This window comes from Mastacembelus armatus, unplaced genomic scaffold (genome assembly GCF_900324485.2).
Source record: "Mastacembelus armatus unplaced genomic scaffold, fMasArm1.2, whole genome shotgun sequence".
Taxonomy (NCBI): Eukaryota; Metazoa; Chordata; class Actinopteri; order Synbranchiformes; family Mastacembelidae; genus Mastacembelus; species Mastacembelus armatus.
In genome coordinates, this window is record NW_022872932.1 from 1 (window position 1) to 56,372 (window position 56,372).

Genomic DNA, 56,372 nt, shown 5'->3' on the forward strand with positions numbered 1-56,372 from the left:
GATCTGTAGTCTGTGAAGAGAGGATCTGTAGTCTGTGAAGAGAGGATCTGTAGGCTGAAAAGAGGATCTGTAGTCTGTGAAGAGAGGATCTGTAGTCTGTGGAGAGAGATCTGTAGTCTGAAAAGAGGATCTGTAGTCTGTGAAGAGAGGAGCTGTAGTCTGAAAAGAGGATCTGTTGTCTGTGAAGAGAGGAGCTGTAGTCTGAAAAGAGGATGTGTAGTCTGTGAAGAGAGGATCTGTAGTCTGAAAAGAGGATCTGTAGTCTGTGAAGAGAGATCTGTAATCTGAAAAGAGGATCGGTAGTCTGTGAAGAGAGGATCTGTAGTCTCTGGAGAGAGGATCTGTAGTCTGTGGAGAGAGGATCTGTAGTCTGTGGAGAGAGGATCTGTGTCTGTGGAGAGATGTCCTCCCAAGTCAGACTGAGGCTGCTGCCGAGTGCCAGATGTTTGTTTGACCAGCCTGTTCAGGTGAAGGTGGAGGGGCTGAGGTCGAGGCAGGTGGTCACCATGAGAGCCAGATCAACGGACGAGAAAGGAGTGGTGTTCAGCTCCTCAGCCACCTACAGGGCTGATGGGAGCGGGAGATAGACCTGCTCAGAGACCCCTCACTCAGTGGGAGCTACGTTGGGGTTGAACCCATGGGTCTGCTGTGGTCAATGAAGGCAGATGCCTTGCACAAAAAGTTTCAAAAACCATGTGCACTAAATCCCCATGTGGTGAAGTTCTCTGTACATGAGGAGGACAGGGAGGACAGGATGTTGGCAGAGGTGACCAATGAGAGGCTTCTGATTGGAAACGGGGTCAGCCGGCTTCCTGTCAAAGGGAAGAATTTTCAGGGAGTCCTGTTTACCCCCCCAGGTAAATGTTCTGTACTTTATGTTTTCACCACAGTCTGTACAACATACAGTGCTGTAGTTATGACTGTGTTTGTAGTTGTTACAGTTTAGTGTCATTGCATCAAAATATTAAATTCAACGATTCATACAATGTAATGAGCTAAGATTTCCTATGATTCTCTCCAGAAATTTGCCGTGTTGTATATGTCTTATGATCCAGGAGAAGGTCCATTTCCTGCAGTGTTGGATCTCTGCACCTTTGCATCTGAGAAAAGAGCCAGTCTGCTGGCCAACAAAGGCTTTGTGGTTCTGACTGTACCAGTTTACAGTGACCACCCTGACAATGTCAAACAGATGCATCTGGACCATTTTAAAGAAGCTTGTGGATTATTTACAACAACAACCAAATATGAGCTGTGTGAAGTAAATTATGCTTTTAAAGGGTCAGTCCTCTTTCACTGCAAATATGTTTTCACGTTTTTCTTTAAAGCTTTAGCAGTTTGAGTTTGACATTTTAACTGAATATCTTCGAAATTACAACCTTTTAACACAAACTATATTTATTTTAATTGCCAAATTCCTGAATTTTGTGTTTAAACATATTATAACACCTCTTATTTGCTAATTTATTTTTCTTCTCAGGTGGGCAGTAAAGGAGTTCGCATAGTATCACGATCAAAGGGAGGAGAAATTGCACTTTCACTTACTGCTTTTGTACCAGGTGTTGAGGCCACAGTGTGGATTAATGGCTGCAGTGCTGTTTTGCTTGTTCCTCTGTACTATAAAAACCAACAAATCTTCCCACCTTTACTGTTTGATACCAGCAAGTTGATTCACACTGAATCAGGAGCTAGCATAATGAAGTACGGTTTTGAAAATCCTGTGGCAGAGAAGAACAAGGACAGCCTGGTCCCCATTGAACAAGCCAAGGGAGTTTCCTCTTTGTGGCTTCAGAGGACGACCTCTGCTTGGACAGCAAAGTTTACATGGACAGATGGTGGAGAGACTGAAGCACCATGGGAAGGAGAACTTTGAGACTGTGCGGTACCTGGAGCTGGACACTTGCTGGAGGCACCATATGGTCCATACTGCACCTCCAGCTTTCATAGGGTCCTACCCGTATGTAGTCTGTGGGGGGGTGAAGCCAGGGCCCATGCTGCAGCTGAAGTCCACCTGTGGTCAAAGATCCAGGAGTTCTTCAAAACTCACCTGAGCTGTGATGCTGCACAAACTAAACCCAAGTTATAGATTCAAATAAGATAAGAGAAATAATCACAGCTCAAGGTCTCAGGGCTGCTAATTAACTATAGTTGATCATGTTTATGCTTGTTTGTTTTGTAATGAGTAGAACTTTCAAAATGTGGTTTTGTGCACATTAATGAACATTCAGCTAGTAGAAATGTTCCTCAATCAGAAGTTAATTCATTTTGAATTTCAGTTAATTTATCAAAGGTTGATGCAAACTGTTGAAATATAGTAACCTGCTCTTTTTGCCATTTCAAAGTAAAATGATATATATGATTCTGATTAAAAACATGCATAATATTTTGGTATCAAATGTTATGGTTAATACATAAATAAATACCCATTTCTCATTATTCACAGCAGTGAACTGATGTAACTTTTTTGAGTGTGCATGACACCGTGTTCATGTGTCCTGTCTGAATGAGGGAGTCTGTGTGTATTCGCCCACAGTAGAAGATTTACTTAAAGCTGGAGTGTGGATGAAAGCAAACAGCCCATGCAACATTCCTATTTTTCCAATCTGTTATGAGCCTAGGTTTCCATTTCCTGTTGGATATTTATTTTGGTGTTCGAGTTTCCTGTGTCTCGTTAGTTCATCAGTTTAGATCAGCTCCATCTGTGTTAATTAGTTCTGTCCTGAGTCTATTTATACCTCCTGTGTTCCTTTGTTCCCTGTCAGGTCATATTCTGTGTAGTACTAAAACATTTCTTACACTAGGGAAGTCATAGTATTACAGCAGCACAGTATGTGCAGGGCATGTGCTGCCATAACACTGAAAGACATTTGATGCTTATCAAGTTGAAAAGACATGTTGAGTAAACGTGATGGTGTAGAATAACATATGAACATTTGTAAATAATCAAATACAATGAAGAGGTGAATATTCTTAAATTTCATTCCCTCTTGTGTTTGTTTCTAAACTATCAGAGGGTTTTACCCAGCTGAGGCAAACACAGGTAGTGAGCGTCCTCTGCTGGACAAGTTTGCAGCTGCACAGAGCTTCAAGATTCAAAGGATTCAAAGGATAATAAACAGTACTATCTAAATAAGAAACTAAGATAAAATACTATATACAGATTAGACAAATCTAGGACACATATTGCACATGTGGTACTGAGCACCAGATAGAAGAAACTATAGCTTTGTTATTGTGCAAACATGGCTCAGGTAAACACATTTGTGTAGACAGTGCAAGTCTCACATAAACATTTAGTTTTCATCAGTCTCACAGCTATTGAAAAAACTGTTCTTCAGTCTGGTAGTCCTGCTGTGAATGCTCCGCAGCCTCCTTCCAGAGGGAAGAGGGACATAAAAGTGCATGCAGGGTGGGTGGAGTCCCTAAAATAAAGCTCAATCACTTATTTCACATTACATGTTTTTATTTAATTGACATTACTTTGTAGAACCCTTTTTTTCACTTTGAGACTAAAAACATTTTTTTTGTAATTTTATTTTGTCCAAAAAGTCAAATTATATTGACCATGATTGATTTATAAAATGAACAAAAGGTGGTGAATTTTTTCCATGTTAATATCTGTTGTTCTTTGACATATGACGTTAATGTCTGAGGTTTTCAACTGTTGATCTGACAAACAAGCAATTTAAAGCACATTCTAATGACTTTGGAGAGTTTCACCTTTTTCTAATATTTTATGGACAACACCAGTATTAGGTTTATTAAGAAAAACATCAGCACATCAGTCAGTAACAGAAATAAGTGTAATACAAGTGTGACTCTCAAACTCGATCAAGACATGTTTCTTGCTGTACTTGTATTTTTCTTATTAGAAATCAAAAGAAATGAAGGCGAGAAATATATTGTTATAATTATATCTGCAACATTATTTATTGTGTTAACATCAGTTACAGTCACAGCAAAAATAAAACATGTACTAAAACATCTCAAAACACTCCTGCAGGATACACTTCACCATATGGCCATATGCTCAGTACGTTAAAAATCAAACAGCTGTTATTTTAATTATTGATCAAGATATTGACCTGTGTGCTGTCATGGTATTGGAAAGTAAAATAAACATCATCCCAATGTTGGACCATTGGAACAGTTCAAGTACATACTGATCCTCTGGAACCCTCACACATCTTTTTTGTTAGCACAGACAGAACGTTCTGTCTCTGAGGTTGAGTTCAGACAAAATACTTAGTAGACTGGACTGTGCATCATCAGAGGAGGAGCAGAGAAGCAAACAGAGGACTTTAAAATCCAGCTGATCATTTTCCTCTCAGATCAATAACTGCTTTACTGCAGGTAAGTCAAGTGTCTTTTTTCTGACTTGTCTCCATTTGCACCGTTTATTACACACTAACTCCTTTGTATTTACAGAGAAATGAGCCTGTTCCTAACTTTTTATTTAAAAGCATTTTAATAATGTAGGAAGACAAAGAAAAGGGGAACAAATATGAGGTCATGGGTGCACAGCACATCCAAATGAAAATATTTATAATTTGAGTAGTAACCTGGTTAATGGTTATATCCTGAAAACAAAGTCTGAGCATCGTATCATATGAATGTTGCTAAAATATGTATCTGATGTATGTCTGAAACATGGATTTTGAACTGAACATATAACACACATGCATCAACAGCATTGCAAAGACAATAAAACAGTAAGTTCACATGAAAAAATATAAAAGACAAACTTATGGGGATGTTTAGTTAATTATTGGTATGAGTTTATTTCTAATGTGTTTGTGTTGATATAGTTATTGAACTTATAATTGATTCATTGATTATGTGTATCCCATATCAGATTTTACAAAAATTGTAACTTTCTCATTGACTTTGGTACGATCACAGGAAAAGTCAAGTCTGTAGAGGAAGTAGCTGTGAAGAGAGGATCTGTAGTCTGTGGAGAGAGGATCTGTAGTCTGTGAAGAGAGGATCTGTAGTCTGTGAGAGAGATCTGTAATCTTGAAAGAGGATCTGTAGTCTGTGAGAGAGGATCTGTAGTCTGTGAAGAGAGGATCTTTAAGTCTGTGAAGAGAGGATCTGTAGTCTGTGAAGAGAGGATCTGTAGTCTGTGGAGACAGGATCTGTTGTCTGTGGAGAGAGGATCTGTAGTCTGTGAAGAGATGTCCTCCCAAGTCAGACTGAGGCTGCTGCCAAGTGCCAGATGTTTGTTTGACCAGCCTGTTCAGGTGAAGGTGGAGGGGCTGAGGTCGAGGCAGGTGGTCACCATGAGAGCCAGATCAACGGACGAGAAAGGAGTGGTGTTCAGCTCCTCAGCCACCTACAGGGCTGATGGGAGCGGGAAAATAGACTTGCTCAGAGACCCCTCACTCAGTGGGAGCTACGTTGGGGTTGAACCCATGGGTCTGCTGTGGTCGATGAAGGCAGACGCCTTACACAAGTACTTTTTCAAGGACAATGCACTACAACCCCATGTGGTGAAGTTCTCTGTGCATGAGGAGGGCAGGGAGGACAGGATGTTGGCAGAGGTGACCAATGAGAGGCTTCTGATTGGAAACGGGGTCAGCCGGGTTCCTGTCAAAGGGAGGAATTTTCAGGGAGTCCTGTTTACCCCCCCAGGTAAATAATTCTGTACTGCAGTTCTGTAAAATGGCTAAAAATTCATCCTGAACATTGTGCACATCTGATCCAGAGCTACTGAACGTCACTGCTGCCAAAGGAGGTTCGACCAGCTATTTACTCCAAGGGTTCACTTTTTTTTCCTGCAGCATTGGGAATTTTTAATGGGTGTGATGATTAAAGACAAAACATTTGATTTTTTGTTTGTTATCAGATTAGACACAAGTGGCTCTAAAGAACATCAGACCACATTTCATGTTAAATATTTTCATTTTTATTATTTAATAGTTTTCAAGTTTGTCTGTATGTAACTGAGCTACTGTGACCAAGGAATTTCCCTTATGGACCAATCAAGTTTATCTTAATCTAAATCTATCTAAACCAGTTAATTCCAAGTGATTCACATGCTTTGTCCTGCCTCTGTATATGTCTTATGATCCAGGACAAGGTCCGTTTCCTGCAGTGTTGGATGTGTCCACCTTTGCATCTGAGAAAAGAGCCAGTCTGCTGGCCAACAAAGGCTTTGTGGTTCTGGCTGTACCAGTTTACACTGACAAACCTCACAATGTCAAACAGACAAATCTGGACCATTTTAAAGAAGCAGTGGATTTTTTACAACAACAACCAAAGGTGAAGTCACTGATGCTTTTAAAGGGTCTTTCAGCTTTGTCTTAAATCACAAGTTAGTTGCCCTGATGAATATTGGAACATGCTCCTCTTGTATTCACGTTTTCCTGGTGTTCATATAAATCTTGCCAGTTTGAGTTTGTCATATTAAGTGAATATCTTCCAAAGATATAACCTCTTAACAAAAAAATGGCTCTTTGTGTTTTGTTCAGCATTAGTGGAAGGATATTTATAAAAAGAGAGAAAATGTTCACACAAAAAGCAGATTTTGATGAGAACATTACTAACTTTGTCTAACTCTGGTGGCTCAAGCAACATATCAGCTGGAGATCAATTTGGAGTGTCATTTTGAACAGAACAAGAACTGGCAAAGTAATCAAAATGGTAAATGGTCTTATACTTGTATAGCACTTTTCTACATTCAAGTGTACTCAAAGCACTTTCACACTATTTGTCCATTCACCCACTCGCTCACACATTCATACACCGGTGGAACAGCCACCAGGGGCAACTTGAGGTTCAGTGTCTTGCCCAAGCACACTTTGGTCTGTGGACCAGGGAGGCCAAGGATCAAATCACCAAACCTTTGGTTCATGGTCAACCTGCTCTACTTGCTCTACTCTACTATTCTTATGTGATCTTATACAGTTTTTCTTTAAAACTATGTTGGTATTACAAGTTTTTGAAAGGTGCATTACTTGGGACTTTGGAGATTTTAGCTATTATTTACACTAATGTCTTGATTCAGCTTTATATCCCAATATCTGAAAAGTCTTCATTAAACATATTATAACACCACTAATTTGCTAATATATCTCTTCTCAGGTGGGCAGTAAAGGAGTTGGCATAGTATCACAATCAAAGGGAGGAGAAATTGCACTTTCACTTGTTGCTTTTGTACCAGGTGTTGAGGCCACAGTGTGGATTAATGGCTGCAGTGCTGTTTCACTTGTTCCTTTGTACTATGAGAACCAACAAATCATCCCACCTTTACTGTTTGACACCAATAAGATGATTCACACTGAATCTGGAGCTAGCATAATCAAGTACGGTCTTGGAAATCCCTTGGCAGAGAAGAACAAGGGCAGCCTGGTCCCCATCGAACAAGCCAAGGGACGTTTCCTCTTTGTGGCAGCAGAGGACGACCACTGCTGGGACACCAAGGCTTGTATGGACCAGATGGTGGAGAGACTGAAGCACCATGGGAAAGAGAACTTTGAGACTGTGCGGTACCCTGGAGCTGGACACTTGATGGAGCCACCTTATAGTCCATACTGCCCCTCCAGTTTTAGTGGAGTTATTTCCTATGTGGTGCTGTGGGGGGGTGAAGCCAGGGCCCATGCTGCAGCTGAAGTCCATCTGTGGTCAAAGATCCAGGAGTTCTTCAAAACTCACCTGAGCTGTGATGCTGCACAAACTAAACCCAAGTTATAGATGCAAATAAGATAAGAGAAATAATAACAGATCAAGGTCTCATGGCTGCTAATTAACAATAGTTGATCATGTTTATGCTTGTTTGTTTTGTAATGAGTAGAACTTTCAATATGTGGTTTTGTGCACATTAATGAACATTCAGCTAGTAGAAATGTAACTCAAACAGAAGTTAATTCATTTTGAATTTCAGTTAATTTATCAAAGGTGATGCAAACTGTTGAAATATAGTAACCTGCTCTTTTTGCCATTTCAAAGTAAAATGATATATATGATTCTGATTAAAACATGCATAATATTTTGGTATCAAATGTTATGGTTAATACATAAATAAATACCCATTTCTCATTATTCACAGCAGTGAACTGATGTAACTTTTCTGAGTGTGCATGACACCGTGTTCGTGTGTCCTGTCTGAATGAGGGAGTCTGTGTGTATTCACCCCACAGTAGATTTACTTAAAGTTGGTGTTGGAACTGCAATTTTCTCCCTCAGTTCCACGTGTTCGTTTGATCAATAAAGCAGAGGCGATAAATATGGTTTCAAATAGTCCGTTTATTAAAACACACTGGATAAAGCAGTTACAGAGCTCTGGGTCAAACTTTCCCTAGCCAATAACACACTCTCTGTCAGGGCAAGAAGTCTGACTGGCTATTCTTCCCTCGACCCAATGATAATATTACAGAACAAAATGTGCAATCTTTAGGAAGTTCCTAAGTGAAAGTGTTCCTCTCCCATAGGTTGAGAAGGGTGAGATAACCTGATGTTGCCATGCCTCCAGGCAGAGGTCAACCTGTTCCTGCAAGACAGAATACAACAACAAAAGCAACATGCACATCCTATCTGATGTTATGTCTAGTTCACTTCTTGCACTGTGAGAAACCTTGCAATTACTGAAAAACATGTTCATCTCTAAGCTACTACTGTTTTGCACATACCAAATGCTTCATAACTATAACTGTAATAATGCCTTATGCCTTAAGTTATAATGTAATAAAGGTAATAATTCCCACACTGGAGTGTGGATGAAAGCAAACAGCCCATGCAACATTCCTATTTTTCCAATCTGTTATGAACCTAGGTTTCCGTTTCCTGTTGGACTTTGATTTTGGTGTTTGGGTTTCCTGTGTATCTTTGATCAGTAATAGGTAGCTTTATTTCTCATTATTTCATCAGTTTAGATCAGCTCCACCTATGTTAATTAGTTCTGTCCTGAGTCTATTTATACCTCCTGTGTTCCTTTGTTCCATTTCAGGTCATATTCTGTGTAGTACTAAAACATTTCTTACACTAGGGAAGTCATAGTATTACAGCTGCACAGTATGTGCAGGGCATGTGCTGCCATAACACTGAAAGACATTTGATGCTTATCAAGTTGAAAAGACATGTTGAGTAAACGTGATGGTGTGGAATAACATATGAACATTTGTAAATAATCAAATACAATGAAGAGGTGAATATTCTTAAATTTCATCCCTCTTGTGTTTGTTTCTAAACTATCAGAGGGAAGAGGGACATAAAAGTGCATGCAGGGTGGGTGGAGTCCCTAAAAAAAGCTCAATCACTTATTTCACATTACATGTTTTTATTTAATTGACATTACTTTGTAGAACCCTTTTTTTCACTTTGAGACTAAAAACATTTTTTTTGTAATTTTATTTTGTCCAAAAAGTCAAACAGCTGTTATTTTAATTATTGATCAAGATATTGACCTGTGTGCTGTCATGGTATTGGAAAGTAAAATAAACATCATCCCAATATTGGACCATGGGAACAGTCCAAGTACATACTGATCCTTCTGAAACCTCAGTCATCTTTTTGTTTACCACAGACAGAACGTTCTGTCTCTGAGGTTGAGTTCAGACAAAATACTTAGTAGACTGGACTGTGCATCATCAGAGGAGGAGCAGAGAAGCAAACAGAGGACTTTAAAACCCAGCTGATCATTTTCCTCTCAGATCAATAACTGCTTTACTGCAGGTAAGTCAAGTGTCTTTTTTCTGACTTGTCTCCATTTGCACCGTTTATTACACACTAACTCCTTTGTATTTACAGAGAAATGAGCCTGTTCCTAACTTTTATTTAAAAGCATTTTAATAATGTAGAAAGACAAAGAAAAGGGGAACAAATATGAGGTCATGGGGTGCACAGCACATCCAAATGAAAATATTTATAATTTGAGTAGGAACCTGGTTAATGGTTATATCCTGAAAACAAAGTCTGAGCATCGTATCATATGAATGTTGCTAAAATATGTATCTGATGTATGTCTGAAACATGGATTTGAACTGAACATATCACGGGTTGGCGTGTGTGTGGAGGTGCGGGAGAGAAAGTTGAACCCAAATGCAGGTAAAACAAGGCGTTACTTTTTCCTGGGAACTCCAGGGCACAAAACACAAATTCAAACAAACAGGATGAGACAGTCGAAACTAAGAACACTTCCACTGGTACATCAACTGAATCTGACAACTAACTAATGCTTCTGCAGGGAACAAAGGAAGAAGGGAGGTATAAATAGGGAGAACACAAAAGGTGATAGAACACAGGTGAACATAATAGGACCAGGTGAAGCTAATAGACACAAATTACTAACATAAAGCTGCCAGAGACCAGAACAGGGGGGAAACAGGAAGTCAATAAAAAATAAGAGTCCTCTGGCAGGAAGTCCCCAGAGGGACTCATGACAGAAAATATAACACACTTGCATCAACAGCATTGCAAAGACAGTAAAACAGTAAGTTCACATGAAAAAATATAAAAGAAAAACTTATGGGGATGTTTAGTTAATTATTGGTATGAGTTTATTTCTAATGTGTTTGTGTTGATATAGTTATTGAACTCATAATGGATTCATTGATTATGTTTATCCTATATCACATTTTACAAAAATTATAACTTTCTTATTGACTTTGGTACATCCACAGGAAAAGTCAAAATCTGAAGAGTGGATCTGTAGTCTGTGAAGAGAGGATCTGTAGTCTGAAAAGAGGATCTGTAGTCTGTGCAGAGAGGATCTGTAGTCTGTGGAGAGAGGATCTGTAGTCTGTGGAAAGATGTCCTCCCAAGTCAGACTGAGGCTGCTGCCGAGTGCCAGATGTTTGTTTGACTAGCCTGTTCAGGTGAAGGTGGAGGGGCTGAGGTCGAGGCAGGTGGTCACCATGAGAGCCAGATCAAGACGAGAAAGGAGTGGTGTTCAGCTCCTCAGCCACCTACAGGACTGATGGGAGCGGGAAGATAGACCTGCTCAGAGACCCCTCACTCAGTGGGAGCTACTTTGGGGTTGAACCCATGGGTCTGCTGTGGTCCATGAAGGCAGAGACTTTGCACAAAAGGTTTCAAAAATCATGTGCACTAAATCCCCATGTGGTGAAGTTCTCTGTGCATGAGGAGGACAGGGAGGACAGGATGTTGGCAGAGGTGACCAATGAGAGGCCTCTGACTGGAAACGGGGTCAGCCGGGTTCCTGTCAAAGGGAGGAATTTTCAGGGAGTCCTGTTTACCCCCCCAGGTAAATAGTTCTGTACTTTTCACCACAGTCTGTACAACATACAGTACTGTAGTTATCACTGTTTGTAGTAGTTGTATCAGTTTAGTGTCATTGCATCAGAATTTCAAGGATGCACATTATGTAATGAGCTAAGATTTCCTGTGATTCTCTATAGACATTTACTGTGTTGTATATGTCTTATGATCCAGGAGAAGGTCCATTTCCTGCAGTGTTGGATCTCTGCACCTTAATGTGTGAGAAAAGAGCCAGTCTGCTGGCCAGCAGAGGGTTTATGGTTCTGACTGTACCAGTTTACACTGATCACCCTGACAATATCAAACAGATACATCTGGACCATTTGAAAGAAGCAGTAGATTTTTTACAACAACAACCAAAAGTGGGCAGTAAAGGAGTTGGCATAATGGCACGATCAAAGGGAGGTGATATCGCACTTTCACTTGCTGCGTTTGTATCAGGTGTTAAAGCTGTAGTGTCCATTAATGGCTGCAATGCTGTTGTAAGTGTTCCTCTTTATTATCAGAATCATCAAATCATCTCACCCTTAGGGTCTGACATCACTAAGCTCATTACCACTGAGTCAGGAGCTAGCATAATCAAGTATGGTCTTGGAGATCCCCTGGCAGAGGAGAACAAGTACAGCCTGGTCCCCACTGAACAGGCCAAGGGACATTTCCTCTTTGTGGCTTCAGAGGACGACCTTAACTGGGACAGCAAGGCTTACATGGACCAGATGGCGGAGAGACTGAAGCACCATGGGAAGGAGAACTTTGAGACTCTGTGTTACCCTGGAGCTGGACACCTGCTTGAGCCACCTTATGGTCCATACTGCCCCTCCAGCTTTCATAGGATAGTTCACCATGTAGTCCTGTGGGGGGGTGAAGCCAGGGCCCATGCTGAAGCTGAAGTCCACCTGTGGTCAAAGATCCAGGAGTTTTTCAGAACTCACCTGAGCTGTGATGCTGCACAAACTAAAGCGAAATCATAGATTCAAATAAGATAAGAAAAATATAAAAATATAATAGCAAATCACGATAACACGGCTGCTGAGTAATTATAGCAGATCATGTTTATGCTTCTTCTTTTGGGTAGAACTTTGAATATTATATAATACATTATATAATTATACAATATAATATTACTTTTAATGTTTTTCCTTTAAATATTATTTATGTGATTCATTTTAACTTAGTATGGGCTGAATATGTTTAAAAGACGAACATAGTAAGATGCATTTAGCATTTTGCAGAGATCTCAAACATGGATGTCACTCTTGAAAACAGAAGGACCTGTGTCATTTGGTGTAACAGTGTGATGAACGTTTCAGACAACTATGGAGGTTTACAGCATAGACAAATAAAAGAAACCTGTTTCTGTATTAAACAACGTTATGGTGAGAATTTCAAATTAAATGTTGGGATTTGTGTAAATTAACAGAAACACATAAAATCACCACCCACATTTCTTTCATTCTATATGGGCCCTGTGGCCCGAGACTTATTTAGACTGTAGTAGTAAATTGTCCTTCCTCTCATTGAGAAAGATACTGTGTAAGCTGATATTTTCTATTTGGTATTTTTCAGTCTTGTATATGGACACATTTCATTCAAGTTGAACTTAAAGATTTTTTCAAAATTTCTTCCAAATTATCTCATTTTGTCTCCTTACCAAGTTTTGCAGTGTACATCATGAGTGCCTGTTACTGAAGCCTCAGCTTATACTCTGTAAATGCTGTAAATATGTTTGCAAACTTGATTTTCCAACATGTAAACAAATAAATGTAAAAAAAAAACAAGCCTCAAGTTGTAGCACAGTGTGGTGCTTAATTTAATTCTTAATGCCATTTTTTAACTAAATAAACAATGTTGTTATAACAATTGTTCCAGAAACTAAACTACAATACCCAGTGTTTGGACACGTAGCTGACATTTTATCCAGCAAAACATGACAAACATTTTCAGTGGTACACTGAGGCTTTGTCTACAATGAAGCATATATACTAAAACTCACCCTAATACTTTTATTTTAATAAGGCTGTTACCCTGTTGCCTAGTTCTTCCAATTTTGAAAGGTTTCATTTGATGCCTCTGCTTATTTGGCTTGTTAAATATTAGATCCCTGGAAGATAACTTGTTTTACACAGTCTCTACTTTGTGATGTCAATTTTTTTTCATTACTTAAATATTAAGTTCAGGTGATTTTGCCACAACAGAAATAAACCTGTCCCCCAGGACGTGGTTGCTGTGGCCTGGTTGTGATTCATGGAAACAGATTTAAATCCTGCTTAGTAGAGATTATTCTGTTATTCACAGTAGAGAGTCAGGGGCTAGCGTGGTCAAGTATGCTGTGCACAATCTCCTGGCAGAGGAGAACAAGGGCAGTCTGGTCCCCACTGAACAAGCCAAGGGATGTTTCCTCTTTATAGCTTCAGAGGACGACCTCAACTGGGACAGCAAGGCTTACATGGACCAGATGGTGGAGAGACTGAAGCGCCATGGGAAAGAGAACTTTGAGTCTCTGTGTTACCCTGGAGCTGGACACTGGCTGGAGCCACCTTATGGTCCATTCTGCCCGTCCAGCTTTCATTGGGTTGCAGGCAAACCAGTCCTGTGGGGGGGTCAGTCCAGGGCCCACACAACAGCTGAAGTTCACCTGTGGAAGAAGATCCAGGAGTTCCAAGAGCTCACCTGAGCTGTGATGCTACACAGACTAAAGCCAAATTATAGATGCTATTATAGAACATTGCATTTATAACTCAGGCCTGGCAAATAGTTTTAGTGGCTGTCTTGTAATCTTTTGTAATTTTAAGTCATTTCTGGTATAATATTAAAAAAAATTGTAAATTCTGTTTTTAGTTATTGATTATAGACAGGCAGGTAGATGGTCAGTCCCAAAGGGAAGTTAGAGTGTTGCAGCAGCACAGTTTGTATAAATAAACACCATAGATAAAGTCTTGGATTTAGACTTGGGATTTTAACTCAAGTCTTAAATCACACATACAGTGACTTGAGACTTGATTTCAGACTTGTTCTTAAAAGGCTTGGTTTGGGCTCCGGTTCTGGGACATGCGAACAGTCTTTAATTGACTTTTTTAGGTTGTTCAGCTCATTAACATTAAGGAAATGTATAAGCTGAAAGTCAACTGTAAACAACAGACAGATAAGTCAATTTCACAAACTAGACATACATTCTTAGTTCACTTCTTAGATGACACTGAAGACAATATTACAGACCTGGAATGAAATCAGGTAAATAAAGTCATTTACATGATTTTGTGGCAGGGGGGTGTGTTTTTTTTTTCATATACCACATAGTAATAGCCAGTTTAGTCATCAACCAAACAACTAATCAGTGCTGATACTGTATATATTAATAGATAATGGAGTGATTATAATACAGTACATGGTTTGCAATAATTAAGATATATCAGTGCAGATTTCTAGGCAGTCTGGACTGCATGTAGGAGACTAGATTGCTACTCTCAACCATTAGAGACTTGAGACTTGCAAAATAATCACATAAACACTTGTATCTTCTGCCTTAAAGGGGACTGTGCTATAATGTGCAATTTAAAGAAAATCTGCAAAGTAAGTGCAGTTGTCAAACACATACTGTTGAGTAAATGTGGTGGCATAGAAATATTATGTATATAAAAATGCAAATAATCAAATACAATGATTTAAATATATTATTGAGGTGAATATTCTATCATTGATGTTTTGTGTTTCCCTCAGTTGTGTAAAACAAACACAGGTTAGTGAGCGTCTTCTGCTGGACAAAGTTTGCAGCTGCACTGAGCTTCATCCACAGGAACCAGCAGTGTTTATACCAGGAAAGGTGAATCAGGTCAGTAACAGCCAGTTTATTCTTGGAGAAGTGCAATAATAGTCTGTGACTGATTGGAACTGAGTGTTTGATTCATGTAGTGACATGTAAACATGTTGATTTGTCCTGCATCAGAGTCTTGGGTTGAAAGAGGATCAGATTCGGTGCGTTTACACACTGACCGGGTTTAATACGGGGGACGGGTTGGACATGTCCCCCCACCCAATACTGGAGACATCTGCATTTGTCCCATCCAAATGTTAAACCACTGAACATTAGAAAGTCTGATTTTTAAAGTGTCACACCGACTAAAAACCCGAGCACAGTGTCGATACAGAGTCAGTAAACTTTGGCCGAGATAAATCAGTCAGTCGTGTGGCTCAAATAACAGAAGTCACTAACGTGTTACATGAACTAGCTAGTTGAAGAATGGAAGACGATTAAACCAGTAAAGGAGTTTGAAATGACAAGTTTGGTGGTTTGTGACTGAGATTTACCCACAGCAGTTAACGTTACGTTAGCTAACGTTAGCTCTCCAACGGAGAAGTAACATCACTCTAAGGTTATGCTGTGGCTAAGCTAACTGGCTACTAGCACAACGATGGCTGATTTAAGCTTTTTAAGACGCCCTGTTTCTAACACTCTGGGTTCACTAACGCCAACTATGGTCAAGCCGTTAAAAAAACAACAATCCGGTAACGTCAACGTAAGCTCCGCCTTTTACGTTAACGTTTTTACGTTAACGATACCATTAACTTTAGTCTCGTCTCAGTCCTGTGACGTCAGGTCTTTCTCGGTGTTAACGGTTCCCACCGTGACTGATTGATTGATAACTATCGTTACTGTATTTGGAAACATAACTGGCACCAAAGTCACCTACACATTAATCATCTCATACATATTCTGGCTTTTCAGTTGTGTTTTCTGTTTTGTCTTGTAATTATTGTGTTGACACTTAATTTTTTCATATTTACTGTCACAGTCACGGGACAAACTCTACGTCTGTGGAGAGAGGATCTGTAGTCTGTGGAGAGAGGATCTGTAGTCTGTGGAGAGAGGATCTGTAATCTGTGGAGAGAGGATCTGTAGTCTGTGAAGAGAGGGTCTGTAGTCTGAAAAGAGGATCTGTAGTCTGTGGAGAGAGGATCTGTAGTCTGTGAAGAGAGGATCTGTAGTCTGTGAAGAGAGGATCTGTAGTCTGTGAAGAGAGGATCTGCAGTCTGTGGAGAGAGGATCTGTAGTCTGTGAAGAGAGGATCTGCAGTCTGTGAAGAGAGGATCTGTAGTCTGTGAAGAGACGATCAGTAGTCTGTGGAGAGAGGATCTGTAGTCTGTGGAGAGAGGATCTGTAGTCTGTGAAGAGAGGATCTGTAGTCTGTGAAGAGAGGGTCTGTAGTCTGAAAAGAGGATCTGCAGTCTGTGAAGAGAGGATCTGTAGTCTGTGAAGAGAGGGTCTGTAGTCTGAAAAGAGGATCTGCAGTCTGTGAAGAGAGGATCTGTAGTCTGTGAAGAGAGGATCTGTAGTCTGTGGAGAGAGGATCTGTAGTCTGTGAAGAGAGGGTCTGTAGTCTGAAAAGAAGATCTGTGGTCTGTTGAGAGAGGATCTGTAGTCTGTGGAGAGACGATCTGCAGTCTGTGAAGAGAGGATCTGTAGTCTGTGAAGAGTGGATCTGTAGTCTGTGGAGAGAGGATCTGTAGTTTGAGAGGATCTGTAGTCTGTGAAGAGACGATCTGTAGTCTGTGAAGAGAGGATCTGTAGTTTGAGAGGATCTGTAGTCTGAGAGGATCTGTAGTCTGAGAGGATCTGTAGTCTGTGAAGAGAGGATCTGTAGTCTGTGAAGAGAGGGTCTGTAGTCTGAAAAGAGGATCTGCAGTCTGTGAAGAGACGGTCTGTAGTCTGTGGAGAGAGGATCTGTAGTCTGTGAAGAGAGGATCTGCAGTCTGTGAAGAGAGGATCTGTAGTCTGTGAAGAGACGATCTGTAGTCTGTGGAGAGAGGATCTGTAGTCTGTGAAGAGAGGATCTGTAGTCTGTGGAGAGAGGATCTGTAGTCTGTGAAGAGAGGGTCTGTAGTCTGAAAAGAGGATCTGCAGTCTGTGAAGAGAGGATCTGTAGTCTGTGAAGAGAGGGTCTGTAGTCTGAAAAGAGGATCTGCAGTCTGTGAAGAGACGATCTGTAGTCTGTGAAGAGAGGATCTGTAGTCTGTGGAGAGAGGATCTGTAGTCTGTGAAGAGAAGGTATGTAGTCTGAAAAGAAGATCTGTGGTCTGTTGAGAGAGGATCTGTAGTCTGTGGAGAGACGATCTGCAGTCTGTGAAGAGAGGATCTGTAGTCTGTGGAGAGAGGATCTGTAGTCTGTGAAGAGAGGGTCTGTAGTATGAAAAGAAGATCTGTGGTCTGTGGAGAGAGGATCTGTAGTTTGTGGTGAGACGATCTGTAGTCTGTGAAGAGAGGATCTGTAGTCTGTGAAGAGAGGGTCTGTAGTCTGAAAAGAGGATCTGCAGTCTGTGAAGAGAGGGTCTGTAGTCTGTGAATAGAGGATCTGTAGTCTTTGAAGAGAGGATCTGCAGTCTTCGAAGAGAGGATCTGTAGTCTGTGGAGAGAGGATCTGTTGTCTGTGAAGAGAGGATCTGTAGCCTGTGGAGAGATGTCCTCCCAAGTCAGACTGAGGCTGCTGCCAAGTGCCAGATGTTTGTTTGACCAGCCTGTTCAGGTGAAGGTGGAGGGGCTGAGGTCGAGTCAGGTGGTCACCATGAGAGCCAGATCAATGGACGAGAAAGGAGTGGTGTTCAGCTCCTCAGCCACCTACAGGGCTGATGGGAGCGGGAAGGTAGACCTGCTCAGAGACCCCTCACTCAGTGGGAGCTACGTTGGGGTTGAACCCATGGGTCTGCTGTGGTCGCTGAAGGCAGACGCCTTGCACAAGTACTTTTTCAAGAACAACGCACTACAACCCCATGTGGTGAAGTTCTCTGTACATGAGGAGGACAGGGAGGACAGGATGTTGGCAGAGGTGACCAATGAGAGGCTTCTGATTGGAAACGGGGTCAGCCGGGTTCCTGTCAAAGGGAGGAATTTTCAGGGAGTCCTGTTTACCCCCTCAGGTGAATAATTCTGCACTTTCTGTTTTCACTACAATCTAACTACATTTTGTGTAATAATAAGAGTGATTCTGTATATCAAGAATGCATATTATATAAGATCCAGAATTTCATTTGATCAATAATTGACATTTACTGTGTTGTTTATGTCTTATGATCCAGGAGATGGTCCATTTCCTGCAGTGTTGGATCTGTCCACTTTTGCATCTGAGAAAAGAGCCAGTCTGCTGTCCAACAAAGGCTTTGTGGTTCTGGCTGTACCAGTTTACAGTGACCACCCTGACAATGTCAAACAGACAAATCTGGACCATTTTAAAGAAGCAGTGGATTTTTTACAACAACAACCAAAGGTGAGCTTTGTGAAGTTAATGATTGTTTTAGAGGACATGTTGACAATTTTTTATTCTGTCTTAAAGCAAAGGTCAGTTGTCACAGATAGGCAACATAAGTTTTTTGGTTTGATGATGCAGAAAAAATCAGGAGCAGAGTATGAGCAGTCAACGCAGAGTCCAGGAATCAGGCAAAGTAAACACAGCGAAAGACTCAGTGGTTAGAAAACTACAGCAGTAATGTTGTGGCTGACTGCTGCCACAGCAGACAGGTGGTAATGAAAGAGATGAGCTACAGGTGAGTCAATGAGCAGAAACTGATCAGGGGAGTGTCGTGGCATAAAAAAGAGGAACTTTTCTGAAAAAGTGTAAAAACTTGATCGGCGACAGTAGTGGGGAAAAACAGAAACCCAGAGTGGAGTCTGACTAAATGATCTCTCCCTGATTTGTTTTTCATGTTTACACACTATTACTGAACCTGTCTAACATATTTAAGATTAATTTGGGGTGCTGTGGATTTTGTTCCTGGACTCTGTGTTGAAACATATTTTATTGCCTCTAACTAGCATGTTTTTCTTCTCAGGTGGGCAGTAAAGGAGTTGGGATAATATCACGGTCAAAGGGAGCTGATATCGCACTTTCACTTGCTGCTTTTGTACCAGGTATTGAGGCTGTAGTGTGGATTAATGGCTGCAGCTCCATTGTGGGTGTTCCTGTGTACTATAAGAACCGCCAGATTCTCTCAACATTACCGTTTGACTTCAACAAGGTAATTCGCACTGAATCAGGAGCTAGCATAATCAGATATGGTCTTGAAGATGCCGTGACAGAGAAGAACAAGGGCAGTCTGGTCCCCATTGAACAAGCCAAGGGACACTTCCTCTTTATAGCTTCTGGGGACGACCTCAACTGTGACAGCAAGGCTTACATGGACGAGATGGCGGAGAGACTGAAACACCATGGGAAGGAGAACTTTGAGACTGTGTGTTACCCTGAAGCTGGTCATTTATTGGAGCCACCATATGGTCCATACTGCCCCTCCGCTTTACATGGGCTCATTCGCTTCCCGGTCCTGTGGGGGGGTGAACCCAGAGCCCATGCTGCAGCTGAAGTCCACATGTGGAAGAAGATGCAGGACTTCCTCAGAACTCACTTGAAATGTGATGCTGCATAGAATAAAGCCAGGTTATAGATGTAGCTATAGCGATACAAACAACACATTGATAAAATCACTGCATTTATTAAGTGGAAATCACAATCTAATCCACAATTCTGAAAATTTGCTCTATTTAATTATTGATCATAGAACAGTTACACTTGTAGCACAGTATCAATGATTAGTCCATGTCTTTTTGTGTAAACTGTACCAAAAACCTCTAGAAATAATGTGTTAACTTATGACCTCCTTCTAATAACAGTCTGGTAAACCTAACCTATAGTACATCCATAGATTAGGCAAGAGGGTAGAGTTATGCAACACACTGTATGTTCTGTTGTATCACACTGGAACTTGTACCCAGAACCTCCTGACTGTTCAATAGCCCACAGTGTAAATGAACTGCTAAAAGATCATCTTCATGCTTGATGTTCCAAATTTGGAACATTAAACAAATATACTGCTATAAACTAATTCAGTGTTTCTCATGTGTGAAATTTGTTAAGCACAGTTATGATGATTTAAGTCATTTTAAGTGAACAAAGGAAATGTTTTCAGACGTTTGTCTGTATCATAATAGGAACATCATTAGTTGAATTTGTCTCTTGAAATTCAGTCTGAGCCCTGTTTATCAATAACTTTAGCAAAAGGTTCCTGATCAGGAACATATGACTGGGGGAACTTCTGCTCATGAAGCTTTTAAATAAACCCTGTCAGGCTGTCAGTTTCTAAGCCATGTCTGAGTTTAACTTTCTTAAATGTTTGTTAATGAGGCAATGTCGATCATAAAATACATCTTAGGACAGAAAACACGTTTAGTCGACCAATCAGCAGTCAGAAAGAAGAACGGTGAGGCGTAAATGTGCCTGAGCGACCAATCACTGAGCCTGTTTGTTTGTCCACATAGACCCTTTTTATTTTTTATTATTTGACTTATAACTTCGGGCTTTATAGTTTAACTTCATAACTACTGCAGGCAATCAATATCAATTCACCCGATTGCACTACAAAGTTGACACAAACTTTTAAGTAGAAACTGGGCCTGTAGCCTGTCATTTTTTTTTCCATGGCTCAGTGCACAGATTTACCAGTTTCTCTCTTAATCCAGATTGTATTCACATAAAGGCTCATTTAGGAGATTACCCAAGTGTCACATTTATCAAATAATGTACCATTTGATTTGTAATGCAAAAATGTTTTTATGTTGTTGTTTCCTAGTGAATCAATAAACTAACCATTCTGTGACATCCCATAAAAGTGGTGTTAATATATATATTTAGAATCAAATTTATTGCCAACTGGATTTATTTATCATATTAGGCTATATCTAAAATATATATTTATAAAATAAAATATATATATTATACACAGAAAAGAATTATGTTGTGTTTTTCCAAGATTTTAAAATTGGGTGCAAGTGTAACCACTATCTTGTCTTCCTTAATTAAAAACAAAAAGCTTATTACTGCACATTTGCATATGTTAATATGGACAGGTGTGACCAGTACCAGTCTGTACACAGACGTTTGGAAATATATGTGTTACATCCATTGAACTAAGTTTTTAAATCAATACATATTAAGAAATATTGAAAAATAACGCAAAATTTGTGAGATCTCTTCATACAATGGAGTCTGTACAAGCACCTGTATGGTCAAGTAGAGTATGAGCTTAGGATTGTATTGATATACATTTGGCTTGTTAATTTTTCATTTGTAATGATAGCATTGTCACTATGTTATCTGCTTGTGCTTGTCTATGCAGAACATTTACCTAACCTGTTGACTTTGCTATGTCCACAGGACAAACTCTAAATCTGTGAAGAGAGGATGACAGAGAGGATCTGTAGTCTGTGGAGAGACGATCTTTAGTCTGTGGAGAGAGGATCTGTGGTCTGTGGAGAGAGGATCTGTAGTTTATGGAGAGAGGATCTGTAGTCTGTGAAGAGAGGATCTGTAGTCTGTGAAGAGAGGATCTTTAGTCTGTAGAGAGACGATCTTTAGTCTGTGGAGAGAGGATCTGTGGTCTGTGAAGAGAGGATCTGTAGTTTATGGAGAGAGGATCTGTAGTCTGTGAAGAGAGGATCTGTAGTCTGTGGAGAGAGGATCTGTAGTCTGTGGAGAGATGTCCTCCCAAGTCAGACTGAGGCTGCTGCCAAGTGCCAGATGTTTGTTTGACGAGCCTGTTCAGGTGAAGGTGGAGGGGCTGAGGTCCAGGCAGGTGGTCACCATTAGAGCCAGATCAACGGATGAGAAAGGAGTGGTGTTCAGCTCCTCAGCCACCTACAGGGCTGATGGGAGCGGGAAGATAGACCTGCTCAGAGACCCCTCACTCAGTGGGAGCTATGTTGGGGTTGAACCCATGGGTCTGCTGTGGTCGATGAAGGCAGATGCCTTGCACAAAAAGTTTCAAAAACCATGTGCACTAAATCCCCATGTGGTGAAGTTCTCTGTACATGAGGAGGACAGGGAGGACAGGATGTTGGCAGAGGTGACCAATGAGAGGCTTCTGATTGGAAATGGGGTCAGCCGGCTTCCTGTCAAAGGGAGGAATTATCAGGGAGTCCTGTTTACCCCCCCAGGTAAATAGTTCTGTACTTTATGTTTTCACCACAGTCTGTACAACATACAGTGCTGTAGTTATGACTGTGTTTGTAGTTGTTACAGTTTAGTGTCATTGCATCAAAATATTAAATTCAACAATTCATACAATGTAATGAGCTAAGATTTCCTATGATTCTCTATAGACATTTACTGTGTTGTATATGTCTTATGATCCAGGAGAAGGTCCATTTCCTGCAGTGTTGGATCTCTGCACCTTTGTATCTGAGAAAAGAGCCAGTCTGCTGGCCAACAAAGGCTTTGTGGTTCTGACTGTACCAGTTTACACTGATCGCCCTGACAATGTCAAACAGATGCATCTGGATCATTTTAAAGAAGCAGTGGATTTTTTACAACAACAACCAAAGGTGAGCTGTGTGAAGTAAATTATGCTTTTAAGGGTCAGTCCACAATTTTGCAAGTTTGTTTTAAATCAAAGGTTGGATTCAGGTCTTGTTCAACTGTACATGTTTTTCTGAGGTTCAGAATCAGAATTGGATTAATAGCCAGGTATGTGTGACAAACATTTGGCGTTCGTCACCACATGGTAACACAATCTGTACATAACTGAAAACAGTATTTACAGTTTAGCAGTTTAGCTCTGACATATTAAGTGGATTTCTTCCAAATTACAATCTTTTAACACAAAATCGCTGTTTTACCTTCATAGCCCAATTCCTGAAGTAAAAAATATGTTTAAGCATATTATAACACCTCTAATTTGCTAACTTATTTTTATTCTTATTTTTATTCTTATTATCTTATTATTATTCTTCTCAGGTGTGCAGTAAAGGAGTTGGCATAATATCACGATCAAAGGGAGGAGAAATTGCACTTTCACTTGCTGCTTTTGTACCTGGTGTTGAAGCTGTAGTGTGGATTAATGGCTGCAGTGCTGTTGCAGGTGTTCCTCTGTACTATAAGAACCAACAAATCATCCCACCAATACCATTTGACTTGAGCAAGATTATTCTCACTGAATCGGGAGCTAGCATGATCAATTATACCCTTGAAAATCCTGTGGCAGAGAAGAACAAGGGCAGCCTGGTCCCCATTGAACAAGCCAAGGGACGGTTCCTCTTTGTGGCTTCAGAGGACGACCTCTGCTTGAACAGTAAGGTTTACATGGAGCAGATAGTGGAGAGACTGAAGCACCATGGGAAGGAGAACTTTGAGACTATGAGTTATCCTGGATCTGGACACATGCTGGAGCCGCCATATGGTCCATACTGCACCTCCAGCTTTCATGGGGTCGTTCCCCATGTAGTCCTGTGGGGGGGGGAGGCCAGGACCCATGCTGCAGCTGAAGTCCACCTGTGGTCAAAGATTCAGGAGTTCTTCAGAACTCACCTGAGCTGTGATGCTGCACAAACTAAAGTCAAAATATAGATACAAATAAGATAAGAAACATATAGTAACAGATCATGATATCAGGGCTAATAAATGATTAGGTTCATGCTTGGTTGTTTTGTAATGAGTAGAACATTTTAATATTTAATTGATGTTTCATTATATTATTCTAAAGTTGTGACCAGTCTCACCTGACATGGGCTTAATACATATTAAAAAATTAATGGTAAGACACACTTATTGCACACATTTACTGTGCAAAAAATGTTGACTCTGTGACTGATTGCCTTTCTTTTGCAGCTTGCTCTTGACAGCAGATGGACCCCTGCTTTTGTGAGGAAAAATTCACTGATATGTTTTTAATAGTTTTCAGACAGTGGAGGTGTACAGCACAGACAAACAGGATAACTTTGTTTCTGGATTCAAAGACATTATGGTTAGAACTTAATATTCATTGTTGTCATTTAGTCCCTATATGGGATTTGTAGAAACTGACACAACATAAAATATTTAAGTGAGTGTCTGCGGTGTACATCTTGAGTTCCTGTTACTGAAATGTCAACTATTACCCTGTACCTGTTACTCTCTTGCATATTAAAATACTATTAACTGATTTGTCATACTTAATTTTCCAACATTAAAACAAAGAAATGCTAATAAAACAAGGGTCAAGCTGTTGCACAGAGTGGTGCCTATTTAAACTAAACTATAATAGGCCTACCTAATGTTTGGACACCTGGCTAACATTTCAGCTAGCGAAACATGCCAACTGTTGTCTGTGAATATTCTTGGTTGTCCAGGGGAAATTATCTAGAGGTTGAGTCATGGCAGCTGGACTTCTAGTTTTTAGGTCGAAACATTTCACCACTCATCAGAGTAGTACTCAACTTCTAGATGCCAACATGTTTTCATTAATTCAGTGGAACCTTACTTTTTTTTAACTAATTTGTTTCAACTTGAGCACCATTGATTTTTTTATTTATAGGTAAAATAATTAAAATTGAAATGCAATTCTATCCATCAATGCTCTATTAAAGCCTAGGATCCATCAGTCATTGAAAAGCTTTAATTTAGAAGCAGCCAGGGCTTTGTTTAGGCTTAGTAACCAACATTTGCGACCATAAATTATTATTATAGTGAACACGGGCGCTTGTAAACACTTATTTATCTGGGAGGACCTTTTCTGTGAACATGGGCCCCAACAGCTCAAGGAAGGCTCCCCCTCTCCTGTGGTGTCCCCCAGGGTTCTGTCTTAGGCCCACCCCTTCGTGTGCTCTATATGCCATTGGGGTCTATCTGCTCTAAGCTTAATATTTCATTTCATCGCTTTGCAGATGACCTTCAAATTTATCTTCCCCTAAAGCCAGGCACTGCCTCAACCTGTGTTTTATTGGACTGTCTCAATGATATTAATAGATGGATGTCCAGAAATTTACTTCCTTTAAATGGCAAGAAAACTGAAATTATGATGTTTGGAAGTTCTTCTGGTTTTAGATGGTGTCAACAGTGATCTGGGCTGTTGTCATCCTACTGTCACCCACATGTTAAAAATCTTGGAGTTTACCTAAATGGCTCTTTTAAATTTGACCTTGCTAGTCTATTTTTGAAAAATCTAACATCAAATTTTGCTGTTTTGCAGATGATCTGCAAATCTATCTGCTATTAAACACAAGCAGTTAAGCCTTCATACAGGTTCTTCTGGATTGTCTTAAAGATGTACAAGCATGGATGGAGTCAGATTTTCTTACTTTGAATAAAAATAAAACAGAAATGATTGTGGGTGGCCAACATGGCAGTCTGTATCGTCCATTAGCCTTATTTTGTCATCATTTTGTCATAATCTTTAAATCTGCTTTTAAAATTGATAAGGAAATCAGCACATTGTTGAGTTTTTTTTCCAGCTGAAACTTGTTAATAACACAAAGCTCTAACTCCCAAGAAGTGAGTTTGAGGTGGTCATCCATGCCTTCATTACATCTCATCCAGAATTCTTTAATTCTTTATCAGTTCGTCTGGATCAATGATTACTTCACTGTTTACAGATGGTTCAAAAGACAGTTGTTCATCTGCTGACAGAAAAAACATGTGAGCACAGTATTCTGGTTCTCACTTCATTGCATTGGCTTTCTGTGTATTTCAAGGTCCAGTTTAAAGCTTTATTACCTGTTGATGAAATTTAAATAGGATGGTGCTGTTGTATTTGTCAGAGCTTTTGCATCCTGTTATCCCAGCGAGAGCAGCTGTATTGCAACAACAGTATAGTCAAATAATGCAGTGTAGCCTGTTGTTTTGCATGACTGCACATGAAAAGTTTAGATTATTACTAGAAATATAGTAAAATATATAATATGATTGTCAGAAGGATATTTAGATAATCAGAGGTATAGTTCTATTTTTTAAATTTTGTTTAGTAATGGTGATATAGTTCTTGAAGTCATGGTCAATTTATTGATTTTTTTGTTTACTTATGAAATATTCCCCATTAGTGTAACTACATACTGACTTTGTTATGTCCACAGGACAAAGTCTATGAAGAGAGGATCTGTAGTCTGTGAAGAGAGGATCTGTAGTCTGAAAAGAGGATCTGTAGGCTGAAAAGAGGATCTGTAATCTGTGAAGAGAGGAGCTGTAGTCTGAAAAGAGGATCTGTAGTCTGTGAAGAGAGGAGCTGTAGTCTGAAAAGAGGATCTGTAGTCTGTGAAGAGAGGATCTGTAGTCTGAAAAGAGGATCTGTAGTCTGTGAAGAGAAGATCTGTAATCTGAAAAGAGGATCGGTAGTCTGTGAAGAGAGGATCTGTAGTCTCTGGAGAGAGGATCTGTAGTCTGTGGAGAGAGGATCTGTAGTCTGTGGAGAGAGGATCTGTTGTCTGTGGAGAGATGTCCTCCCAAGTCAGACTGAGGCTGCTGCCGAGTGCCAGATGTTTGTTTGACCAGCCTGTTCAGGTGAAGGTGGAGGGGCTGAGGTCGAGGCAGGTGGTCACCATGAGAGCCAGATCAACGGACGAGAAAGGAGTGGTGTTCGGCTCCTCAGCCACCTACAGGGCTGATGGGAGCGGGGAGATAGACCTGCTCAGAGACCCCTCACTCAGTGGGAGCTACGTTGGGGTTGAACCCATGGGTCTGCTGTGGTCAATGAAGGCAGATGCCTTGCACAAAAAGTTTCAAAAACCATGTGCACTAAATCCCCATGTGGTGAAGTTCTCTGTACATGAGGAGGACAGGGAGGACAGGATGTTGGCAGAGGTGACCAATGAGAGGCTTCTGATTGGAAACGGGGTCAGCCGGCTTCCTGTCAAAGGGAAAAATTTTCAGGGAGTCCTGTTTACCCCCCCAGGTAAATGGTTCTGTACTTTATGTTTTCACCACAGTCTGTACAACATACAGTGCTGTAGTTATGACTGTGTTTGTAGTTGTTACAGTTTAGTGTCATTGCATCAAAATATTAAATTCAACGATTCATACAATGTAATGAGCTAAGATTTCCTATGATTCTCTCCAGAAATTTGCCGTGTTGTATATGTCTTATGATCCAGGAGAAGGTCCATTTCCTGCAGTGTTGGATCTCTGCACCTTTGCATCTGAGAAAAGAGCCAGTCTGCTGGCCAACAAAGGCTTTGTGGTTCTGACTGTACCAGTTTACAGTGACCACCCTGACAATGTCAAACAGATGCATCTGGACCATTTTAAAGAAGCTTGTGGATTATTTACAACAACAACCAAATATGAGCTGTGTGAAGTAAATTATGCTTTTAAAGGGTCAGTCCTCTTTCACTGCATAAATGTTTTCACGTTTTTCAGTTTGAGTTTGACATTTTAACTGAATATCTTCGAAATTACAACCTTTTAACACAAACTATATTTATTTTAATTGCCAAATTCCTGAATTTTGTGTTTAAACATATTATAACACCTCTTATTTGCTAATTTATTTTTCTTCTCAGGTGGGCAGTAAAGGAGTTCGCATAGCATCACAATCAAAGGGAGGAGAAATTGCACTTTCACTTACTGCTTTTGTACCAGGTGTTGAGGCCACAGTGTGGATTAATGGCTGCAGTGCTGTTTTGCTTGTTCCTCTGTACTATAAAAACCAACAAATCTTCCCACCTTTACTGTTTGATACCAGCAAGTTGATTCACACTGAATCAGGAGCTAGCATAATGAAGTACGGTTTTGAAAATCCTGTGGCAGAGAAGAACAAGGACAGCCTGGTCCCCATTGAACAAGCCAAGGGACGTTTCCTCTTTGTGGCTTCAGAGGACGACCTCTGCTTGGACAGCAAAGTTTACATGGACCAGATGGTGGAGAGACTGAAGCACCATGGGAAGGAGAACTTTGAGACTGTGCGGTACCCTGGAGCTGGACACTTGCTGGAGGCACCATATGGTCCATACTGCACCTCCAGCTTTCATAGGGTCCTACCCTATGTAGTCTTGTGGGGGGGTGAAGCCAGGGCCCATGCTGCAGCTGAAGTCCACCTGTGGTCAAAGATCCAGGAGTTCTTCAAAACTCACCTGAGCTGTGATGCTACACAAACTAAACCCAAGTTATAGATTCAAATAAGATAAGAGAAATAATCACAGCTCAAGGTCTCAGGGCTGCTAATTAACTATAGTTGATCATGTTTATGCTTGTTTGTTTTGTAATGAGTAGAACTTTCAATATGTGGTTTTGTGCACATTAATGAACATTCAGCTAGTAGAAATGTAACTCAAACAGAAGTTAATTCATTTTGAATTTCAGTTAATTTATCAAAGCTGATGCAAACTGTTGAAATATAGTAACCTGCTCTTTTTGCCATTTCAGAGTAAAATGATATATATGATTCTGATTAAAAACATGCATAATATTTTTCCTATCAAATGTTATGGTTAATACATAAATAAATACCCATTTCTCATTATTCACAGCAGTGAACTGATGTAACTTTTTTGAGTGTGCATGACACCGTGTTCATGTGTCCTGTCTGAATGAGGGAGTCGGTATGTATTCGCCCCACAGTAGAAGATTTACTTAAAGCTGGAGTGTGGATGAAAGCAAACAGCCCATGCAACATTCCTATTTTTCCAATCTGTTATGAGCCTAGGTTTCCATTTCCTGTTGGATATTTATTTTGGTGTTCGAGTTTCCTGTGTCTCGTTAGTTCATCAGTTTAGATCAGCTCCATCTGTGTTAATTAGTTCTGTCCTGAGTCTATTTATACCTCCTGTGTTCCTTTGTTCCCTGTCAGGTCATATTCTGTGTAGTACTAAAACATTTCTTACACTAGGGAAGTCATAGTATTACAGCAGCACAGTATGTGCAGGGCATGTGCTGCCATAACACTGAAAGACATTTGATGCTTATCAAGTTGAAAAGACATGTTGAGTAAACGTGATGGTGTAGAATAACATATGAACATTTGTAAATAATCAAATACAATGAAGAGGTGAATATTCTTAAATTTCTTCCCTCTTGTGTTTGTTTCTAAACTATCAGAGGGTTTTACCCAGCTGAGGCAAACACAGGTTAGTGAGCGTCCTCTGCTGGACAAAGTTTGCAGCTGCACAGAGCTTCAAGATTCAAAGGATTCAAAGGATAAATAAACAGTACTATCTAAATAAGAAACTAAGATAAAATACTATATACAAGATTAGACAAATCTAGGACACATATTGCACATGTGGTACTGAGCACCAGATAGAAGAAACTATAGCTTTGTTATTGTGCAAACATGGCTCAGGTAAACACATTTGTGTAGACAGTGCAAGTCTCACATAAACATTTAGTTTTCATCAGTCTCACAGCTATTGAAAAAACTGTTCTTCAGTCTGGTAGTCCTGCTGTGAATGCTCCGCAGCCTCCTTCCAGAGGGAAGAGGGACATAAAAGTGCATGCAGGGTGGGTGGAGTCCCTAAAATAAAGCTCAATCACTTATTTCACATTACATGTTTTTATTTAATTGACATTACTTTGTAGAACCCTTTTTTTCACTTTGAGACTAAAAACATTTTTTTTGTAATTTTATTTTGTCCAAAAAGTCAAATTATATTGACCATGATTGATTTATAAAATGAACAAAAGGTGGTGAATTTTTTCCATGTTAATATCTGTTGTTCTTTGACATATGACGTTAATGTCTGAGGTTTTCAACTGTTGATCTGACAAAACAAGCAATTTAAAGCACATTCTAATGACTTTGGAGAGTTTCACCTTTTTCTAATATTTTATGGACAACACCAGTATTAGGTTTATTAAGAAAAACATCAGCACATCAGTCAGTAACAGAAATAAGTGTAATACAAGTGTGACTCTCAAACTCGATCAAGACATGTTTCTTGCTGTACTTGTATTTTTCTTATTAGAAATCAAAAGAAATGAAGGCGAGAAATATATTGTTATAATTATATCTGCAACATTATTTATTGTGTTAACATCAGTTACAGTCACAGCAAAAATAAAACATGTACTAAAACATCTCAAAACACTCCTGCAGGATACACTTCACCATATGGCCATATGCTCAGTACGTTAAAAATCAAACAGCTGTTATTTTAATTATTGATCAAGATATTGACCTGTGTGCTGTCATGGTATTGGAAAGTAAAATAAACATCATCCCAATGTTGGACCATTGGAACAGTTCAAGTACATACTGATCCTTCTGGACCCTCACACATCTTTTTTGTTAGCACAGACAGAACGTTCTGTCTCTGAGGTTGAGTTCAGACAAAATACTTAGTAGACTGGACTGTGCATCATCAGAGGAGGAGCAGAGAAGCAAACAGAGGACTTTAAAATCCAGCTGATCATTTTCCTCTCAGATCAATAACTGCTTTACTGCAGGTAAGTCAAGTGTCTTTTTTCCGACTTGTCTCCATTTGCACCGTTTATTACACACTAACTCCTTTGTATTTACAGAGAAATGAGCCTGTTCCTAACTTTTTATTTAAAAGCATTTTAATAATGTAGGAAGACAAAGAAAAGGGGAACAAATATGAGGTCATGGGGTGCACAGCACATCCAAATGAAAATATTTATAATTTGAGTAGTAACCTGGTTAATGGTTATATCCTGAAAACAAAGTCTGAGCATCGTATCATATGAATGTTGCTAAAATATGTATCTGATGTATGTCTGAAACATGGATTTGAACTGAACATATAACACACATGCATCAACAGCATTGCAAAGACAATAAAACAGTAAGTTCACATGAAAAAATATAAAAGACAAACTTATGGGGATGTTTAGTTAATTATTGGTATGAGTTTATTTCTAATGTGTTTGTGTTGATATAGTTATTGAACTTATAATTGATTCATTGATTATGTGTATCCCATATCAGATTTTACAAAAATTATAACTTTCTCATTGACTTTGGTACGATCACAGGAAAAGTCAAAGTCTGTGAAGAGAGGATCTGTAGTCTGTGGAGAGAGGATCTGTAGTCTGTGAAGAGAGGATCTGTAGTCTGTGAAGAGAGGATCTGTAGTCTGTGGAGAGAGGATCTGTAGTCTGAAAAGAGGATCTGTAGTCTGTGAAGAGAGGATCTGTAGTCTGTGAAGAGAGGATCTGTAGTCTGTGGAGAGAGGATCTGTAGTCTGTGAAGAGAGGATCTGTAGTCTGTGAAGAGAGGATCTGTAGTCTGTGGAGACAGGATCTGTTGTCTGTGGAGAGAGGATCTGTAGTCTGTGGAAAGATGTCCTCCAAAGTCAGACTGAGGCTGCTGCCAAGTGCCAGATGTTTGTTTGACCAGCCTGTTCAGGTGAAGGTGGAGGGGCTGAGGTCCAGGCAGGTGGTCACCATTAGAGCCAGATCAACGGACGAGAAAGGAGTGCTCTTCAGCTCCTCAGCCACCTACAGGGCTGATGAGAGCGGGGAGATAGACCTGCTCAGAGACCCCTCACTCAGTGGGAGCTACGTTGGGATTGAACCCATGGGTCTGCTGTGGTCGATGAAGGCAGACGCCTTACACAAGTACTTTTTCAAGGACAATGCACTACAACCCCATGTGGTGAAGTTCTCTGTGCATGAGGAGGGCAGGGAGGACAGGATGTTGGCAGAGGTGACCAATGAGAGGCTTCTGATTGGAAACGGGGTCAGCCGGGTTCCTGTCAAAGGGAGGAATTTTCAGGGAGTCCTGTTTACCCCCCCAGGTAAATAATTCTGTACTGCAGTTCTGTAAAATGGCTAAAAATTCATCCTGAACATTGTGCACATCTGATCCAGAGCTACTGAACGTCACTGCTGCCAAAGGAGGTTCGACCAGCTATTTACTCCAAGGGTTCACTTTTTTTTCCTGCAGCATTGGGAATTTTTAATGGGTGTGATGATTAAAGACAAAACATTTGATTTTTTGTTTGTTATCAGATTAGACACAAGTGGCTCTAAAGAACATCAGACCACATTTCATGTTAAATATTTTCATTTTTATTATTTAATAGTTTTCAAGTTTGTCTGTATGTAACTGAGCTACTGTGACCAAGGAATTTCCCTTATGGACCAATCAAGTTTATCTAAATCTAAATCTATCTAAACCAGTTAATGCCAAGTGATTCACATGCTTTGTCCTGCCTCTGTATATGTCTTATGATCCAGGACAAGGTCCGTTTCCTGCAGTGTTGGATGTGTCCACCTTTGCATCTGAGAAAAGAGCCAGTCTGCTGGCCAACAAAGGCTTTGTGGTTCTGGCTGTACCAGTTTACACTGACAAACCTCACAATGTCAAACAGACAAATCTGGACCATTTTAAAGAAGCAGTGGATTTTTTACAACAACAACCAAAGGTGAAGTCACTGATGCTTTTAAAGGGTCTTTCAGCTTTGTCTTAAATCACAAGTTAGTTGCCCTGATGAATATTGGAACATGCTCCTCTTGTATTCACGTTTTCCTGGTGTTCATATAAATCTTTGCCAGTTTGAGTTTGTCATATTAAGTGAATATCTTCCAAAGATATAACCTCTTAACAAAAAAATGGCTCTTTGTGTTTTGTTCAGCATTAGTGGAAGGATATTTATAAAAAGAGAGAAAATGTTCACACAAAAAGCAGATTTTGATGAGAACATTACTAACTTTGTCTAACTCTGGTGGCTCAAGCAACATATCAGCTTGAGATCAATTTGGAGTGTCATTTTGAACAGAACAAGAACTGGCAAAGTAATCAAAATGGTAAATGGTCTTATAGTTGTATAGCACTTTTCTACATTCAAGTGTACTCAAAGCACTTTCACACTATTTGTCCATTCACCCACTCGCTCACACATTCATACACCGGTGGAACAGCCACCAGGGGCAACTTGAGGTTCAGTGTCTTGCCCAAGCACACTTTGGTCTGTGGACCAGGGAGGCCAAGGATCAAATCACCAAACCTTTGGTTCATGGTCAACCTGCTCTACTTGCTCTACTCTACTATTCTTATGTGATCTTATACAGTTTTTTCTTTAAAACTATGTTGGTATTACAAGTTTTTGAAAGGTACATTACTTGTGACTTTGGAGATTTTAGCTATTATTTACACTAATGTCTTGATTCAGCTTTATATCCCAATATCTGAAAAGTCTTCATTAAACATATTATAACACCACTAATTTGCTAATATATCTCTTCTCAGGTGGGCAGTAAAGGAGTTGGCATAGTATCACAATCAAAGGGAGGAGAAATTGCACTTTCACTTGCTGCTTTTGTACCAGGTGTTGAGGCCACAGTGTGGATTAATGGCTGCAGTGCTGTTTCACTTGTTCCTTTGTACTATGAGAACCAACAAATCATCCCACCTTTACTGTTTGACACCAATAAGATGATTCACACTGAATCTGGAGCTAGCATAATCAAGTACGGTCTTGGAAATCCCTTGGCAGAGAAGAACAAGGGCAGCCTGGTCCCCATCGAACAAGCCAAGGGACGTTTCCTCTTTGTGGCAGCAGAGGACGACCTCTCCTTGGACATCAAGGCTTGTATGGACCAGATGGTGGAGAGACTGAAGCACCATGGGAAAGAGAACTTTGAGACTGTGCGGTACCCTGGAGCTGGACACTTGATGGAGCCACCTTATAGTCCATACTGCCCCTCCAGTTTTAGTGGAGTTATTTCCTATGTGGTGCTGTGGGGGGGTGAAGCCAGGGCCCATGCTGCAGCTGAAGTCCATCTGTGGTCAAAGATGCAGGAGTTCTTCAGAACTCACCTGAGCTGTGATGCTGCACAAACTAAACCCAAGTTATAGATGCAAATAAGATAAGAGAAATAATAACAGATCAAGGTCTCATGGCTGCTAATTAACAATAGTTGATCATGTTTATGCTTGTTTGTTTTGTAATGAGTAGAACTTTCAATATGTGGTTTTGTGCACATTAATGAACATTCAGCTAGTAGAAATATTCCTCAATCAGAAGTTAATTCATTTTGAATTTCAGTTAATTTATCAAAGGTGATGCAAACTGTTGAAATATAGTAACCTGCTCTTTTTGCCATTTCAAAGTAAAATGATATATATGATTCTGATTAAAAACATGCATAATATTTTGGTATCAAATGTTATGGTTAATACATAAATAAATACCCATTTCTCATTATTCACAGCAGTGAACTGATGTAACTTTTTTGAGTGTGCATGACACCGTGTTCGTGTGTCCTGTCTGAATGAGGGAGTCTGTGTGTATTCACCCCACAGTAGATTTACTTAAAGTTGGTGTTGGAACTGCAATTTTCTCCCTCAGTTCCACGTGTTCGTTTGATCAATAAAGCAGAGGCGATAAATATGGTTTCAAATAGTCCGTTTATTAAAACACACTGGATAAAGCAGTTACAGAGCTCTGGGTCAAACTTTCCCTAGCCAATAACACACTCTCTGTCAGGGCAAGAAGTCTGACTGGCTATTCTTCCCTCGACCCAATGATAATATTACAGAACAAAATGTGCAATCTTTAGGAAGTTCCTAAGTGAAAGTGTTCCTCTCCCATAGGTTGAGAAGGGTGAGATAACCTGATGTTGCCATGCCTCTAGGCAGAGGTCAACCTGTTCCTGCAAGACAGAATACAACAACAAAAGCAACATGCACATCCTATCTGATGTTATGTCTAGTTCACTTCTTGCACTGTGAGAAACCTTGCAATTACTGAAAAACATGTTCATCTCTAAGCTACTACTGTTTTGCACATACCAAATGCTTCATAACTATAACTGTAATAATGCCTTATGCCTTAAGTTATAATGTAATAAAGGTAATAATTCCCACACTGGAGTGTGGATGAAAGCAAACAGCCCATGCAACACTCCTATTTTTCCAATCTGTTATGAACCTAGGTTTCCGTTTCCTGTTGGACTTTGATTTTGGTGTTTGGGTTTCCTGTGTATCTTTGATCAGTAATAGGTAGCTTTATTTCTCATTAGTTCATCAGTTTAGATCAGCTCCACCTGTGTTAATTAGTTCTGTCCTGAGTCTATTTATACCTCCTGTGTTCCTTTGTTCCATTTCAGGTCATATTCTGTGTAGTACTAAAACATTTCTTACACTAGGGAAGTCATAGTATTACAGCAGCACAGTATGTGCAGGGCATGTGCTGCCATAACACTGAAAGACATTTGATGCTTATCAAGTTGAAAAGACATGTTGAGTAAACGTGATGGTGTAGAATAACATATGGACATTTGTAAATAATCAAATACAAGGAAGAGGTGAATATTCTTAAATTTCATCCCTCTTGTGTTTGTTTCTAAACTATCAGAGGGAAGAGGGACATAAAAGTGCATGCAGGGTGGGTGGAGTCCCTAAAAAAAGCTCAATCACTTATTTCACATTACATGTTTTTATTTAATTGACATTACTTTGTAGAACCCTTTTTTTCACTTTGAGACTAAAAACATTTTTTTTGTAATTTTATTTTGTCCAAAAAGTCAAACAGCTGTTATTTTAATTATTGATCAAGATATTGACCTGTGTGCTGTCATGGTATTGGAAAGTAAAATAAACATCATCCCAATATTGGACCATGGGAACAGTCCAAGTACATACTGATCCTTCTAAAACCTCAGTCATCTTTTTGTTTACCACAGACAGAACGTTCTGTCTCTGAGGTTGAGTTCAGACAAAATACTTAGTAGACTGGACTGTGCATCATCAGAGGAGGAGCAGAGAAGCAAACAGAGGACTTTAAAACCCAGCTGATCATTTTCCTCTCAGATCAACAATTGCTTTACTGCAGGTAAGTCAAGTGTCTTTTTTCTGACTTGTCTCCATTTGCACCGTTTATTACACACTAACTCCTTTGTATTTACAGAGAAATGAGCCTGTTCCTAACTTTTTATTTAAAAGCATTTTAATAATGTAGAAAGACAAAGAAAAGGGGAACAAATATGAGGTCATGGGGTGCACAGCACATCCAAATGAAAATATTTATAATTTGAGTAGGAACCTGGTTAATGGTTATATCCTGAAAACAAAGTCTGAGCATCGTATCATATGAATGTTGCTAAAATATGTATCTGATGTATGTCTGAAACATGGATTTGAACTGAACATATCACGGGTTGGCGTGTGTGTGGAGGTGCGGGAGAGAAAGTTGAACCCAAATGCAGGTAAAACAAGGCTTTACTTTTTCCTGGGAACTCCAGGGCACAAAACACAAATTCAAACAAACAGGATGAGACAGTCGAAACTAAGAACACTTCCACTGGTACATCAACTGAATCTGACAACTAACTAATGCTTCTGCAGGGAACAAAGGAAGAAGGGAGGTATAAATAGGGAGAACACAAAAGGTGATAGAACACAGGTGAACATAATAGGACCAGGTGAAGCTAATAGACACAAATTACTAACATAAAGCTGCCAGAGACCAGAACAGGGGGGAAACAGGAAGTCAATAAAAAATAAGAGTCCTCTGGCAGGAAGTCCCCAGAGGGACTCATGACAGAAAATATAACACACTTGCATCAACAGCATTGCAAAGACAGTAAAACAGTAAGTTCACATGAAAAAATATAAAAGAAAAACTTATGGGGATGTTTAGTTAATTATTGGTATGAGTTTATTTCTAATGTGTTTGTGTTGATATAGTTATTGAACTCATAATGGATTCATTGATTATGTTTATCCTATATCACATTTTACAAAAATTATAACTTTCTTATTGACTTTGGTACATCCACAGGAAAAGTCAAAATCTGAAGAGTGGATCTGTAGTCTGTGAAGAGAGGATCTGTAGTCTGAAAAGAGGATCTGTAGTCTGTGGAGAGAGGATCTGTAGTCTGTGGAGAGAGGATCTGTAGTCTGTGGAAAGATGTCCTCCCAAGTCAGACTGAGGCTGCTGCCGAGTGCCAGATGTTTGTTTGACCAGCCTGTTCAGGTGAAGGTGGAGGGGCTGAGGTCGAGGCAGGTGGTCACCATGAGAGCCAGATCAAGACGAGAAAGGAGTGGTGTTCAGCTCCTCAGCCACCTACAGGACTGATGGGAGCGGGAAGATAGACCTGCTCAGAGACCCCTCACTCAGTGGGAGCTACTTTGGGGTTGAACCCATGGGTCTGCTGTGGTCCATGAAGGCAGAGACTTTGCACAAAAGGTTTCAAAAATCATGTGCACTAAATCCCCATGTGGTGAAGTTCTCTGTACATGAGGAGGACAGGGAGGACAGGATGTTGGCAGAGGTGACCAATGAGAGGCCTCTGACTGGAAACGGGGTCAGCCGGGTTCCTGTCAAAGGGAGGAATTTTCAGGGAGTCCTGTTTACCCCCCCAGGTAAATAGTTCTGTACTTTTCACCACAGTCTGTACAACATACAGTACTGTAGTTATCACTGTTTGTAGTAGTTGTATCAGTTTAGTGTCATTGCATCAGAATTTCAAGGATGCACATTATGTAATGAGCTAAGATTTCCTGTGATTCTCTATAGACATTTACCGTGTTGTATATGTCTTATGATCCAGGAGAAGGTCCATTTCCTGCAGTGTTGGATCTCTGCACCTTAATGTGTGAGAAAAGAGCCAGTCTGCTGGCCAGCAGAGGGTTTATGATTCTGACTGTACCAGTTTACACTGACCACCCTGACAATATCAAACAGATGCATCTGGACCATTTTAAAGAAGCAGTAGATTTTTTACAACAACAACCAAAAGTGGGCAGTAAAGAAGTTGGCATAATGGCACGATCAAAGGGAGGTGATATCGCACTTTCACTTGCTGCGTTTGTATCAGGTGTTAAAGCTGTAGTGTCCATTAATGGCTGCAATGCTGTTGTAAGTGTTCCTCTTTATTATCAGAATCATCAAATCATCTCACCCTTAGGGTCTGACATCACTAAGCTCATTACCACTGAGTCAGGAGCTAGCATAATCAAGTATGGTCTTGGAGATCCCCTGGCAGAGGAGAACAAGTACAGCCTGGTCCCCACTGAACAAGCCAAGGGACATTTCCTCTTTGTGGCTTCAGAGGACGACCTTAACTGGGACAGCAAGGCTTACATGGACCAGATGGCGGAGAGACTGAAGCACCATGGGAAGGAGAACTTTGAGACTCTGTGTTACCCTGGAGCTGGACACCTGCTAGAGCCACCTTATAGTCCATACTGCCCCTCCAGCTTTCATAGGATAGTTCACCATGTAGTCCTGTGGGAGGGTGAAGCCAGGGCCCATGCTGAAGCTGAAGTCCACCTGTGGTCAAAGATCCAGGAGTTCTTCAGAACTCACCTGAGCTGTGATGCTGCACAAACTAAAGCGAAATCATAGATTCAAATAAGATGAGAAAAATATAAAAATATAATAGCAAATCACGATAACACGGCTGCTGAGTAATTAGCAGATCATGTTTATGCTTCTTCTTTTGGGTAGAACTTTGAATATTATATAATACATTATATAATTATACAATATAATATTACTTTTAATGTTTTTCCTTTAAATATTATTTATGTGATTCATTTTAACTTAGTATGGGCTGAATATGTTTAAAAGACGAACATAGTAAGATGCATTTAGCATTTTGCAGAGATCTCAAACATGGATGTCACTCTTGAAAACAGAAGGACCTGTGTCATTTGGTGTAACAGTGTGATGAACGTTTCAGACAACTATGGAGGTTTACAGCATAGACAAATAAAAGAAACCTGTTTCTGTATTAAACAACGTTATGGTGGGAATTTCAAATTAAATGTTGGGATTTGTGTAAATTAACAGAAACACATAAAATCACCACCCACATTTCTTTCATTCTATATGGGCCCTGTGGCCCGAGACTTATTTAGACTGTAGTAGTAAATTGTCCTTCCTCTCATTGAGAAAGATACTGTGTAAGCTGATATTTTCTATTTGGTCTTTTTCAGTCTTGTATATGGACACATTTCATTCAAGTTGAACTTAAAGATTTTTTCAAAATTTCTTCCAAATTATCTCATTTTGTCTCCTTACCAAGTTTTGCAGTGTACATCATGAGTGCCTGTTACTGAAGCCTCAGCTTATACTCTGTAAATGCTGTAAATGCTGTTTGCAAACTTGATTTTCCAACATGTAAACAAATAAATGTAAAAAAAAACAAGCCTCAAGTTGTAGCACAGTGTGGTGCTTAATATAATTCTTAATGCCATTTTTTAACTAAATAAACAATGTTGTTATAACAATTGTTCCAGAAACTAAACTACAATACCCAGTGTTTGGACACGTAGCTGACATTTTATCCAGCAAAACATGACAAACATTTTCAGTGGTACACTGGGGCTTTGTCTACAATGAAGCATATATACTAAAACTCACCCTAATACTTTTATTTTAATAAGGCTGTTACCCTGTTGCCTAGTTCTTCCAATTTTGAAAGGTTTCATTTGATGCCTCTGCTTATTTGGCTTGTTAAATATTAGGTCCCTGGAAGATAACTTGTTTTACACAGTCTCTACTTTGTGATGTCAATTTTTTTTCATTACTTAAATATTAAGTTCAGGTGATTTTGCCACAACAGAAATAAACCTGTCCCCCAGGACGTGGTTGCTGTGGCCTGGTTGTGATTCATGGAAACAGATTTAAATCCTGCTTAGTAGAGATTATTCTGTTATTCACAGTAGAGAGTCAGGGGCTAGCGTGGTCAAGTATGCTGTGCACAATCTCCTGGCAGAGGAGAACAAGGGCAGTCTGGTCCCCACTGAACAAGCCAAGGGATGTTTCCTCTTTATAGCTTCAGAGGACGACCTCAACTGGGACAGCAAGGCTTACATGGACCAGATGGTGGAGAGACTGAAGCGCCATGGGAAAGAGAACTTTGAGTCTCTGTGTTACCCTGGAGCTGGACACTGGCTGGAGCCACCTTATGGTCCATTCTGCCCGTCCAGCTTTCATTGGGTTGCAGGCAAACCAGTCCTGTGGGGGGGTCAGTCCAGGGCCCACACAACAGCTGAAGTTCACCTGTGGAAGAAGATCCAGGAGTTCCAAGAGCTCACCTGAGCTGTGATGCTACACAGACTAAAGCCAAATTATAGATGCTATTATAGAACATTGCATTTATAACTCAGGCCTGGCAAATAGTTTTAGTGGCTGTCTTGTAATCTTTTGTAATTTTAAGTCATTTCTGGTATAATATTAAAAAAAATTGTAAATTCTGTTTTTAGTTATTGATTATAGACAGGCAGGTAGATGGTCAGTCCCAAAGGGAAGTTAGAGTGTTGCAGCAGCACAGTTTGTATAAATAAACACCATAGATAAAGTCTTGGATTTAGACTTGGGATTTTAACTCAAGTCTTAAATCACACATACAGTGACTTGAGACTTGATTTCAGACTTGTTCTTAAAAGGCTTGGTTTGGGCTCCGGTTCTGGGACATGCGAACAGTCTTTAATTGACTTTTTTAGGTTGTTCAGCTCATTAACATTAAGGAAATGTATAAGCTGAAAGTCAACTGTAAACAACAGACAGATAAGTCAATTTCACAAACTAGACATACATTCTTAGTTCACTTCTTAGATGACACTGAAGACAATATTACAGACCTGGAATGAAATCAGGTAAATAAAGTCATTTACATGATTTTGTGGCAGGGGGGTGTGTTTTTTTTTTCATATACCACATAGTAATAGCCAGTTTAGTCATCAACCAAACAACTAATCAGTGCTGATACTGTATATATTAATAGATAATGGAGTGATTATAATACAGTACATGGTTTGCAATAATTAAGATATATCAGTGCAGATTTCTAGGCAGTCTGGACTGCATGTAGGAGACTAGATTGCTACTCTCAACCATTAGAGACTTGAGACTTGCAAAATAATCACATAAACACTTGTATCTTCTGCCTTAAAGGGGACTGTGCTATAATGTGCAATTTAAAGAAAATCTGCAAAGTAAGTGCAGTTGTCAAACACATACTGTTGAGTAAATGTGGTGGCATAGAAATATTATGTATATAAAAATGCAAATAATCAAATACAATGATTTAAATATATTATTGAGGTGAATATTCTATCATTGATGTTTTGTGTTTCCCTCAGTTGTGTAAAACAAACACAGGTTAGTGAGCGTCTTCTGCTGGACAAAGTTTGCAGCTGCACTGAGCTTCATCCACAGGAACCAGCAGTGTTTATACCAGGAAAGGTGAATCAGGTCAGTAACAGCCAGTTTATTCTTGGAGAAGTGCAATAATAGTCTGTGACTGATTGGAACTGAGTGTTTGATTCATGTAGTGACATGTAAACATGTTGATTTGTCCTGCATCAGAGTCTTGGGTTGAAAGAGGATCAGATTCGGTGCGTTTACACACTGACCGGGTTTAATACGGGGGACGGGTTGGACATGTCCCCCCACCCAATACTGGAGACATCTGCATTTGTCCCATCCAAATGTTAAACCACTGAACATTAGAAAGTCTGATTTTTAAAGTGTCACACCGACTAAAAACCCGAGCACAGTGTCGATACAGAGTCAGTAAACTTTGGCCGAGATAAATCAGTCAGTCGTGTGGCTCAAATAACAGAAGTCACTAACGTGTTACATGAACTAGCTAGTTGAAGAATGGAAGACGATTAAACCAGTAAAGGAGTTTGAAATGACAAGTTTGGTGGTTTGTGACTGAGATTTACCCACAGCAGTTAACGTTACGTTAGCTAACGTTAGCTCTCCAACGGAGAAGTAACATCACTCTAAGGTTATGCTGTGGCTAAGCTAACTGGCTACTAGCACAACGATGGCTGATTTAAGCTTTTTAAGACGCCCTGTTTCTAACACTCTGGGTTCACTAACGTCAACTATGGTCAAGCCGTTAAAAAAACAACAATCCGGTAACGTCAACGTAAGCTCCGCCTTTTACGTTAACGTTTTTACGTTAACGATACCATTAACTTTAGTCTCGTCTCAGTCCTGTGACGTCAGGTCTTTCTCGGTGTTAACGGTTCCCACCGTGACTGATTGATTGATAACTATCGTTACTGTATTTGGAAACATAACTGGCACCAAAGTCACCTACACATTAATCATCTCATACATATTCTGGCTTTTCAGTTGTGTTTTCTGTTTTGTCTTGTAATTATTGTGTTGACACTTAATTTTTTCATATTTACTGTCACAGTCACGGGACAAACTCTACGTCTGTGGAGAGAGGATCTGTAGTCTGTGGAGAGAGGATCTGTAGTCTGTGAAGAGAGGATCTGTAGTCTGTGAAGAGAGGATCTGCAGTCTGTGAAGAGAGGATCTGCAGTCTGTGGAGAGAGGATCTGTAGTCTGTGAAGAGAGGATCTGCAGTCTGTGAAGAGAGGATCTGCAGTCTGTGGAGAGAGGATCTGTAGTCTGTGGAGAGAGGATCTGTAGTCTGTGAAGAGAGGATCTGTAGTCTGTGAAGAGAGGATCTGTAGTCTGTGGAGAGAGGATCTGTAGTCTGTGAAGAGAGGATCTGTAGTCTGTGGAGAGAGGATCTGTAGTCTGTGGAGAGAGGATCTGTATTCTGTGAAGAGATGTCCTCCCAAGTCAGACTGAGGCTGCTGCCAAGTGCCAGATGTTTGTTTGACCAGCCTGTTCAGGTGAAGGTGGAGGGGCTGAGGTCGAGGCAGGTGGTCACCATGAGAGCCAGATCAACGGACGAGAAAGGAGTGGTGTTCAGCTCCTCAGCCACCTACAGGGCTGATGGGAGCGGGAAGATAGACCTGCTCAGAGACCCCTCACTCAGTGGGAGCTACGTTGGGGTTGAACCCATGGGTCTGCTGTGGTCGCTGAAGGCAGATGCCTTGCACAAGTACTTTTTCAAGAACAACGCACTACATCCCCATGTGGTGAAGTTCTCTGTGCATGAGGAGGACAGGGAGGACAGGATGTTGGCAGAGGTGACCAATGAGAGGCTTCTGATTGGAAACGGGGTCAGCCGGGTTCCTGTCAAAGGGAGGAATTTTCAGGGAGTCCTGTTTACCCCCCCAGGTGAATAATTCTGCACTTTCTGTTTTCACTACAATCTAACTACATTTTGTGTAATAATAAGAGTGATTCTGTATATCAAGAATGCATATTATATAAGATCCAGAATTTCATTTGATCAATAATTGACATTTACTGTGTTGTTTATGTCTTATGATCCAGGAGATGGTCCATTTCCTGCAGTGTTGGATCTGTCCACTTTTGCATCTGAGAAAAGAGCCAGTCTGCTGTCCAACAAAGGCTTTGTGGTTCTGGCTGTACCAGTTTACAGTGACCACCCTGACAATGTCAAACAGACAAATCTGGACCATTTTAAAGAAGCAGTGGATTTTTTACAACAACAACCAAAGGTGAGCTGTGTGAATTTAATGATTGTTTTAGAGGACATGTTGACAATTTTTTATTCTGTCTTAAAGCAAAGGTCAGTTGTCACAGATAGGCAACATAAGTTTTTTGGTTTGATGATGCAGAAAAAATCAGGAGCAGAGTATGAGCAGTCAACGCAGAGTCCATGAATCTGGCAAAGTAAATACAGCAAAAGACTCAGTGGCTAGAAAACTACAGCAGTAATGTTGTGGCTGACTGCTGCCACAGCAGACAGGTGGTAATGAAAGAGATGAGCTACAGGTGAGTCAATGAGCAGAAACTGATCAGGGGAGTGTCGTGGCATAAAAAATAGGAACTTTTCTGAAAAAGTGTAAAAACTTGATCGGCGACAGTAGTGGGGAAAAACAGAAACCCAGAGTGGAGTGTGACTAAATGATCTCTCCCTGATTTGTTTTTCATGTTTACACACTATTACTGAACCTGTCTAACATATTTAAGATTAATTTGGGGTGCTGTGGATTTTGTTCCTGGACTCTGTGTTGAAACATATTTTATTGCCTCTAACTAGCATGTTTTTCTTCTCAGGTGGGCAGTAAAGGAGTTGGGATAATATCACGGTCAAAGGGAGCTGATATCGCACTTTCACTTGCTGCTTTTGTACCAGGTATTGAGGCTGTAGTGTGGATTAATGGCTGCAGCTCCATTGTGGGTGTTCCTGTGTACTATAAGAACCGCCAGATTCTCTCAACATTACCGTTTGACTTCAACAAGGTAATTCGCACTGAATCAGGAGCTAGCATAATCAGATATGGTCTTGAAGATGCCGTGACAGAGAAGAACAAGGGCAGTCTGGTCCCCATTGAACAAGCCAAGGGACACTTCCTCTTTATAGCTTCTGGGGACGACCTCAACTGGGACAGCAAGGCTTACATGGATGAGATGGCGGAGAGACTGAAGCACCATAGGAAGGAGAACTTTGAGACTGTGTGTTACCCTGAAGCTGGTCATTTATTGGAGCCACCATATGGTCCATACTGCCCCTCCGCTTTACATGGGCTCATTCGCTTCCCGGTCCTGTGGGGGGGTGAACCCAGAGCCCATGCTGCAGCTGAAGTCCACATGTGGAAGAAGATGCAGGACTTCCTCAGAACTCACTTGAAATGTGATGCTGCACAGAATAAAGCCAGGTTATAGATGTAGCTATAGCGATACAAACAACACATTGATAAAAACAAACAACACATTGATAAAATCACTGCATTTATTAAGTGGAAATCACAATCTAATCCACAATTCTGAAAATTTGCTCTATTTTAATTATTGATCATAGAACAGTTACACTTGTAGCACAGTATCAATAATTAGTCCATGTCTTTTTGTGTAAACTGTACCAAAAACCTCTAGAAATAATGTGTTAATTTATGACGTCCTTTTAATAACAGTCTGGTAAACCTAACCTATAGTACATCCATAGATTAGGCAAGAGGGTAGAGTTATGCAACACACTGTATGTTCTGTTGTATCACACTGGAACTTGTACCCAGAACCTCCTGACTGTTCAATAGCCTACAGTGTAAATGAACTGCTAAAAGATCATCTTCATGCTTGATGTTCCAAATTTGGAACATTAAACAAATATACTGCTATAAACTAATTCAGTGTTTCTCATGTGTGAAATTTGTTAAGCACAGTTATGATGATTTAAGTCATTTTAAGTGAACAAAGGAAATGTTTTCAGACGTTTGTCTGTATCATAATAGGAACATCATTAGTTGAATTTGTCTCTTGAAATTCAGTCTGAGCCCTGTTTATCAATAACTTTAGCAAAAGGTTCCTGATCAGGAACATATGACTGGGGGAACTTCTGCTCATGAAGCTTTTTAAATAAACCCTGTCAGGCTGTCAGTTTCTAAGCCATGTCTGAGTTTAACTTTCTTAAATGTTTATTAATGAGGCAATGTCGATCATAAAATACATCTTAGGACAGAAAACACGTTTAGTCGACCAATCAGCAGTCAGAAAGAAGAACGGTGAGGCGTAAATGTGCCTGAGCGACCAATCACTGAGCCTGTTTGTTTGTCCACATAGACCCTTTTTATTTTTTATTATTTGACTTATAACTTCGGGCTTTATAGTTTAACTTCATAACTACTGCAGGCAATCAATATCAATTCACCCGATTGCACTACAAAGTTGACACAAACTTTTAAGTAGAAACTGGGCCTGTAGCCTGTCATTTTTTTTTCCATGGCTCAGTGCACAGATTTACCAGTTTCTCTCTTAATCCAGATTGTATTCACATAAAGGCTCATTTAGGAGATTACCCAAGTGTCACATTTATCAAATAATGTACCATTTGATTTGTAATGCAAAAATGTTTTTATGTTGTTGTTTCCTAGTGAATCAATAAACTAACCATTCTGTGACATCCCATAAAAGTGGTGTTAATATATATATTTAGAATCAAATTTATTGCCAACTGGATTTATTTATCATATTAGGCTATATCTAAAATATATATTTACTGTATATATTATACACAGAAAAGAATTATGTTGTGTTTTTCCAAGATTTTAAAATTGGGTGCAAGTGTAACCACTATCTTGTCTTCCTTCATTAAAAAAAAAAAGCTTAATATTGCACAATTGCATATGTTAATATGGACAGGTGTGACCAGTACCAGTCTGTACACAGACGTTTGGAAATATATGTGTTACATCCATTGAACTAAGTTTTTAAATCAATACATATTAAGAAATATTGAAAAATAACGCAAAATTTGTGAGATCTCTTCATACAATGGAGTCTGTACAAGCACCTGTATGGTCAAGTAGAGTATGAGCTTAGGATTGTATTGATATACATTTGGCTTGTTAATTTTTCATTTGTAATGATAGCATTGTCACTATGTTATCTGCTTGTGCTTGTCTATGCAGAACATTTACCTAACCTGTTGACTTTGCTATGTCCACAGGACAAACTCTAAATCTGTGAAGAGAGGATGACAGAGAGGATCTGTAGTCTGTGGAGAGACGATCTTTAGTCTGTGGAGAGAGGATCTGTGGTCTGTGGAGAGAGGATCTGTAGATTATGGAGAGAGGATCTGTAGTCTGTGAAGAGAGGATCTGTAGTCTGTGAAGAGAGGATCTTTAGTCTGTAGAGAGACGATCTTTAGTCTGTGGAGGGAGGATCTGTGGTCTGTGAAGAGAGGATCTGTAGTTTATGGAGAGAGGATCTGTAGTCTGTGAAGAGAGGATCTGTAGTCTGTGGAGAGAGGATCTGTAGTCTATGGAGAGAGGATCTGTAGTCTGTGGAGAGACGATCTGTAGTCTGTGGAGAGAGGATCTGTAGTCTGTGAAGAGAGGATCTGTAGTCTGTGGAGAGAGGATCTGTAGTCTGTGGAGAGAGGATCTGTAGTCTGTGGAGAGAGGATCTGTAGTCTGTGAAGAGAGGATCTGTAGTCTGTGGAGAGAGGATCTGTAGTCTGTGGAGAGAGGATCTGTAGTCTGTGGAGAGATGTCCTCCCAAGTCAGACTGAGGCTGCTGCCAAGTGCCAGATGTTTGTTTGACGAGCCTGTTCAGGTGAAGGTGGAGGGGCTGAGGTCGAGGCAGGTGGTCACCATGAAAGCCAGATCAACGGACGAGAAAGGAGTGGTGTTCAGCTCCTCAGCCACCTACAGGGCTGATGGGAGCGGGGAGATAGACCTGCTCAGAGACCCCTCACTCAGTGGGAGCTACGTTGGGGTTGAACCCATGGGTCTGCTGTGGTCGATGAAGGCAGATGCCTTGCACAAAAAGTTTCAAAAACCATGTGCACTAAATCCCCATGTGGTGAAGTTCTCTGTACATGAGGAGGACAGGGAGGACAGGATGTTGGCAGAGGTGACCAATGAGAGGCTTCTGATTGGAAATGGGGTCAGTCGGCTTCCTGTCAAAGGGAGGAATTATCAGGGAGTCCTGTTTACCCCCCCAGGTAAATAGTTCTGTACTTTATGTTTTCACCACAGTCTGTACAACATACAGTGCTGTAGTTATGACTGTGTTTGTAGTTGTTACAGTTTAGTGTCATTGCATCAAAATATTAAATTCAACAATTCATACAATGTAATGAGCTAAGATTTCCTATGATTCTCTATAGACATTTACTGTGTTGTATATGTCTTATGATCCAGGAGAAGGTCCGTTTCCTGCAGTGTTGGATCTCTGCACCTTTGTATCTGAGAAAAGAGCCAGTCTGCTGGCCAACAAAGGCTTTGTGGTTCTGACTGTACCAGTTTACACTGATCGCCCTGACAATGTCAAACAGATGCATCTGGATCATTTTAAAGAAGCAGTGGATTTTTTACAACAACAACCAAAGGTGAGCTGTGTGAAGTAAATTATGCTTTTAAGGGTCAGTCCACAATTTTGCAAGTTTGTTTTAAATCAAAGGTTGGATTCAGGTCTTGTTCAACTGTACATGTTTTTCTGAGGTTCAGAATCAGAATTGGATTAATAGCCAGGTATGTGTGACAAACATTTGGCGTTGTGTCACCACATGGTAACACAATCTGTACATAACTGAAAACAGTATTTACAGTTTAGCAGTTTAGCTCTGACATATTAAGTGGATTTCTTCCAAATTACAATCTTTTAACACAAAATCGCTGTTTTACCTTCATAGCCCAATTCCTGAAGTAAAAAATATGTTTAAGCATATTATAACACCTCTAATTTGCTAACTTATTTTTATTCTTATTTTTATTCTTATTATCTTATTATTATTCTTCTCAGGTGTGCAGTAAAGGAGTTGGCATAATATCACGATCAAAGGGAGGAGAAATTGCACTTTCACTTGCTGCTTTTGTACCTGGTGTTGAAGCTGTAGTGTGGATTAATGGCTGCAGTGCTGTTGCAGGTGTTCCTCTGTACTATAAGAACCAACAAATCATCCCACCAATACCATTTGACTTGAGCAAGATTATTCTCACTGAATCGGGAGCTAGCATGATCAATTATACCCTTGAAAATCCTGTGGCAGAGAAGAACAAGGGCAGCCTGGTCCCCATTGAACAAGCCAAGGGACGGTTCCTCTTTGTGGCTTCAGAGGACGACCTCTGCTTGAACAGTAAGGTTTACATGGAGCAGATAGTGGAGAGACTGAAGCACCATGGGAAGGAGAACTTTGAGACTATGAGTTATCCTGGATCTGGACACATGCTGGAGCCGCCATATGGTCCATACTGCACCTCCAGCTTTCATGGGGTCGTTCCCCATGTAGTCCTGTGGGGGGGGGAGGCCAGGACCCATGCTGCAGCTGAAGTCCACCTGTGGTCAAAGATTCAGGAGTTCTTCAGAACTCACCTGAGCTGTGATGCTGCACAAACTAAAGTCAAAATATAGATACAAATAAGATAAGAAACATATAGTAACAGATCATGATATCAGGGCTAATAAATGATTAGGTTCATGCTTGGTTGTTTTGTAATGAGTAGAACATTTTAATATTTAATTGATGTTTCATTATATTATTCTAAAGTTGTGACCAGTCTCACCTGACATGGGCTTAATACATATTAAAAAATTAATGGTAAGACACACTTATTGCACACATTTACTGTGCAAAAAATGTTGACTCTGTGACTGATTGCCTTTCTTTTGCAGCTTGCTCTTGACAGTAGATGGACCCCTGCTTTTGTGAGGAAAAATTCACTGATATGTTTTTAATAGTTTTCAGACAGTGGAGGTGTACAGCACAGACAAACAGGATAACTTTGTTTCTGGATTCAAAGACATTATGGTTAGAACTTAATATTCATTGTTGTCATTTAGTCCCTATATGGGATTTGTAGAAACTGACACAACATAAAATATTTAAGTGAGTGTCTGCGGTGTACATCTTGAGTTCCTGTTACTGAAATGTCAACTATTACCCTGTACCTGTTACTCTCTTGCATATTAAAATACTATTAACTGATTTGTCATACTTAATTTTCCAACATTAAAACAAAGAAATGCTAATAAAACAAGGGTCAAGCTGTTGCACAGAGTGGTGCCTATTTAAACTAAACTATAATAGGCCTACCTAATGTTTGGACACCTGGCTAACATTTCAGCTAGCGAAACATGCCAACTGTTGTCTGTGAATATTCTTGGTTGTCCAGGGGAAATTATCTAGAGGTTGAGTCATGGTAGCTGGACTTCTAGTTTTTAGGTCGAAACATTTCACCACTCATCAGAGTAGTACTCAACTTCTAGATGCCAACATGTTTTCATTAATTCAGTGGAACCTTACTTTTTTTAACTAATTTGTTTCAACTTGAGCACCATTGATTTTTTTATTTATAGATAAAATAATTAAAATTGAAATGCAATTCTATCCATCAATGCTCTATTAAAGCCTAGGATCCATCAGTCATTGAAAAGCTTTAATTTAGAAGCAGCCAGGGCTTTGTTTAGGCTTAGTAACCAACATTTGCGACCATAAATTATTATTATAGTGAACACGGGCGCTTGTAAACACTTATTTATCTGGGAGGACCTTTTCTGTGAACATGGGCCCCAACAGCTCAAGGAAGGCTCCCCCTCTCCTGTGGTGTCCCCCAGGGTTCTGTCTTAGGCCCACCCCTTCGTGTGCTCTATATGCCATTGGGGTCTATCTGCTCTAAGCTTAATATTTCATTTCATCGCTTTGCAGATGACCTTCAAATTTATCTTCCCCTAAAGCCAGGCACTGCCTCAACCTGTGTTTTATTGGACTGTCTCAATGATATTAATAGATGGATGTCCAGAAATTTACTTCCTTTAAATGGCAAGAAAACTGAAATTATGATGTTTGGAAGTTCTTCTGGTTTTAGATGGTGTCAACAGTGATCTGGGCTGTTGTCATCCTACTGTCACCCACATGTTAAAAATCTTGGAGTTTACCTAAATGGCTCTTTTAAATTTGACCTTGCTAGTCTATTTTTGAAAAATCTAACATCAAATTTTGCTGTTTTGCAGATGATCTGCAAATCTATCTGCTATTAAACACAAGCAGTTAAGCCTTCATACAGGTTCTTCTGGATTGTCTTAAAGATGTACAAGCATGGATGGAGTCAGATTTTCTTACTTTGAATAAAAATAAAACAGAAATGATTGTGGGTGGCCAACATGGCAGTCTGTATCGTCCATTAGCCTTATTTTGTCATCATTTTGTCATAATCTTTAAATCTGCTTTTAAAATTGATAAGGAAATCAGCACATTGTTGAGTTTTTTTCCAGCTGAAACTTGTTAATAACACAAAGCTCTAACTCCCAAGAAGTGAGTTTGAGGTGGTCATCCATGCCTTCATTACATCTCATCCATCCATCCATCCATCTTCTATACCCGCTTTTCCTGTTCAGGGTCACGGGGATCCGCTGGAGCCTATCCCAGCTCTCTCTCGGGTGGAAGGCAGGGGTACACCCTAGACAGGTCACCAGTCTGTCGCAGGGCCACATATAGACACACAAAGACAGACAACCTCACACACTCACACTCACTCCTACGGGCAATTTTAGAGTCACCAATCAACCTGACATGCATGTTTTTGGACTGTGGGAGGAAACCGGAGTACCCGGAGTAAACCCACGCAAGCACAGGGAGAACATGCAAACTCCACACAGAAAGGCCGGGATGCGAACCCACGACCTTCTTGCTGTGAGGCAACAGTGCTAACCACTCAGCCACCATGCTGCCCTACATCTCATCCAGAATTCTTTAATTCTTTATCAGTTCGTCTGGATCAATGATTACTTCACTGTTTACAGATGGTTCAAAAGACAGTTGTTCATCTGCTGACAGAAAAAACATGTGAGCACAGTATTCTGGTTCTCACTTCATTGCATTGGCTTTCTGTGTATTTCAAGGTCCAGTTTAAAGCTTTATTACCTGTTGTTGAAATTTAAATAGGATGGTGCTGTTGTATTTGTCAGAGCTTTTGCATCCTGTTATCCCAGCGAGAGCAGCTGTATTGCAACAACAGTATAGTCAAATAATGCAGTGTAGCCTGTTGTTTTGCATGACTGCACATGAAAAGTTTAGATTATTACTAGAAATATAGTAAAATATATAATATGATTGTCAGAAGGATATTTAGATAATCAGAGGTATAGTTCAATTTGTTAAATTTTGTTTAGTAATGGTGATATAGTTCTTGAAGTCATGGTCAATTTATTGATTTTTTTGTTTACTTATGAAATATTCCCCATTAGTGTAACTACATACTGACTTTGTTATGTCCACAGGACAAAGTCTATGAAGAGAGGATCTGTAGTCTGTGAAGAGAGGATCTGTAGTCTGAAAAGAGGATCTGTAGGCTGAAAAGAGGATCTGTAGTCTGTGAAGAGAGGATCTGTAGTCTGTGAAGAGAGGATCTGTAGGCTGAAAAGAGGATCTGTAGTCTGTGAAGAGAGGATCTGTAGTCTGTGGAGAGAGGATCTGTAGTCTGAAAAGAGGATCTGTAGTCTGTGAAGAGAGGAGCTGTAGTCTGAAAAGAGGATCTGTTGTCTGTGAAGAGAGGAGCTGTAGTCTGAAAAGAGGATGTGTAGTCTGTGAAGAGAGGATCTGTAGTCTGAAAAGAGGATGTGTAGTCTGTGAAGAGAGGATCTGTAATCTGAAAAGAGGATCTGTAGTCTGTGAAGAGAGGATCTGTAGTCTCTGGAGAGAGGATCTGTAGTCTGTGGAGAGAGGATCTGTAGTCTGTGAAGAGAGGATCTGTAGTCTGTGGAAAGATGTCCTCCCAAGTCAGACTGAGGCTGCTGCCGAGTGCCAGATGTTTGTTTGACCAGCCTGTTCAGGTGAAGGTGGAGGGGCTGAGGTCGAGGCAGGTGGTCACCATGAGAGCCAGATCAACGGACGAGAAAGGAGTGGTGTTCAGCTCCTCAGCCACCTACAGGGCTGATGGGAGCGGGAAGATAGACCTGCTCAGAGACCCCTCACTCAGTGGGAGCTACGTTGGGGTTGAACCCATGGGTCTGCTGTGGTCAATGAAGGCAGATGCCTTGCACAAAAAGTTTCAAAAACCATGTGCACTAAATCCCCATGTGGTGAAGTTCTCTGTACATGAGGAGGACAGGGAGGACAGGATGTTGGCAGAGGTGACCAATGAGAGGCTTCTGATTGGAAACGGGGTCAGCCGGCTTCCTGTCAAAGGGAAGAATTTTCAGGGAGTCCTGTTTACCCCCCCAGGTAAATGTTTCTGTACTTTATGTTTTCACCACAGTCTGTACAACATACAGTGCTGTAGTTATGACTGTGTTTGTAGTTGTTACAGTTTAGTGTCATTGCATCAAAATATTAAATTCAACGATTCATACAATGTAATGAGCTAAGATTTCCTATGATTCTCTCCAGAAATTTGCCGTGTTGTATATGTCTTATGATCCAGGAGAAGGTCCATTTCCTGCAGTGTTGGATCTCTGCACCTTTGCATCTGAGAAAAGAGCCAGTCTGCTGGCCAACAAAGGCTTTGTGGTTCTGACTGTACCAGTTTACAGTGACCACCCTGACAATGTCAAACAGATGCATCTGGACCATTTTAAAGAAGCTTGTGGATTATTTACAACAACAACCAAATATGAGCTGTGTGAAGTAAATTATGCTTTTAAAGGGTCAGTCCTCTTTCACTGCAAATATGTTTTCACGTTTTTCTGATGTTAAAGCTTTAGCAGTTTGAGTTTGACATTTTAACTGAATATCTTCGAAATTACAACCTTTTAACACAAACTATATTTATTTTAATTGCCAAATTCCTGAATTTTGTGTTTAAACATATTATAACACCTCTTATTTGCTAATTTATTTTTCTTCTCAGGTGGGCAGTAAAGGAGTTCGCATAGTATCACGATCAAAGGGAGGAGAAATTGCACTTTCACTTACTGCTTTTGTACCAGGTGTTGAGGCCACAGTGTGGATTAATGGCTGCAGTGCTGTTTTGCTTGTTCCTCTGTACTATAAAAACCAACAAATCATCCCACCTTTACTGTTTGATACCAGCAAGTTGATTCACACTGAATCAGGAGCTAGCATAATGAAGTACGGTTTTGAAAATCCTGTGGCAGAGAAGAACAAGGGCAGCCTGGTCCCCATTGAACAAGCCAAGGGACGTTTCCTCTTTGTGGCTTCAGAGGACGACCTCTGCTTGGACAGCAAAGTTTACATGGACCAGATGGTGGAGAGACTGAAGCACCATGGGAAGGAGAACTTTGAGACTGTGCGGTACCCTGGAGCTGGACACTTGCTGGAGGCACCATATGGTCCATACTGCACCTCCAGCTTTCATAGGGTCCTACCGTATGTAGTCCTGTGGGGGGGTGAAGCCAGGGCCCATGCTGCAGCTGAAGTCCACCTGTGGTCAAAGATCCAGGAGTTCTTCAAAACTCACCTGAGCTGTGATGCTGCACAAACTAAACCCAAGTTATAGATTCAAATAAGATAAGAGAAATAATCACAGCTCAAGGTCTCAGGGCTGCTAATTAACTATAGTTGATCATGTTTATGCTTGTTTGTTTTGTAATGAGTAGAACTTTCAAAATGTGGTTTTGTGCACATTAATGAACATTCAGCTAGTAGAAATGTTCCTCAATCAGAAGTTAATTCATTTTGAATTTCAGTTAATTTATCAAAGGTGATGCAAACTGTTGAAATATAGTAACCTGCTCTTTTTGCCATTTCAAAGTAAAATGATATATATGATTCTGATTAAAAACATGCATAATATTTTGGTATCAAATGTTATGGTTAATACATAAATAAATACCCATTTCTCATTATTCACAGCAGTGAACTGATGTAACTTTTTTGAGTGTGCATGACACCGTGTTCATGTGTCCTGTCTGAATGAGGGAGTCTGTGTGTATTCGCCCCACAGTAGAAGATTTACTTAAAGCTGGAGTGTGGATGAAAGCAAACAGCCCATGCAACATTCCTATTTTTCCAATCTGTTATGAGCCTAGGTTTCCATTTCCTGTTGGATATTTATTTTGGTGTTCGAGTTTCCTGTGTCTCGTTAGTTCATCAGTTTAGATCAGCTCCATCTGTGTTAATTAGTTCTGTCCTGAGTCTATTTATACCTCCTGTGTTCCTTTGTTCCCTGTCAGGTCATATCTGTGTAGTACTAAAACATTTCTTACACTAGGGAAGTCATAGTATTACAGCAGCACAGTATGTGCAGGGCATGTGCTGCCATAACACTGAAAGACATTTGATGCTTATCAAGTTGAAAAGACATGTTGAGTAAACGTGATGGTGTAGAATAACATATGAACATTTGTAAATAATCAAATACAATGAAGAGGTGAATATTCTTAAATTTCATCCCTCTTGTGTTTGTTTCTAAACTCTCAGAGGGTTTTACCCAGCTGAGGCAAACACAGGTTAGTGAGCGTCCTCTGCTGGACAACGTTTGCAGCTGCACAGAGCTTCAAGATTCAAAGGATTCAAAGGATAAATAAACAGTACTATCTAAATAAGAAACTAAGATAAAATACTATATACAAGATTAGACAAATCTAGGACACATATTGCACATGTGGTACTGAGCACCAGATAGAAAACTATAGCTTTGTTATTGTGCAAACATGGCTCAGGTAAACACATTTGTGTAGACAGTGCAAGTCTCACATAAACATTAGTTTTCATCAGTCTCACAGCTATTGAAAAAACTGTTCTTCAGTCTGGTAGTCCTGCTGTGAATGCTCCGCAGCCTCCTTCCAGAGGGAAGAGGGACATAAAAGTGCATGCAGGGTGGGTGGAGTCCCTAAAATAAAGCTCAATCACTTATTTCACATTACATGTTTTTATTTAATTGACATTACTCTGTAGAACCCTTTTTTCACTTTGAGACTAAAAACATTTTTTTTTGTAATTTATTTTGTCCAAAAAGTCAAATTATATTGACCATGATTGATTTATAAAATGAACAAAAGGTGGTGAATTTTTTCCATGTTAATATCTGTTGTTCTTTGACATATGACGTTAATGTCTGAGGTTTTCAACTGTTGATCTGACAAAACAAGCAATTTAAAGCACATTCTAATGACTTTGGAGAGTTTCACCTTTTTCTAATTTTTATGGACAACACCAGTATTAGGTTTATTAAGAAAAACATCAGCACATCAGTCAGTAACAGAAATAAGTGTAATACAAGTGTGACTCTCAAACTCGATCAAGACATGTTTCTTGCTGTACTTGTATTATTCTTATTAGAAATCAAAAGAAATGAAGGCGAGAAATATATTGTTATAATTATATCTGCAACATTATTTATTGTGTTAACATCAGTTACAGTCACAGCAAAAATAAAACATGTACTAAAACATCTCAAAACACTCCTGCAGGATACACTTCACCATATGGCCATATGCTCAGTACGTTAAAAATCAAACAGCTGTTATTTAATTATTGATCAAGATATTGACCTGTGTGCTGTCATGGTATTGGAAAGTAAAATAAACATCATCCCAATGTTGGACCATTGGAACAGTTCAAGTACATACTGATCCTTCTGGACCCTCACACATCTTTTTTGTTAGCACAGACAGAACGTTCTGTCTCTGAGGTTGAGTTCAGACAAAATACTTAGTAGACTGGACTGTGCATCATCAGGGAGAGCAGAGAAGCAAACAGAGGACTTTAAAATCCAGCTGATCATTTTCCTCTCAGATCAATAACTGCTTTACTGCAGGTAAGTCAAGTGTCTTTTTTCTGACTTGTCTCCATTTGCACCGTTTATTACACACTAACTCCTTTGTATTTACAGAGAAATGAGCCTGTTCCTAACTTTTTATTTAAAAGCATTTTAATAATGTAGGAAGACAAAGAAAAGGGGAACAAATATGAGGTCATGGGGTGCACAGCACATCCAAATGAAAATATTTATAATTTGAGTAGTAACCTGGTTAATGGTTATATCCTGAAAACAAAGTCTGAGCATCGTATCATATGAATGTTGCTAAAATATGTATCTGATGTATGTCTGAAACATGGATTTGAACTGAACATATAACACACATGCATCAACAGCATTGCAAAGACAATAAAACAGTAAGTTCACATGAAAAAATATAAAAGACAAACTTATGGGGATGTTTAGTTAATTATTGGTATGAGTTTATTTCTAATGTGTTTGTGTTGATATAGTTA

General features: G+C 39.9%; 7 protein-coding genes and 3 pseudogenes across 7 annotated transcripts; all 10 read left to right on the top strand.

Moving 5' to 3' along the window:
- The first annotated feature begins 5,148 nt into the window (after positions 1 to 5,148).
- Positions 5,149 to 8,040, top strand: LOC113128138 (acyl-coenzyme A thioesterase 3-like). The gene is made up of 3 exons (XM_026303640.1): positions 5,149 to 5,631; positions 6,074 to 6,261; positions 7,084 to 8,040. Exons 1-3 carry the CDS (start codon positions 5,175 to 5,177, stop codon positions 7,690 to 7,692), a joined length of 1,254 nt encoding a protein of 417 aa, XP_026159425.1. The 5' UTR covers positions 5,149 to 5,174; the 3' UTR covers positions 7,693 to 8,040.
- A 2,705-nt stretch (positions 8,041 to 10,745) lies between these two features.
- Positions 10,746 to 12,185, top strand: LOC113133134 (acyl-coenzyme A thioesterase 1-like; annotated as a pseudogene).
- A 4,944-nt stretch (positions 12,186 to 17,129) lies between these two features.
- Positions 17,130 to 20,862, top strand: LOC113128857 (acyl-coenzyme A thioesterase 3-like). The gene is made up of 3 exons (XM_026304857.1): positions 17,130 to 18,123; positions 18,283 to 18,470; positions 19,033 to 20,862. Exons 1-3 carry the CDS (start codon positions 17,667 to 17,669, stop codon positions 19,621 to 19,623), a joined length of 1,236 nt encoding a protein of 411 aa, XP_026160642.1. The 5' UTR covers positions 17,130 to 17,666; the 3' UTR covers positions 19,624 to 20,862.
- A 727-nt stretch (positions 20,863 to 21,589) lies between these two features.
- Positions 21,590 to 23,677, top strand: LOC113131025 (acyl-coenzyme A thioesterase 1-like). Its single transcript, XM_026308412.1, has 3 exons — positions 21,590 to 22,186; positions 22,386 to 22,573; positions 22,986 to 23,677. The coding sequence occupies exons 1-3, from the start codon at positions 21,730 to 21,732 to the stop codon at positions 23,592 to 23,594; spliced, it is 1,254 nt and encodes a 417-aa protein (XP_026164197.1). The 5' UTR covers positions 21,590 to 21,729; the 3' UTR covers positions 23,595 to 23,677.
- A 2,649-nt stretch (positions 23,678 to 26,326) lies between these two features.
- Positions 26,327 to 28,105, top strand: LOC113130315 (acyl-coenzyme A thioesterase 1-like). Its single transcript, XM_026307246.1, has 3 exons — positions 26,327 to 26,889; positions 27,089 to 27,291; positions 27,497 to 28,105. The coding sequence occupies exons 1-3, from the start codon at positions 26,433 to 26,435 to the stop codon at positions 28,103 to 28,105; spliced, it is 1,269 nt and encodes a 422-aa protein (XP_026163031.1). The 5' UTR covers positions 26,327 to 26,432.
- A 3,128-nt stretch (positions 28,106 to 31,233) lies between these two features.
- On the top strand, positions 31,234 to 34,107 carry LOC113127425 (acyl-coenzyme A thioesterase 3-like). The gene is made up of 3 exons (XM_026302365.1): positions 31,234 to 31,690; positions 32,133 to 32,320; positions 33,145 to 34,107. Exons 1-3 carry the CDS (start codon positions 31,234 to 31,236, stop codon positions 33,751 to 33,753), a joined length of 1,254 nt encoding a protein of 417 aa, XP_026158150.1. The 3' UTR covers positions 33,754 to 34,107.
- Positions 34,108 to 36,808: 2,701 nt separating this feature from the next.
- LOC113131702 (acyl-coenzyme A thioesterase 1-like) lies at positions 36,809 to 38,248 on the top strand (annotated as a pseudogene).
- Positions 38,249 to 42,309: 4,061 nt separating this feature from the next.
- On the top strand, positions 42,310 to 45,666 carry LOC113126726 (acyl-coenzyme A thioesterase 3-like). The gene is made up of 3 exons (XM_026301161.1): positions 42,310 to 42,904; positions 43,064 to 43,251; positions 43,814 to 45,666. The coding sequence occupies exons 1-3, from the start codon at positions 42,448 to 42,450 to the stop codon at positions 44,420 to 44,422; spliced, it is 1,254 nt and encodes a 417-aa protein (XP_026156946.1). The 5' UTR covers positions 42,310 to 42,447; the 3' UTR covers positions 44,423 to 45,666.
- Positions 45,667 to 46,744: 1,078 nt separating this feature from the next.
- LOC113129604 (acyl-coenzyme A thioesterase 1-like) lies at positions 46,745 to 48,906 on the top strand. The gene is made up of 3 exons (XM_026305998.1): positions 46,745 to 47,201; positions 47,401 to 47,588; positions 48,002 to 48,906. Exons 1-3 carry the CDS (start codon positions 46,745 to 46,747, stop codon positions 48,608 to 48,610), a joined length of 1,254 nt encoding a protein of 417 aa, XP_026161783.1. The 3' UTR covers positions 48,611 to 48,906.
- A 3,055-nt stretch (positions 48,907 to 51,961) lies between these two features.
- LOC113132438 (acyl-coenzyme A thioesterase 1-like) lies at positions 51,962 to 53,652 on the top strand (annotated as a pseudogene).
- Positions 53,653 to 56,372: the final 2,720 nt, after the last annotated feature.

Coding starts and splice junctions, on each gene's coding strand:
- LOC113126726 (XM_026301161.1), top strand. CDS start 42,448: ATGTCCTCCCAAGTCAGACTGAGGCTGCTGCCAAGTGCCAGATGTTTG. Junction 42,905..43,063: donor AGTCCTGTTTACCCCCCCAG/GTGAATAATTCT, acceptor CTTATGATCCAG/GAGATGGTCCATTTCCTGCA. Junction 43,252..43,813: donor TTTTACAACAACAACCAAAG/GTGAGCTGTGTG, acceptor TTTTCTTCTCAG/GTGGGCAGTAAAGGAGTTGG.
- LOC113130315 (XM_026307246.1), top strand. CDS start 26,433: ATGTCCTCCCAAGTCAGACTGAGGCTGCTGCCGAGTGCCAGATGTTTG. Junction 26,890..27,088: donor AGTCCTGTTTACCCCCCCAG/GTAAATGGTTCT, acceptor CTTATGATCCAG/GAGAAGGTCCATTTCCTGCA. Junction 27,292..27,496: donor CCAAATATGAGCTGTGTGAA/GTAAATTATGCT, acceptor TTTTCTTCTCAG/GTGGGCAGTAAAGGAGTTCG.
- LOC113127425 (XM_026302365.1), top strand. CDS start 31,234: ATGTCCTCCAAAGTCAGACTGAGGCTGCTGCCAAGTGCCAGATGTTTG. Junction 31,691..32,132: donor AGTCCTGTTTACCCCCCCAG/GTAAATAATTCT, acceptor CTTATGATCCAG/GACAAGGTCCGTTTCCTGCA. Junction 32,321..33,144: donor TTTTACAACAACAACCAAAG/GTGAAGTCACTG, acceptor ATCTCTTCTCAG/GTGGGCAGTAAAGGAGTTGG.
- LOC113128138 (XM_026303640.1), top strand. CDS start 5,175: ATGTCCTCCCAAGTCAGACTGAGGCTGCTGCCAAGTGCCAGATGTTTG. Junction 5,632..6,073: donor AGTCCTGTTTACCCCCCCAG/GTAAATAATTCT, acceptor CTTATGATCCAG/GACAAGGTCCGTTTCCTGCA. Junction 6,262..7,083: donor TTTTACAACAACAACCAAAG/GTGAAGTCACTG, acceptor ATCTCTTCTCAG/GTGGGCAGTAAAGGAGTTGG.
- LOC113129604 (XM_026305998.1), top strand. CDS start 46,745: ATGTCCTCCCAAGTCAGACTGAGGCTGCTGCCAAGTGCCAGATGTTTG. Junction 47,202..47,400: donor AGTCCTGTTTACCCCCCCAG/GTAAATAGTTCT, acceptor CTTATGATCCAG/GAGAAGGTCCGTTTCCTGCA. Junction 47,589..48,001: donor TTTTACAACAACAACCAAAG/GTGAGCTGTGTG, acceptor TATTCTTCTCAG/GTGTGCAGTAAAGGAGTTGG.
- LOC113131025 (XM_026308412.1), top strand. CDS start 21,730: ATGTCCTCCCAAGTCAGACTGAGGCTGCTGCCAAGTGCCAGATGTTTG. Junction 22,187..22,385: donor AGTCCTGTTTACCCCCCCAG/GTAAATAGTTCT, acceptor CTTATGATCCAG/GAGAAGGTCCATTTCCTGCA. Junction 22,574..22,985: donor TTTTACAACAACAACCAAAG/GTGAGCTGTGTG, acceptor TATTCTTCTCAG/GTGTGCAGTAAAGGAGTTGG.
- LOC113128857 (XM_026304857.1), top strand. CDS start 17,667: ATGTCCTCCCAAGTCAGACTGAGGCTGCTGCCAAGTGCCAGATGTTTG. Junction 18,124..18,282: donor AGTCCTGTTTACCCCCTCAG/GTGAATAATTCT, acceptor CTTATGATCCAG/GAGATGGTCCATTTCCTGCA. Junction 18,471..19,032: donor TTTTACAACAACAACCAAAG/GTGAGCTTTGTG, acceptor TTTTCTTCTCAG/GTGGGCAGTAAAGGAGTTGG.